Here is a 72,089-nt window from a genome sequence, read left to right as displayed (position 1 = left end):
GATGCGCAACCCGCCAGTACCCACACTCTCGCTCATCCCGACGAGGCTTAACCTAATTGCCTCTATCACTTTTGCATTTTGCCAACTATGATCCCGTGATCCATGAACATCGATGAAAGCACTCAAATGACATGTGTGTACTATGTATTATATGTGTATTATATATATGTGGTCAACTCACACATGTACCGGAGGAATAAGGTTTCCGATATAAACATGTGTACCTGTCCCCATGACTCGTTATCCCCACCTAAACGGTTCATTTTAATTTTCCTTTTTGAAAAACATTTGAATATGAAGACTTTCGAGAAGCTTAAAAACTGACCATGACCAAAGATCTCTACTTGACATTAATAATAGCAATTAATTGTTTACAATTCCGGCTTTTGCGCACAATCAAGGCACTTTAAAGAAAAAATTTTAATTTCCCCCCATCCCCACACTTGAGGTTAACATTGTCCTCAATGTTTAAAATTTAGCATTAAAAATGTAATATTGAGGATGGGGTTAAAATTGTCTGATTATAAATTTTAAACCTGGGCTTAATGTGATGGTCCTAACACTTTATACAATATACAATTACACTTTACAATAAAACTAATAAAACTAAAAGAATTATGAAAACAAAATCACTTGATAGGAAAAATAAGCCACTCAAATATACTCGTGCTTGCACTCAACGAACTCGGCTCCTCAATTCACTCAACAGAATCTGCAAACTCTCATACGTGTAGAAGCACGCTTCTCACAACTGCTAGGATATGTCTTTTAAACCATTTGCAAAGCCGCTAAGTTTAATTACCTAGCCAAGTTATATAAAATATCATAATTAAATTTGTTAAACTGGTAAAATTGTTAAAAGACCTAACTCACTTTCGTAGGAATCACGATTGCATTTAGCATATGCAACAAGCCCTTTAAACCCCCCGGTAGCCCGGGTGGACGAATGAAGTCTCGTGAGGGTTTATAGTGAACAACACCCACAAAGTTCAAATACAACACAAAAATATAAATAAACAACAGCAGTTATAAAAGTTATGCATATATTACCCAACCGATTACCCCTTTATACTTTTTTCCCTTAAGTATATTAAGTTTAGTACATACCATCATTGATATAAAAACAAAAATAAGGGAAAAATAAAAAGATAAACCCAAAATTAACCGGCTGCTACTGCTACTGCATCCATCATCAAATACTCCTCTTCACCGGCCTCGCCGGTGCCCGAACCTCCAACCTAAGAATCACGTCCAACATAACCTGATCCACCCATGTCAGAAGACGGCCTCAGACAGTCTGGCATCGGTACCTGCAAATGATCAAATAAAGCTTGAAAACAAGTCTGACTCTCCTCAAGCATCGCCAGCTGCTTCTCAAACACATACTCTAAGGTCAACGGCTGTGGCTGTGGTGGTAGACGACAGGGGCGGATCTATAGTATAAGTGGGTGGTTCCGCGGAACCACCCGAGATTCGAAATAATAGTGTAATTGTATATAGAAAATATTAAAGGAACCACCTTATAAATATGAAAGGTTTGAAGTGTTGGTTCAGCCGGTAAGGTGTTGGTATTGTTACTTGAAGGTCGCAGGTTCTCTTCCGGTTGAAGGCTATATTTTTTTTTAACAAACTCACCTTAAATCAATTAGGGTTTATTAAAACACACACAACAAAAACTTTGGCGCCTCTTCAGTCTTCCATGGCCTCTCTTCAAACACAACTGCGACAGCCTATCTGCCCAGACCCCTCGTCCCGTTAAGCCGTTCTCTTCTTCCCACTTTGAAGGTATGTTCAATCTTCCATGTTCTTTCCCAATTCTCATCAATACGTTGAAATAATTTTTGGGATTTTTGCTTTCGTCTATTGTCTTATATGGCCTGTGGTTGTGTTAATAAGTGGTTTGGTTGTTTAACTCTCACATTCAGCTCTCAAATCTTCCTAATTAAGTGGTAGAATGAGATGAATAAATGTTTTTTTTATTGTTACAATTATGCTTACAAGGTGTTCGATAAAATGCTTCTTAGAAAGTTTTCTATAAACTGATAATCTTTAGTTGTCATTTACAACAACATTACATTTATGAAACTAGGTGACGTATACATCCATTTGTTAAATTGTTATTGACTTCTTGTTAATTGTTTTTGATTGTTACTTTAGTTTTAATTAGTTAGATTGTTGGTTTTTAATTTGGTAGTTTGTTAGATTTTGTTAGTTTCTTAGTTTTTAATTTGTTAGTTTGTAATTTTTGATTTGTAGGTATTATGAATATCAAGAAATATTTCCAAAGTTAACCATCGAACCTTGGATCATCATTTTCAACTATTAAACCATCAAAAATAAATTTTGATGATCTTTCATGGGATCTTTCCGAAAGGCAAACCATTTCATCTTATCACCCAAGTCAAAAATATGAAATTAGACGGACATATCTACTTAGAGGTACGTGTCAACCAACTGGGCATGATTTTCCTAATTTTAGTGGTAAATTAAGACACTTTATTATTTTATCGTATTTTTATTATGTAATGAGCTTTGCCTGAACCATCGAACTGACCCGGAATTTTTTATACCCGACCGACTCTATGAATTTTAAGCATATAAAAGTAGTGCACCACCTGTAAAAAATTCCTGGATCCGCCACTGGTAGACGGGTCGGTCGTGGTGCTCGTATGCGGGGCCTAGCATGTGGTCTCTCAATCTGTAGTCTCTGCGAACTACTGCCCGCCCCAGCCGAAACACGTGCCTCCACCCAACGTGGAGGATCATCATACGTACAAATACCCGCCTTCCGTGCATCAGCTACATTCACAACCTCTGTGTCCAAACCCAGAGTCAAATAATCATCTGAATATTTCTCAAACACCCCCAATGAGGCGGCAATCTGTGAGATAATGGGCCCCAAAGACAACCTAGTCGACACAGCCTCAGGATGACGTACAACCCGGTTCATAGATGATAATAAAAGGGTAGCCAGGTTAACGTCATGCTGGCCAATAATGCTATACAAACATAACAAGTCCAGGTTGCTACACTTATCATGACCCGACTGACGGCCAACGAAAGTGGAAGCAATAACTCTATGAATATACATGTGAACGTGATCCCCAATGGCAGTTGAAACCGCATTACTAGAATGCGGGCCCTCAGCAATATTAGACCATAAAGCAGCCAAATCTTGTGTCTAAATGTAGCATAAAACTCGCGAACCAACTCGACATATTGTTTCCTATTGAACTTCAATATCGTGGCCCAACGTGGCCCCAACAAAGTCCTAACCCTCTCGACCTGACCCAATGCGCCCAATAATCGCCAATCAAACGTACGATGACGTAATAGTGGCACATCCGAGAGCCTATCGTACGTTTCTCTCTCCGAGGTATTCAAACTGAACCTCAATAAAATATGTGGGGTATCCTCTTCACCCATAATATCATCAGCCGACTCCTCCACAATCGGGATTTCTTCCACTTCATAACGAATACGACGATCATATTGCTGAGCTACCGGGTCATACTCGAGCTGCCTACGGGGTCGCTTGCGCCTCTTGGGTCTCGAACCACATTGTTCCTGTGACATATATGCAAGATTACAATTTCAATAATCAGTTCAGGTCACATGTAGTCATATTGACAACCGTATAGCATTTCGGTCGCGATTGCCACTACGATAAAACAATAAGTACTATATATATATACACACACACATACACACATATATACTATAAAACTATAAAAATAAATAAAACAAGATTGTCGGGAATGCAAGTATTAAGCTTAGAAAACTCGGTTTATTAACCCGAATTGAGATTGAGTACGGGTAATTAACCATTTTACTCGTGTAAAGTTTAATTAATAAAAATAATTCCCGACAATCCATCGACATTACAACGAACCAAAACAAAAGTATAAAAAATTTTGCCTCGACAATCAAATATTTCGATTCCAAAATTTACCACCTCGAGCAAAATCCGACCTCAAAAACTCATCCCGGCATATTCAAAAATCCCCGCACTTCAAAATAATCATATTCATTTAAGACCTAACAAGCACATTTTTTTTTTCATTCCAACACTCGTTTTCATCTTCAACGATTTTTAATTTCCAAATAACTCATACCCGACACCCATTTAACCTGAAAAATCAAAACAAGTACATAATCAAAGCATAATAACTCGCACTCGTACCTGGGTTCGGTTGAAAAAGAAATTAAAAAGTAACTTTGGGTTTGTTGCAACTGTTGGTATCGAATGGTGGGGTGATAACGGCCTGGTTGTGGAAAATCGGTGGTGCACGGCGATGGTGTGTTGGTGTTGTGAAGACGGCCGGTGGTGGGTTGGTTCTGTGAAGACCTCCGACGCTGGTAGTGGTGACGACGAGGTGGTGGTGTAGTGGTGGAGATGGACGACGGAGGTGGGTTTTGGGTATGGTGGAGACGGGGAAGTGAAGGGAGTGTGGAGATGGTGTGGTGGGGATGTGATGGTGTGCGGTGGCGATCGGCCGTAGTTACGGGAGACGTGAGACGGGAAGCGGTGGAGTGACGGGAGGGTTTTGGTGATAACCAACAAAGAAGAAGATAATGTTATTATTTTTGGTGGTGGGTCCCACCTGCTCCAATCCCCATTATTATAATCTCTTTAAATTTTATTTTTTTTTATATATTATAAGAGTTAGCGCGGCGCTAATGTCTCATAAGAGATCTTAGCGTCGCGCTAAAAACACAAATCTGAGCAAACCTTAGCGCAGCGCTAAAGGCTACAACAGTGATGTTAGCGTCGCGCTAAACGCACTTTTCACAGAAAGTTTGGCAAAAAACAAAAATTTCTATCTTTCAAAATTTTTCATTTTCTTGAATTCCTTAGCCATTTTTCAACCTTTTAACTTAAAATACTTATCTGGCAGGCTGGCACTTTGTTTACTTGATATTTTTCTTACTAACACGCAGGGGAACACCCTGCTTTGCGTCTTCCGCACACTCGATCTTTGCAATATACTGAACATTCGAAACAAACGATTAGAAAAACAAGACTCATAATACAAAAATATACACTTACAGAGTTGGGCTGCCTCCCAGTTAGTGTTGAATTTAGTGTCTACAGCTAGACCCTTCTAGGTTCTTATTCAACCTAATACGTCGGTTCGTCTGCAATAAAGCAAACCTCCGACTCGTGCACTTCTTTATTCAAGTCTGCATCTTCTAAATATGGCTTCAATCGATGTCCATTAACCACTTGCCTCAAATGATCATCAAAATCCTCGATTTCCACTTCACCATTTTTACCAACTCGTTTGACTTGATATGGCCCCTTCCATTTGCTCTTCAACTTACCCGGGAATAACTTCCAACGTGAGTTGTACAACCACACTCTTTGACCTTCCTCAAACGTCTTTCTCCTTATCTTAGCATCATGCACTCTTTTCATCTTGTCTTTATAAGCTAATGCTCATTCATATGCTTCGTCTCTCAACTCCTTTAACTCACACAAGTTCAACTTCCTTTGCTTACCTGCACACTCATAATCTAGATTAATATTCTTAATCACCCATAACGCGTGATGGGCAAGTTCAACAGGTAAATGACATCCTTTCCCATAAACCAATCGATAAGGGGTGGTTCCAATAGGCGTTTTAAAAGCCATACAGTAAGCCCATAATGCATTATTTAATTTATTTGACCAATCTTTACGATCAGGCCTTACCGTCTTTTGCAAAATCTCTTTGATTTGCCTATTGGAAACCTCCACTTGGCCACTCGTTTGAGGATGATACGGAGTGGCAATGTGGTGGTTAACGCCATACCGTTTAAGCAATTTCCAAAATTAAAATTTTTAAAATGTGAACCTCCATCACTGATTATGACAGGAGGAAATCGTGAAAATATGTTTGATTGGACAAATTTTCAAACAACTGTATGGTCGTTTGTCTTGGTGGCGATTGCTTCTACCTATTTAGATACATAGTCAACCACCACCAAGATATATAAATGCCCGTAAGAATTTGGGAACGGACCCATGAAATCAATCCCCCAAACATCAAAGATGTCGACAACAAGGAATGGTTTCATGGGTATCTCATCTCTCTTTGACATGCCACCCATTTGTTGGCATTTAACGTATTTTTTAACAAACTCAGTTGTGCCTTTAAAGAGGGAGGGCCAGTAGAATCCACAAGTCAAGACACGATGCCCCATATTGTGTTCACTAAAATGTCCACCACATGGTGATGAATGAGCATGGTGTAAGACACTCTTGACTTCCTCCTCCGGAATGCACCTTCTCATCACTTGATCGGCACCCACCCGAAACAGGTCCGGGTCTTCCCAAATGTAGTACTTTACCTATGATAGGAAGTGTTGCTTCTTCTTTTTGGGCCAAAATTCAGGAACTGTATCTGCAACAAGAAAATTAATAATTTTAGCATACCAAGGTAAAGTTGAAACAGAAAACAGTTGTTCATCCAGAAATGACTCATTGATAGCCCTAGCACCTTCATCTTCCTCTCCAATTAATCTGGATAAATGGTCCGCGACCACATTCTCGCTCTCTTTCTTGTCCCGGATCTCCACATCAAACTCTTGAAGTAGCAAAATCCATCTGATCAAGCGCGGCTTGCATCCCTCTTTGCCATCAAATATTTCACTGCACTATGACCTGAAAACACAACAACTTTACTTCCCCAAATATAAGATCGAAATTTATCCAATGCATACACTACCGCTAGCAACTCCTTTTCCCTGGTGGTGTAATTAATTTGAGCATCAGAAAGAGTTTTTCTCGCGTAGTATATGGCAACGGGTTTCTTATCCACCCGTTGACCCAAAACAGCCCCGACCGCATAGTCACTCGCGTCACACATAATTTCAAACGGAATTGGCCAATTAGGTGACATCAAGATAGGAGCTTCAACCAATTTGCTTTTAAGCACATTAAAAGAGTTTAATCAATCTTCATAAAAAACAAATGGTACATCCTTTAACAGCAGATTACACAACGGTTTTGTAATGACACTAAATTTTTTTATAAACCATCTGTAAAACCCCGCATGTCCCAAAAATGACCCGATTCCCTTAAGATTAGTAGGAGGTGGCAAATTAGATATAACATTAACCTTAGCTCGGTCAACCTCAATCCCCCTGCTCGAGATGACATGCCCCAAAACCGTTCCCTCTTGCACCATAAAATGGCTCTTTTCTCAACTTAAGACCAAATTCGTTTTCACACATCTTTTTAAAACTTTTATTAATTCAGTTAAGCATAACTCAAAAGATGAGCCCAAAATAGAAAAATCATCCATAAAAATTTCAAGTGAATCCCCAACCATATCTGAAAAGATACTCATCAAGCACCTTTGAAAGGTGGCTGGGCCATTACACAAGCCGAAAGACATTCGCCTAAATGAGAAAGTACCATATGGACACATGAAAGTGGTCTTATGTTGGTCATCGGGGTGAATAGCAATTTAATTGTACCCCGAATAGCCATCTAAAAAGCAATAAAATTTCTGACCTGATAATTTTTTAATAATTTGGTCAATGAATGGTAGAGAAAAATGGTCTTTAGATGTCGCGGCATTCAACTTCCGGTAATCTACACAAATTCGCCACCCGGTTACCGGTCGGGTAGAAATTTCTTCACCTCTGTCATTACGGGTTATCTGAATACCCGCCTTCTTCGGAACTGTTTGTGTTGGACTCACCCAAGTACTATCCGAAATAAGGAAAATAATTCCCGCATCCAACCATTTGAAAACTTCTTTCTTCACAACTTGCCGCATGTTCGGATTTAACCGTCTTTGTGCATCATGTGTGGGTTTCACCTCGGGATCCGTGATAATCTTATACATCACGATAGACAGACTAATTCCCCTCAAGTCTCCAATCGTCCACCCAAGTGCTGTCTTATGTTCTTTCAACACTACCATCAATGCCCTTTTTTGATCTTCTTCTAAATTTGGGGCGATGATAGCGGGTAACGTATCATTTTCTCCCAGAAACACATATTTGAGGTGTTTTGGGAGTTCCTTCAACCCGACCACCAGAGGAATCTCAAGTGAAGGTCTCAATTTGGTGTCGATAGTGTCCAGTAGTTTCTACACCTGTTGAGACCATGGTGGTTTCCCGATACTTGCAGCATCAACTTCAACTGCTCTTTATTCTTCCTTTAACTGATGTGAATGCTCTACTGCTGACCTGCAACAAATAACACACTACTCTGTGGCATCTTCATCATTTTCATGAGGATTCAACCCGTCAATGATTTCAGCTGCGAAGCATTCATCACTCACCAGAGGGTTAGAAACGTTTGAAAAAACATTTAAGCGAAGATTTTTATTCCCGAAAGCCATGTCGACTGCCCCAGTTCTATAATTTATTAAAGCATTTGCAGTTGCTAAAAAGGGCCTACCGAGAATCACGTTCGGTTGCCGTTTTGGGTCAACTGTGACATAGTCTAGAACCAGAAAGTCAACCGGGTGATAAAAATCCTCGATCATAACAATTACATCAGTAACAATTCCCCTAGGAAGCTTAAGTGTCAAATCAGCCAACACCACGGTGGTGTCAGCTTTTCTAAGTGGACCAAAATCATATTGGTCATATAAGCTTCCCGGAGAATACTCTCCCCGGCTCCAAGATCCAATAACGCCCTCGTCATTTTAAATGCTCCCACTTGAATGGGTATTACCGGCGTTCCCGGGTCTTGTAGCTTGGGCGGGAGGATTCCCGTCAAAACCGAACTCACATTAATCGTTAAATCGACCTGTTTGGGCATCTTATAAGTCCGTTTTTGAGTACACAAGTCCTTCAAATAGTTAGCATATGCGGGGACTTGTTTAATATCATCAATGAGGGGTAAATTAACTTTTACTTGTATAAAGACTTCCCACATTTTCTCCTGTTGTGGGCCCCTCTTTTTCGGTGATGATGTTGCGGGATTCACCATTGCCCGAGGAAATGGAACGGTTTTACTCGTGGGACCCGTCTCCTTGGAGTTACGTGTTTCTTTTTCCTTTACTGATTCGTTTAAATATTTATTAATTGATTTTTTTGGTGAATTTATTGGTGCAGTTTCCACCTCATCATTACTGTTCTCATTTCCCTCCAAATCTTCCACCATTCCTTCAACAAAGGAGGATAGTGGATTTACCTCGTTATCATAAATCTTACCATTCCTAAGGGTATTGTCACACCCTTAAAATCCACTAACGGAGTTTTACCGTCAGAGGGTGTGAACTAACAGGATTGGAATCATTAGTTATAATCAAACACCATATTTAAAGTTTTCAAAACCAACAAGACATCAAGTCTTAAATGAAATGCGGAAGCGTAAATTGTAAACCAAAAAGTTGCGCCACACAGGACGACTTAAAACCCAAGTTATCAAGATAAAAACTAAAAGAAGTTTTTAAGGCAATGGTGTTTAGCGAATGAATGTCCTATATTGCGCGCCCGCCTCGGCTACCTGAGAATAACATACTAAAAGTGTCAACACAGGGTTGGTGAGTTCACAAGTTTATATAAATAAAGCGTTTGCGTTTTAGCGTTACCAGATAATGTTAAGTCAATTATATATCAATAGGTAGCTAACCTATCAAGCATGTATTACTAAGTGTTCGAAACCGAAGCTGACTGTTTATCAATTTCCTTGCCACCATGTCAACCACGACCATGGTAATGTGTTAGCCAAGATTACACCCACTCGACCTACAGTAGAGTTTAGAGTCGGGTGGGGTTTGTCAAACCCAGTAGTACTAGTCAAAGGTGACTCGCTGTTATCCAATATTAACCGGTTCGATTGTTCAAAAGGACTTAGTTGGTTTGATTTCCACTTAGCCTTACAAGTGATATATAAAGATTTAAACAAAATCTAAAGCGTTGGAGTATGTTATCTCCCCCAAATAAAAGCGTTAAAGAGTAAAAGGGGCCGTGAAAAACTCACTGTATGCGAAGATAACAAAAAGATCCGAGAAAAGGTGCGCGTCACCGAAAATCCTCACTAGTGATCTAAAACAAAAATGAGATTTTCTAAGTATTTATACTACGAGGGAGTCCCTAGACTCGACACATAAAACTTATGCATGAGATACGTTTCGTGTTTCGTTTGCGAAATAAGTGCGACTCGACAAACACGTTGGTGATAAGCTACATGCGTGAACAAATATTGTGTCAAGTGTTACTGTTGTACATTACTAGTAAACTAACTCCCACAAGGGAAATTACGTCATACACATAGCAAACATCGATCAACTATACACTTTTCATGTTAACTTAAGTAATTCAACAGCTAATTTATCCAGACAGATTTTCACTCGACAATATTACTTTATTTAATAAATCAATACACGTCCAATAAATCACCAAAAAACAACACAGAAGAAAACTTGAGTTAGGTTTCTAAACATATTTTTATTATATTTTTATCATATATGGTTTTCTCACAATGATCAAAACATCACAGTAAACACACAGCAGTCATTATCATGCGCATCAGAATGTTATTTGTTATTCCCGTTACGTGGTAAAACCAATTAATTCAAGACCAACTGGGTTAGATTTATAACTTAAAATATTAACTTCCAGAAGTGGAATCAACCACATTGTTCTTGTCGTTTATGAGATATCTTAATCGCAAAACATCCTACCATTAGGCTTCCCGAATCAGACTTGCACAACAGATTTGTAAAATAATAAAAACTAACTTTTACACGTCCAAAAATAACAAACTCAAACTTTTTAGAAACTAGACTCGACCTACTACATCATAGAGTCAATAACCACTCCCAAAAAAAAATTAACATCGAGTTACAGTAATTTAAACACGAATTCAAGAGTCTGTCCAGCATCAGTTTTCATCAAAACTCAACATACAATTAACCTATGCACTATAACTCATACATACAACCATCTAGATGCATAATCCACCAACCATGAATCTGAATTTCACTTTACATACAAAATTAGGGTTTTACTTCAAAGTTCAATTTCAAGAAACATGCGATTAACAATCAATAATCATACAACTAGTTATCAATTTACTAGTATTCATAAATAAACACACAATTAAACCCTAACTCATCTTAAATCATCACTTTCAAGATTTAGGGTTTTGATTAACACATTCAATAGCATAATTAAACTCATAGAATGACTAAAGGGGATGTTAATTACCTATCTAGCACCTTGAATTCTTCAACCAAACTTGAAAAAGAGATTGTATGTGTGTGTGTTGTGGGTTACGGCTGCCAAGAGAGGGAGGGGGAAAGAGATCGATCGTATATGGGAGGGAGGGGAGTTAGGGTTGTGTAATAACATGATTATATAATATTAATTATATTACACTTAGCCCCTCTAACCTTCTAGTTAATCATTTTCTAGCACAAGTTTGTTTATTTTCCACATGAATTAACATTATGAAAGTAAACACCAAGTAGCACATAAACGTAACACATAATTATCAACTTTTTTATGATACTTATCGTTTGTTCACCAACGGTTTGAGTCGACTCGTGTGTGTTTCTGTGAAATTCCGAAAGACTACTTGTGTAGTGATTGTCATGCGTCATTTAAACCCTAATTTAAATGTAATGAGATATGCGTTACAGTTCGTGTGATCTTAAGTTTTAATTAATGGAGTTCGCATTAACGGAGTTAACCTGAAATTGACGTGTGTCACATAATTCCCATGTTGAAAGAATTTTCATCCCGAAAATTTGTGTCAAGTCGCGATGGGTGTCTGAAAAAGGCAAAAGTTTTCAGTTTGTCACATCATCCCTATGTTGAAAGAAATTTCGTCCCGAAATTTAATTCATACCGCTGGTGTATTCTGACGGTTTGTCGGCTTTCGCGGTTTTCAGTGCTTGGTTATCCCTTCGAAAAGGTGAGGATACTTTGTCATCATTTGATCTTCGCGTTCCCATGTGAACTCTGGTCCACGTCTCGAGTTCCAACGAACTTTAACGATGGGAATCTTGTTGTGTTTGAGTGTCTTGGTTTCCCAGTCCAAAACTTCAACTGGTTCTTCGATGAAGCATAACTGTTCATCAACTTGCAACTCGCCCAAAGGAATTGCTTGTGTTTCGTCAGAAAGACTTTTCTTCCAGTTGGATACATGGAAAACATTGTGTACGCCACTAATTTTCGTTGGTAAGTCCAATCGGTCGCTACCGGACCTATACGTTCAGTTATCCGGTATGGGCCAACGTATCGTGGGTTGAGTTTGTTTCGCTTTCTAAAGAGAACTACACCTTTCCAAGGTGAGACTTTCAGTAGAACCTTGTCATCCACTTGGAATTCCAGAGATTTTCGGCGCTTGTCGGCGTAACTATTTTGGCAATCTCGTGTTGCTGCCATGCGATTCCAGATTTGAATAATATTTTCTGAGGTTTCGAGCACTAGTTCGGGACCAGTGATTTGGCTATCACCCACTTCTTCCCAGCAAAGAGGTGATCGACACTTTCGTCCGTACAACGCCTCAAACGGCGCTACTTTAATGCTGGCGCGGTAGCTATTATTATACGAAAACTCTACCAGGGGCAAGTGGGGTTCCCAACTTTTTCTGAAATCCAACACGCATGCACGCAACATGTCTTTCAAGGTCTGAATGGTTCACTCTGCCCATCCGTTGAGGATTGTATGCTGTGCACATATCGAGGCAAGTGCCTAGTGCGCCCTATAGTGACTTCCCAAAGTGTGAAGTGAAACGAGAATCTCGATCAGATATGATTGAGACAGGCACTCCGTGTCTAGACACTACTTCTTTCATGTAGATGCGAGTCAGTCTTTCCATCTTGTCCGATTCCTTGATCGCTAAGAAATGCGCAGAACTAGTCACCCGGTCAACGATCACCCAGATGGTATCGCATCCCGTCGGTGTTTTGGGTAATCCTGAGATGAAATCCATGGAAATGTGTTCCCATTCCCACGTTGGGAGTTCCGGTTGTTGCAACAGACCAGATGGTTTCTGATATTCCACCTTGAATCTAGCACAAGTCAAACATTTGCTCACGTAGGTGGCAATGTCGGCTTTCATGTTTGGCCACCAGTAAAGTGTCTTCAGGTCATGATACATTTTATCTGAGCCAGGGTAAATAGAATATCGGGATTTGTGTGCTTCATCAATCACCAGATTTCTTAAGTCTCCGTATCGAGGGACCCAAATCCGGTTTTCGAAATATCGGACCCCGTCCGATTTGGTTTCAAGCTGCTTAATCATGCCCCGCATGAGTTCTGATGGGAGGTTATCATCTTTTAAAGCTTCAAGTTGAGCATCACGAATCTGATCAGTTAAGTTGGCATGAATCTTGAGTTGTAATGCTCGCACTCGTATAGGCTTATCGGTTTCCTCTCTGCTGAAAGCATCAGCTACTACATTGGCCTTGCCAGGGTGGTACTTGATGGCACAATCATAATCCTTAAGTAGCTCGACCCAACGACGCTGTCGCATGTTCAACTCCTTTTGATCGTAGATATGTTGAAGACTCTTGTGGTCGGTGTAAATGGTGAATCTGGTACCATACAAGTAATGTCTCCGTATCTTAGGAGCAAATACCACAGCTCCGAGTTCCAAGTCATGGGTCGTATAGTTCTTCTCGTGGATCCCTAGCTGTCGAGAGGCATAGGCTATAACCATCTCGAGTTGCATTAACACGCAACCGAGACCCTGTATCGATGCGTCACAATGCACCTCAAAATTTTCTGTTCCCTCGGGGAGGGCTTGGATAGGTGCGCTACAGAGTTTGGTTTTCAACAGTTGGAAGGCAGACTCATGCGAGTCACTCCAATTGTACTTAGTACCCTTGTGTGTCAGTGCGGTGAGGGGTTGAGAAATGTTTGAAAATCCCTCAATGAAACGCCGATAGTAGCCAACCAATCCTAGGAATTGTCGCACCTCAGTCGGAGTCTTAGGTGCTTCCCAGTTTTTGATGGCCTCTACCTTTCCTGGATCGACATGGATACCACTCTCATTGATCACATGTCCTAAGAAGTGAACCTCGCGAAGACAAAATTCGCATTTCGAAAGCTTTGCGTGCAATTGTTCCTTCTTTAGCAATTCCAGGATTAACCTCAGGTTTTCTTCATGGTCGGTCTTGTTCTTGGAGTAGATGAGGATATCATCTATGAAAACGATAACAAACTTGTCGAGGTACGCCTTGCATACTCGGTTCATGAGGTCCATGAATACGGCTAGTGCGTTGGTTAAGCCAAAAGGCATAACCGAAAACTCATAGTGACCGTACCGAGTTCTGAATGCCGTCTTTGAAATGTCTTCTTCGCGCACTCTCAATTGATGGTAACCAGATCTCAGATCGATCTTCGAGTAGTAACTCGATCCTTGAAGATGGTCGAAGAGATCATCAATTCGGGGTAAGGGATAACGGTTCTTGACCGTCACTTTGTTCAACTCTCGGTAGTCGATGCACATGCGGAAAGTCCCGTCCTTCTTTCGGACAAATAGGACAGGGGCTCCCCATGGTGATGAGCTAGGTTGGATAAAACCTTTATCCAACAAGTCTTGTAATTGAGTGGACAACTCCTGGAGCTCCGCCGGTGTGAGCCGATACGGGGCTCGTGCTATTGGTGCCGCACCGGGGGCTAAGTCGATTTCGAACTCGACTTGTCGTATGGGTAGGAGTCCTGGCAAATCTTCCGGGAAGACTTCGGGAAAATCTCGCACAATAGGTATATCTTCGATCTGCTTCTCTTCCGTGGGTTTCTCAATTACCTGAGCTAAGATTGCCGGATGACCCTTTCATAAATATTCCTGTGCCTTCATAAGGGTGATGATGCTGGTGGTGGTCATGCCGCTCTTATGTGCCTTCATAAGGGTGAAAACTCACTGTTTACGAAGATAACAAAAAGATTCAAGAAAAGGTGTGCGTCATAGAAAATCCTCACTAGTGCTCTAAAACAAAAATGATATTTTCTAAGTATTTATACTACGAGGGAGTCCCTAGACTCGACACATAAAACTTATGCATGAGATACGTTTCGTGTTTCGTTTGTGAAATAAGTGTATCTCGACAAACACGTTGGTGATAAGCTACATGCGTGAACAAATATTGTGTCAAGTGTTACTATTGTACATTACTAGTAAACTAACTCCCACAAGGACAATTAAGTCATACACATAACAAACATCGATCAACTATACACTTCTCATGTTAAATTAAGTAATTCAGCAGCTAATTTATCCAGACAGATTTTCACTCAACAAGATTACTCTATTTAATAAATCAATACACGTCCAATAAATCACCAAATTAATACAATACCAATTGGGTTAGATTTCTAACTCAAAATATTAACTTCCAGAAGTGGAATCAAACCCATTGGTCTTGTCGTTTATGAGATATCTTAATCGCAAAACAGCCTACCAGCAGGCTTCCTGAATCAGACTTGCACAACAGATTTGTAAAATAATAAAAATTAACTTTTACACGTCCAAAAATTACACATTCAGACTTTTTAGAAACTAGACTCGACCTACTACATCATAGAGTCAATAAACACTTCCAAAACCAAAATTAACATCGAGTTACAGTCATTTAAACACGAATTCAAGAATCTGCCCAGCATCAGTTTTCATCAAAACTCAACATACAATTAACCTATGCACTATAACTCATACATACAACCCTCTAGATGCATAATCCACCAACCATGCATCTCAATTTCACTTTACATACACAATTAGGGTTTTACTTCAAAGTTCAATTTCAAGAAACATGTGATTAACAATCAATAATCATACAACTAGTTATCAATTTACTAGTATTCATAAATAAACACACAATTAAACCCTAACTCATCTTAAATCATCACTTTCAAGATTTAGGGTTTTGATTAACACATTCAATAGCATAATTAAACTCATAGAATGACTAAAGGGGATGTTAATTACCTATCTAGCACCTTGAATTCTTCAACCAAACTTGAAAAAGAGATTGTATATGTGTGTGTTGTGGGTTACGGCTGCCAAGAGAGGGAGGGGGAAAGAGATCGATCGTATATGGGAGGGAGGGGAGTTAGGGTTGTGTAATAACATGATTATATAATATTAATTATATTACACTTAGCCCCTCTAACCTTCTAGTTAATCATTTTCTAGCACAAGTTAGTTTATTTTCCACATGAATTAACATTATGAAAGTAAACACCAAGTAGCACATAAACGTAACACATAATTATCAACTTTTATATGATACTTATCGTTTGTTCACCAACAGTTTGAGTCGACTCGTGTGTGTTTCTGTGAAATTCCGAAAGACTACTTGTGTAGTGATTGTCATGCGTCATTTAAACCCTAATTTAAATGTAATGAGATATGCGTTACAGTTCGTGTGATCTTAAGTTTTAATTAACGGAGTTCGGATTAACGGAGTTAACCTGAAATTGACGAGTGTCACAGGTACTTACCTGGTTGATGTGGGTATTCTTCCCACTTGAAGAACTATTATTCTGGTGCTAGGATTCTTCAAAGTGTCACTCGGTAATTTGGATGGATTTCGCTTTTGGCTTGCCATTTCTTTAGCCAGTTGACTCACTTGTTTATCTCTCGCAGCATTTGCCTTCTCTTGAAGCTCCAACCTCTTATTCAATGCCTTACTCTGAGTCTCTTGATTTCTATTCTGAGTCTCTTGATCCACCTTCATTTATTTCAATAACTCCATCACATCTGTAAGTGACTCTTCTTTGTTTCCCGAAGTATTTCCTTGCCTCTACTGATAACTCTTCTGATAACCCTTATTGTAACCCCCATAATCTCTCTGATTATACCCACTCTGACCGCTTCCCGAACTATTACCATACTGTTTCTAGTTCAACTGATAACCTGTCTTCTGAGAACTGCCTTGGAAATTCGGGTTATGTTGTGTGTTCGGGTTTCCATAGCTGAAGTTTGGATGATTCCTGAGGCCCGGATGATAAGTATTTGAGTTCATATTATTGTATTTCCTTTCACCCTGCACATAGTTGACCTCTTCTTCTTCTTCTTCTTCTTCTTCTTCAGTTTCTTCATCTTGCACAGCCCCACAACTCGCAACCTCGTGCCCTAATTCGCCACAACCTTCACATACCGGATATGTTTTTCCTGAATTTCCGGCTCCTTGTACACCTGCAACCAACAACCTATCCATCTTCTTTTCCAATCTATCCATTCTATCATCTGACCCATGACTTTCAACTACTTTTACCACCACCCTTTTTGACATCATGTTTGACTGTGCTTGTATCTTTGAATTACTTGCATGTCTCTCCAAATGTCCCCAATCCTTGTTTTCGTCATTTACAAGAAAAGATACATTCATGGTGGCTTGGAGGTCATGAACATCATCATTTGAGAGACTATCATGGAATGCCTTGATCAATTCCCATAAGGCACTCCCATGATGTGGACAAGTCCACAACAATCGTTTAAACCTTTGGAATGATTCATAGAAAGTTTCGTCGGTGATCTGCTGAAAGTTTCGAATGTTGTTGCGGGCCTCTGTGGTTCTCTGGGGAGTTTAATACTCGTCTAAAAACTATTGTGCCAAGTCTCCCTAAGTGAAAATACTAGCCGATGGCAAAGATAGGAACCATTGTTTCGCTGCATCTTTCAAACTGAACTGCAAAACCACCATCTTTACTTCTTCCGCAGTGAAACCTTGACTTGAGATGAGTGCACATACTGAGTTGAAATCACTCAACTGTAGGTACGGTTCTTCTGTAGCCTTCCCATGAAATGTAGGTAACCCTGTCATACTACTCTGCCTCACTGAAAAAGTCCTTCCATTTCTGACCGGGATAATGATTGGTAGAGGGTTTGTGGCCACTTGTGGAATGAAATGACTTTGAACTCCTCTGACTGGCGATGGGACATATACTCTCGGAACCCCATAATTAAACTCGTAATACGGTGCCTTTGGTTCACGGTTTTGCTGGCGTCTCGGTGCTCGATCTCTAGGTTGATTTTCTGGATGATTATGTCGAATTTCTTGGTCATCACGAGGATCTTGTTGCTGGTATCGACCCCCTGTTCATCTCTAAATTCCTCCTCATCCTCAAAATCGAAACCAAGGTCATCCCTTATCTACCAATTTTCCACTCGTGCACGTGCACGATTAACCTCGGGTCTTTCCTCTCTCAAATCATCGTGTCTATGACGGTTTACTGGGCGGATCTGATTGACAAGTTGTCATCCATGTGTCTGGGATTACGGTTAACATTTCTTCGGTTGAACGTTCTGGTTTTGTGGGATTGGTTGTTCTTGGTTATGTGATTGGTAAACATTTGGGTCTCTTCGGTTTCGGTTACTCGTGGTCTCTTCTTTTGGTGTTCTGATTTCAGGTATTTGGTTTATTATGGGTTTCTGAGCTGCTCGGTTTCGTCTTGCTGTTTTCTTGATTTTGGGGTCAAACTGGAGCGGCTCTTTCTCACGGGAATATCTCGAATGCGTCAAATTGTAAAGTTACATGCACAAACACAAACACTAACACCCCGCGTAAAATCAGCGAAGAAAAATTAAAAACCAAAACTAAAAACTAAGCTAAACTAGCACTTTGCACTTAATTATAATATACTTAAACCAAACCTAACCTCGTATCTATACGTAACTTCCAATAGCCTAAATTAATTAAGACTGCCTCCTCCATTGTAACACCCCGTAACCGCAGCGGAAACGTAAACGGGATGCAACAGACGCATCTGATATCAACAGCATTGCTTATAAAGAAAACACCACTACATTAATTTACAACGTATTACATTGTTCCGAGTTTCGTTACCGACTAGGCGTTAACACATAAGTTTTACCGATAGTACATTAGTATATTTAATACAAAATAAAGATCCTTAAGCTTCCACAAAATAGCACACATCATCAAGCACGTATCACTCATTCCAATTTGGGTGTACCTAGAAAGCATGTAAAGAAAACGGGTCAATTACGAATAGTTGGTGAGTTTCACTAATTTAAATAAACCATGACAAATCATTATAGTAATCATATATTAGCGATGAAATTATGCTGAGCCCACAAGTGAAACCTCTGTTAACCCAGAGACACATCCAATAACCTCTGGGGACACTGTTAACCCAGAAACACATTTAATAACCTCTGGGGACACTGTTAACCCAGAAACACATTTAATAACCTCTGGGGACACTGTTAACCCAGAACACTGTTTCGGGCCTTACAGTGTTAGCAACTCAGACAATTACCATCTTAATACATTACCGTACGATTCCCGTACAATAAACATTATATAAATTCATTCATTTCCATGCGATCAGCATGTACTTAAACATTTTGATGGAAACATGCTTTCCGCCCCGGGAAAATATTTAAAGCAGTTCAGTAAAAAGGGGCTCGTGAAACTCACCTTTTCGTGAGCAAATATGTAACACTGTGCACGGCTACCGGTCCGGATCTGTAATACGATCCCTAAGTCGTTACTATACAATTTCTATTAATATAACTTAAATTCGTGTTAACCGGTACGTCTGGGGACACTGTTAACCCAGTACCGTACACGATCCGGGGACAATGTTAACCCCGAAACACTTCTCAGGACTTAGATTGTGATATCTCTTAGAGTTTATCCGTCAAAATTATTATTATTATGTTTTCCCCGTTTTGCGTGCCTAGCACGGTTATCCGTTTTTATGTTTCAAAAATGAGTTTGGTCACACACGACCCGAAAATAGTGTTTGACTGATATTTTAGTTAAAGCCGTGAATTTAGAGCTCGGTTTAGACGCCCCGTTTGGCCGCGGGACCCGTTTCCGTCTTTAGGGTGCCGGAAACTGTTATTTCGGATAAAAATACCCAAATCATCCGAATTATTTTCGGATGATTTATTTTTACTTGATTAACTTAGTTTCATGAAAATAGTTCGTTTTTAAGGTTTTTATACACCAGTCAGCTCGTTTAGGCGAACTTTGCCGGTTTACGCTTTTTTTTTAAGCTTTAAAAGTTTGTTTTTATGTTCTTTTTAGCACAAATAATTATCCGTTTAGTCTCGGATCTTGAAATTTTGCACAAATCACTTTTTGACAGTAAGGAATTTTATAAAAATATTTCCAGAATTAATTTTTATATTTAACATTTATTTATCTATTTTTAAACGTCATTTAAACACCAAATATATCGAAAATACCAAACGACCTTAGAAAAATCCAAAATTTTTCTGGGATGACCCTTGCCATCCACATAGTTCCCTGTAATTTTTCCAGAACCAACATCTCATTCTTCATGCCATTTTCACCAAAACCGAGCTAGAAAACCCTAGAACTCGTTTTACCGAAAAGCCTACTTAGACTTCTCCAACGGATCTGAAATTTTGTGTGTGACTTTTATATGTTATAAAAAACTTATCTGGAATTTTCCAGAATTTTTCATGATGTTTAGCTATTTTTCACCATTTTTAGCCAAAACCGAGCTTTAAATTCACCAAATATTCATCCTTTATCCAAAAATTACCAAATTTTCACAGATCTCATATTTTCATGTGTAGATAATCTCTGTGAAATTTCATGATCCAACTCTAAGTCTATCACAATCTGTCCAAATCATATAAATCATACGAAAAACCGAACTACCTTGTGTTTCTAGCTTTAGATCGCCAAGATATTGCTTTCTAGCCTTTGCTAGCAACTAGATATAACACCTACAAGCACAATAACACCACACCAAGCAAGTTACACCCAAAATCAAGCCATTTCTTTCTTGGTTTCGGTTATGATATAAAAACAAAGATTTTAACCGTAAAAATTCGTTTTTGACTCTTTTAACTCCTTTCTTGGACCAAGATCCCTTGTATAACTAGTATACATCACTTGATCAAGCAAGAATCGGTTTCATCTCGGGTTTCCACCCATTTTCACTTGAAACTTCATTCTCTTGCAAACAACTCAAGATCATGGAATTAAAACTATGAATTAACCATTATAACCATGTTTTTACCTTGTGATTCTTGTTAAAAATCAAGGATTTGGATGAGATTTGAAGAGAGGGAAAGGTTTTGGAGTTGGATTGTATGTAAAAAAAAGAAAATGAAAGGCTAAGGGGCCTCCCCTTGGCCGATCGGTCTACATAAAGGGTGGGGTGGGGCCCACTCCTTCATTCTTGGCCACACATTCGGATTGTGTAATCCGGATAATGTTGTGGATAATCTGGTTCAGTTCGTTTTTCGGTTAAATGTTTAATTTCGCTTAAAACGAGGCTAAAACGGTCGTTTTTGGCCTAAAAAATGAAATTTATATAAAACCGATTTAAAATCTTTAAAGACTTAAACCATGACATTTATTGACTTAACACATCATATTGTCGGTAATTGTGCATCTTTTTCGGCTTGATCGATCGCCTCTTACTTGGTTTGGTATTAAAGGTTTCGTTTAACTTACCGACGTACTATTAAATCGAAAACTCTTTTCTGTGCTTTAATTCACTTATCCCGAAGCTTTAATACTTCGTAAACATCACTAAACATTATATATTTTGTCTATAATGTAATCCCCGATTCATTCGGGTTTCAATAACCGTAAATCGGTTAACCGTACTTTCAATACGATTAACTGTATAATCGAGTATAATTCGTACCGTGAATCACACATACTCGTATATACACATTATAATTCATATATTCAGTATTAAATAACACGTAAATAGTATATACCGGCTGGGGTATACCTGAATTTGTCGGAATCGTTGCATCCATGTACCCAAATGCTTCTAACATAACAAGAACCTCGGTTACCACCTTTCCTTCTTTCTTCGCCGACCACACGAGATCTATAGAGAATGTTTTAGAAATGTTCCTCCGACCAACACCACCACCGAATATTTCAAGAAATCACACCGAGGACCCGCATTTCACTGGTAGAAGCTCCTCTACAAAAATAGCTATGACCACCATTTGTCTTCCTTCCTACGAACAACACGTTTTTTTTCTGCATTTGCCCCCTTTCCTCGTAGTCACGTTTTTCAGCTAGACTATCATCAACGCCAAATTAACGGTTGAGATCATATATGCCATGTTTTGCGAGATTTGATTTATCGGTCATCTAATGTCTCTGATTTAGATTGAAACCTTAGGCTTGGATCAGATCTAGTTTAGAAATGAAAAGGAGAGAGGGGGGGAAATGAGAAACAGGAAGAATAAGATATACGTGAACAGAGTGACATCGGTAGAGTGGGATCGTTTCACATCTGAAAAAGGAGAAAGATATATCAGAGAGAGAAAAGTGATCCCGAGTCAATCATGAATGGATTTGCAGTGTCCACCGGAGATGGTAACTGAAAAAAAGGCAACCGTAAAAAATGGTAATTGAAAAAACACAATTGTTGGAGATACTGGTTCTCAATCTCCCTGTATCTTTTTAAGGAAAACCTGACCCGATTAACCCGAAACCCGATCAAGTTGACCCGATGAACACCTACACCCCTAGTGATAAGTAAAGACCGAGTCGGTTAAAGCCCATAACATATAGTCTATGTGGCATCATAACAGATAGTCTTATAACTAAGTTAATGATATGTTTATGGAATATTGATTAGTTCTTCATGTATGTAATAGAAAACATGAATATTATGATAAACCTACAACTAAAACATACCTGTCCCAGCAGAGAGAGAAGACACGGCTGATGAGAAGGATCCAAAGGACATGATAGTCAGCTTGGTCGAGTTCCCCTTTAGGATGTATATTAGTGATGGGGATTAGGGTTCTTGAGAAACCGAATAATATATGGAGAGAGAGGGTCACGAATTGTTATGTGAGGTTTAGGGTTATGTTGTATGATGTTAATTAGTCTCTCCATATATTTATATACACCCAAGGGGAAACCCTTGATTAGCAAGAAAGAGTAATTTGGTCCATTAACAATTACCTAGCTAATATAATTATAAGGTATAAATTAATATTTTGATCTAATTATTATATAAATGATAATGATGGCCATATATAAATGTATATATCCATAGAGCAAGGTTATAATAAGAAGTTATTTTTTCCTAGAAAGTGTAGAAAGTGTGTTTTCACCATTATATATAATAAAACACACCGCACAATAAACACACCATAGCTAAAATAAAACATACCACACAATAAACACACTTTCAATATCCACCATTAGATCAATATATCTAATGCACCAGATTACTTCTTACACTTTTTAGACACACTCCACTTTTAATTTTAACCCCACCCTATATCCATATATTTATTCTTACATTCTCCCACTTGGCCGAGTAATCATTTATTATGAGCATTAGATTAGTCTGCAGATTTTAACACTCATTTTAGCTTTAAACTTAAACTGAAGCAGAGAAATACAGTCATTGAATTGAACATCAACTCAAGACCCCCATTAATCATACTGCAGTCCTTATTTAAAACCTAAGTAGTTATAATAAAAATTTTATAAGTAAGCCCTTCAAATATTTGATTTGTATACTAATTTGTCTATATGGTGGGATATACAGGGCTTGATTGATTGATTGACTAATTTGTCTATATGTAATTACGCATGCAGAACATATTAAGAGACATACAAAATCAAAATTGATGAGGAAAGTTAACAATTAGTCATTCATTTAACGATATACAGTTACATGGTTATTAATAATCTAGTCTTTATTATAAGCGTTTTCATAAGACTTATGGGTGACAAACCTTTGGTTAAAGGATCCTTAAGCATATCATGAATGTATTCGATATGAAAATGTAGTTTCCTCAATTCGTTCATAAACGATTAATGTATTTCAAATCGAAATTTAATGCAGCACCTCTCGAAATGTTTCTGTTTGAAAAAACATGGTAGCTGACATTATCACAATAAGTCTTAAATATATAATTTATATGGAGTTAATAACCATATTAAATTCCGATTAATCTCCAGAATATTTAAGGTATCATAAAGCGTAATTTGAAGACAGTTTATCATGGTTCTAATAACCTTAATTAACATCTAAATTTGTCATTAACCCTCATGTTAGTTATTTGTTGATTTTTGGGTAAACATATAGAACTAGACTCAACCAATCATGTGTTAATGGAAATATTAGGATTCACAGACTTAAATATCATTAATATATAACTATCAATTTAGCCAGTTGCTCTTTTGAATTATGGATAGTGTTGTTGCTTATGCATAATCTAATGACATATATTTGAAGTGAGAATTCTCCTTAGAGAACTTAAAGCTGAAAGTAATATTTGTATTTTGTCCATGAACTTTAGTATTATCCTCTTTTAGGTTTTATTTCATGGAAGTGAGTTGAATAACATCTTACTTTCTAGTACCATACATTTCTTTTCTAGTACATATGTCGTTGATCAACGCACTCATTTTCTTTGGTACTTTTGAGTGTTATAGTTGATTCTTAAGGCATCAACTTGTACTATTGAAAATTTTAGTATATAATGTACTGGCAAGTTGTACTTATTTTCATGTGTGAAACCTTAATTTTATGAGAATTGTATATTATGACGTATTCAGTAATGCCATTTAACCTTATAGTTAGAATTTAGATGGAATGCACGCATCTTAAGCGTTATTTTGGTTATATTCTATATATTAGTTTAGTTTTAGGGAAGACTAAATCTAGAACAACTCTATTTGATAGCATGAGTTTATTGATTATCATAAGAGATATTATGTTTGAATTTGTCATGCTCTAGATTTCTTCTTTGTTACTATTTTTAGAAGGTGCAAAGTGATGGTCTTGTCATAATCAAAAACGATAAAAGCTAAAAGTTAATTAAATCTTTATGAAGCAAAACATATTAGATTTGAGATTATAGTGAATGATTTGAATGAGATATTAATTTATAGGAAGAAAATTATAGTGAGTAATGTAAAAGGATATTAAAGTAAGACATATTAAATTTTATGATCATTATATTAAAGAATGATCATTAATGTGAGGATCATTATATTTTATTGAAGATGTGATATGTCTATTATTAACATCAAACTAATAGACTATATATTTAATAAAATTCTACTTAAATAAAAGATAAATCACCTTTGGGCAAAATTAAATTTTACTTAAGTATATTTGCAAAACAATTGTAACACATCACCTTTGGGTAGAAGTGAGACAACCATTTTAATCATGCACGAGTTAGTTTTGCTTGATATAGATGTATTGCATCACCTTTGGGCAGAAGTGATACATTTAAATCATGTTTAAGCTAAACTACACAGCTTGTATTTAGACTTGAATAATATGTTAGATGTATCACATTACCTTTGGGCAGAAGTGTACATCATCATTTATTCAAGTTAAGCTTTTTATATGTTTTGTAAAAATTAAGTAACATGTATTTTTATATTATAAGTATTTACAAAAAATTGTTTAGTTAATAGCAAACAAAATATTAGCGCATATCGAAATTTTTTTAGTCTCGGGAAATTAGTTTTCCGGTTTAATGCGCTATCGGGTTTTAGTGTTTTCGGAAACTCAATGTTCACCGAAAACTGTTTTAACCGTAAACACATACACCCATAAGTTGATGAACAGTTAATAATGTTTGATCTGAATTCTTAGGGATTGTTTACTTATCCAAGATTTGATTATTTTCAAAGTAATTCCTTTATTAAGTTCAAAGAATTCGAAATATCTTGGTCTAAATCTTAATAAAAATTTAGTAAAACATTATAACAATCCAGATCTTGAACCAGATTATATTTGGGTTTTCGAAAAACTGTCATGAACACGAAGATCATTAATTTATCAGATTTCTAAAATCGTAAGTTTATATCAGATACGAGTTTTTAAAATCGAAACATTGTTAGGGTTTCTTATATTTAGATTTTAATAATGATAATATAAATAAAACAGATTAATAAAAGAACCGAAAATTGTTAGGGTTTATCAGATTTTAGTCCATGTATTCCGGTTTAGATCCTGAGTTAATGGAAGACATGAAGAACTGATTAATCAACATCGCTCCGATACCACATGTTGATCAGTTCTTCATGTATGTAATAGAAAACATGAATATTATGATAAACCTACATTTAAAACATACCTGTCACAACAGAGAGAGAAGCCACAGCTGATGAGAAGGATCCAGACGACTTATGTAGATGTCGTGTTCTAATAAAAAACAAGTATTTATGAAGCTTAAATACCTATAACTAGTATGGATAAGTAAGGTCGTCTCCACAGGGAATCAGTGGAAAGTGCAAGTAAAGTTCATGATTATTAATGAATTAACTAAGGCGGACAGTCGATGTCAAGCAGTTTGTAAAGATGATTATAAGAACACACGATTACTTGGAAAAGTTTGTAAACAATAATGAGAAAACGATTTACTTCAGGTTCAGGTAATGTGATGACCGACTAATCACATATTCATAAGATTAATTACATAGTAATTACTAAACCTAACAGTTGGGTTGTGAGGACAAACGATACCCTAACCGAATTGTTGACACAACTGAACTCCGGTTTACCCAATTACTAGTTTAATGTATGAAAACCAATTTTAAACAATGACTAACGATTATTGGTTCAATGATATAAAAGCTAACCCTACATGTGATGAACACAACTAGATAAGTGATGCAAAGTTTGATAATCAAAATCATATGTTGTTTAAACAATCAATTCATAATATAAAACAAGATTAAAGACATTCAATCTAGTTTATAATCATTCAAAACATAGAATCTGATCAAAGTTAGTTTACACAAAATCCTAGCCTAAAGTGAATACAGTGGTTTTAGCCTGACATCGGCATCACGAATGATTCGCTTATCTGATAAGAGGATGAAATCATGTGATGAACGGACGAACCGGAGGCTTCGGGATGATACAAAATCGTCCTAGGGCTTGTAATTGGTTGATGGAATGAAGGATATATCGAATGGGGCTGAAAACTCAATATAATAGAGTTAGGTTTTAATTTCCCGTCTAGAGGATGTTAGCGTGTCGCTAACATCCAAGGGGTGAGACTTTAGCGCCGCGCTAAAGACTCAGATTTCTGTTGATCTTATAGATACTCTGACATCACCATCAGGACTCCTTAGCGTCGCGCTAAGGGTGTCTGACATAATTTTCTTTATTTTCTTCATTTATTTTGCATAGAAAAGCGTGCCAATCATCATGAGTCTTCTATATCTTCGTTCCGAGCCCATAATTCATCCCGATAAGTGTCCTTAACGTCAAGTATCCTGAAACACATAAACATGATTGAAGTACCAAAGTTCACATAATATTTAAACTTAAAGTAAACAAATAATATAATAATATACACGACTTTTTCCCGATCATCAACGACATGATAGTCAGCTTGGTCGAGTTCCCCTTTAGGATGTATATTAGTGAAGGGGATTAGGGTTCTTGAGAAACCGAATAATATATGGAGAGAGAGGGTCACGAATTGTTATGTGAGGTTTAGGGTTATGCTGTATGATGTTAATTAGTTTCTCCATATATTTATATACACCCAAGGGAAAACCTTTGATTAGCAAGAAAGGGTAATTTGGTCCATCAACAATTACCTAGCTAATATAATTATAAGGTATAATTTAATATTTTGATCTAATTATTATATAAATATTAATGATGACCATATATAAATGTATATATCCATATATTTATTCTTACATGGAAAACATTTGATGTGTTTTGGTAAAAAGTTTGATTTTTAAAGGATAAGTTGAATCTTTCTGGGTTACACTTTTGACGCTCGAATTTTTATGTTATCCATTCTTCACACTTTTATATTACAAACAAACTAATTATATGATTGAAATGTATGTATTCATCTTTTGCCAGTCTATTAGGAATGAATGATAACATTTTAAAGGCTATATGAGTTTGGTGAGACCCATACCTGTGAATTTGGGTAATATGCATGAGAAACCTTCATTTACAAATAAAACAATCTGGTAGTTTGAGAGAATTTAGGAAGATTGTTATCCGTTTGCCTGCCACTTTATTGTAATCGCTTTAGAGTAACTAAAAAAATTGATTTATTAAGTATTTACACATAATAATAAAACAAAAAGATTATTTTATATATATTTAAGATTTATTAAATTCTCATAAATAGATGGGAAATAGAAACAATGTACTTTTTTATCTTTTTATTTGATTCTTAATCTTATTAGTACATGCATCATTGCAAATTCCATATACTTTAGATAAACTCACGATCACTCTATTTCTTATCACATCAAACTAAACACACAAAATTTGACAATAAAATGAAGATACGATCAAACAAGCATTAAGGATTATACATTCTTAGCTATTTACAAGAGCACAATTTCTTCGAATTTCACCGGAGGTTCCGGTTTTCACCTGAATCTGACCCATTTTCTCCATGGATAACGCAAACTCACTGAAAAAAATCTGGAGCGACCCTTGAAGGAGTTGGTTAATGTATGCCAACGTGTTGGAGTTTCTAGTCAAAGCCGAATCAGACCCGAATAAGCCCCTGCGTTTTAGCAACAACGTGTAGTAGCTAAGATCGAAAGTCTTACGGCTCCCGGGATCCATCTCAACTTTTGTTGTGTTGTCGTTCTGTGTCCGACATTTTCTTGATCTGAGATTGTCAGCGTATTCGCTATCAAGTGTTGGGTCTCGATCTCCCACACCCGTGAAGTTGTATAGACGGTTTGAAAATGATGGACAATGTGAGATGCCAATAGTATGAGCGCCTAAAGCAAGTCACAAATATAAGAAAATTTAACGAGTAACATCATAATATTTGGCCAAAAATATCCTCATCATTAAGTACGTATAAAAAATAATGTACCCGAAAGCAAAACAAGATCCTTCAAATCAAGACTTTTATTGGCAAACTTTTTGTATAAGGATGGTAATGTTGTCGAAAGGAGCCGGAATTTGGTTCAACGCCTCGGATGCGTTCGATAACAACCCGTCTCTTCGACCCGTAGGGACTTTCCAAGAAGGGCCTCCCTGTAATAAACCGAAAACAACAAAAAAAAACAGAAAATTAATACTAAAAGGACTTTTACATTGCTCTCGAGTTTTTTTTTTGATATTTGTAATGGAATTTGAAGTGTTACAGTGACAGCGATAGAGTCTCTAGCAGCAAGAGCAATAATATCAGCACAAGAAACAATCCCAGGGCATTCTGCTTCGACTAAGCTCTTCAGTCGATCAATGAAATCGAAACCTCTTACTGTTTGGTTCGGGGTTGCCACTTTCTCTGTTTGATTCCCTGAACTTGAAGTCACATTCAAGAGGATTGATCCATCACAACCCTATGTAAAACAATCTTTCGTTAAGAACAAAATGTTCATTTCTGTTTAGGGGCTAAATAATTATACGAGTCAATTAGAGTAGATGATGCAATAGTACTGATATTTAGGTTATAGTAGTCATTTACGACGCGTTAAATAAACAGTGATACCTAAGAACTGGAGTACATAATGAGCATTCAACGAGTTGAGCATTCAATGAAATGAATCGTTCTTAAAACGCGTGGAGAGAAGTTCATTTATGTTTGATCATTTAATTATAAACAAACATTCACACGATATTTTGTTTTTTAAATTAAAAAAAGAAACGTGAACACATGCCGACATGCATTCATTTACTCATGAAAGTTGGTTTATGTTTGTTCATTTAAGTTTGTTTATGTCAGTTGTTTTCGTTTAGTGTTCATTCAGTTCAATTTATTGCTAATACTATTTTGAAATATATTTCTTTTATTTAAAACCTATTGTTTAACAAATTTGCTGTGAGTCCAATTATAAGGAAATTCATTTAATTTGGATAACGATATTTACTTTTCTGGTGTTTGATGGTATCCGGTTGTATTTTTTTGATCGGTGCTTGTTTATGTTCGTTAATTAATGAGGCGCTGCTCGTTTGTAGTATTAGCGAACGAACATAAACAAACACGAAGACATACATTTTCTCAATGATGAACAAGAAGAAGAAAAATTGTTACTTTAATTGTTATTATTCGTTTGGTTAAAGTTAAACCACAAAGTTTGTTCAGTTCATTTACAAATCGAAATGTAAAAAGTGAAACCCAACCAAAATGTACGTAGACAAATTCACGGTACACCTAGAAACCGTAACTTTTAAAAAATGGTGACAGATGACATGAAGAAAATGAAACGAACCCTGATGAAACAATCATGGAAATGCATTCTGATAAGAGCAGCCGCAAGCGATGGGGCATTCGGGATATGCTCATTCACATAGTCTTGCACAATTTTTTCAGCTTTCGGGCATGAACTCCTATAAAATCCAATCTGCAAATTACCTCGAACCGATCCAAAAAACACTAGAAAAAACAAAACCCAGCAAAACCCTTTCATTTCTTTGCCTCGTTGCCTTCTTCTATCGATGATATATATAGACAGAATATTATGCAAGTGGAACCTGGATTTACAACCATGCAACCAAATTAAATGTTAAACTAATTAAGCTCATTATTAAATAGTAAAGAACGAGCTAGCTAGTATGATTATTTATACCATGTCAAATAATGTATCAATTTATGAAACAAACATCACCTAGCTAATCCTCATGAATGAGTGGCAAATAAAATAGACTTCAAAGGGCTTTCATATGGATATATGGAAGATGTGGTATATATGAATTGAATGGTTGAGCTTTTATTTAAGTTAGTATTATAATATTACAGACAGAAAAGGATTCGTTAGTTACAGGGAAGAATATTAAATAAAGGTGGATTTGGTAACTCTGCCTTTCAGCATAAGGACATTCGGAAGAACATGCATACAAATAATTGAGCTTGACTAATCTGTAATACCCAATTAATGAATTTTTCTGATAAATAAAAGGGTATACAAAACCCCACCTCACCCATCAACTCGATTACGACGGGGTTCAACGAAAACCACTTTTTTTAACTTGAAAATTAACCATTAAAACTACTGACCACTCACACTTTTTTATATTCTAAACATTTATTTCATATTTTTTAATTATAAGGTTAGTATTGTAAAAAAAATAGAAAAATAAATGTAGCTAGGTCACGAAAATACTTATACGTGATTCACAAAGATACATATACGTATCCCATGCTCTTATATATGTATGTACGTATATATATATACATTATGAGCCGAGCTACATTTTTTGTAACAACAAATTCTTTTTGCTTTTCATGACTCAAACCTAAGACCTTTATGGTGATTGATAGGGTGATTAAGAAACTTTGTATTGGTTCACAAAAATTAATGACATATAAAAAGAGAGAAAAAATAAATATTAAAGGAATTGATGTTTAACGTGATATATATCAATGAATTCCATCAGTCGTGTTGTTGTACGTTGTGTTGTGCGTCGAGGCGATCTTCTCCTAGAATAAGGATTCGACATCGAGTACAATTAGGCTCGTCGATCTAGGGACAACGAAAGAAGGTAGGGCTTTAGGCCCCCACTTAATTCTAAAGCCTCCGATTTCCAAAACAAAAATTATTAATTGTACATTTGTAAATTGGGATTTAGATTAATTTGTGTGATTTGATCGACGTCTAAACTGAACTATGTCTGGGAAAGTGTCGGGAATTACTTATGTATTTGCAAAAATGATGACAATATCTTGATTTACTTGGAGTGAAGCAAAATGATTTTTTTTAATCATAAGGCCTCATTTTTAAACATCGTTTTAGACCATCAAAATAGATGAGCCGGCTCAAAGTACGATATGAGACAAAGTTCATACAAATCTTGATCATGCACCCTCATCTCTAGTCTCTAGTTATCTATCATCTAAGTATATCTTGGGTTCGATCGAATGGATATAATAAAAATTTGTCACAAAGTATTTATTTTAAATTTGAATGTTTAATTAGCTGTTTAAGACTAAAGTAAAATAAAGTTAAAAGAGTTTAATTAGAAATGTTGATTAGATGCTTAGAAACAAAAGATGTTAAAGCAAAAGCTGACGTATATTAACTTTAACTAACCAAATAACAATTATAATTTTTTTGTTTTAAAGTTGGTGGGGGTTCAAGACTAAGTAGAGGTTGTATTAATTTACTTTTGCTTTTGCAATAATGTAATATCACTTGTTTGTTTTGTAACATCATTAACATTATTTGCATCCTGGGTCCCGTGGAGGCAGAGTTACAACTTATACAGGGCAAGTTTTTTATACATTTGTAAAGACTTCATTTTAAATCATTTTAGCATCTTTAAAAATACAAAATCGATCGATGAATGGGTCATTTGCAATCGAAAAGCATATGCATTGCTTGTTCAAAAAGCAAGAGCTAAACAGCAAACAAAAGTGACCTTTAGACTATGATTATGAAGATTTTCCTATACGTGATGTCTTTCCAACTGGTGAAATAAATGGTTAATCGATCAACTTTCGTATCATAATCTCGGTGTTAAATAACGTGCTACCAAAATAAACATGTTGATATGTTATAACGTCAGATAAATTTGTATTATGATACCATATTTCGACGTGGCATATTGTAAGCCACGAAGAAAAGATTTCAACATGTGTTAGAATTTTAACAAGAGTTGTAACGGGACTTTGATAATGTAATTATCATTGGGCATTCATTGATCCTAAAGTGTATATTATTATCATAAGAATCTTGAATTAAATTTGATGACCATACCTGGTTAAAAAGTTTCTCGAGTATTCAAAGAGCGAAACATAATGATATTGTAAACAATATCTGGATCCACCGATGTTTCAAGTTTTTTCAGTATATCCATAAGTCATGAGAAAAATCTCTTGTTAAAACAACGTAAGTTTTTATTAATTATAAAATAAAATATTGACTTTAATATTGATATCTTTTATTATTGCGAGACATTTGAACTTGGTCTTGTATTATGAAGAGAGTGAAACACTATTTTCTTGGGGATGAGGGGGATCAGTATCTTTAGACTTTAATCTCATATTCGATTAGTTTCTTAGAAGCTTAAGAAAGGAATATGGCTCTTTAATAGAGCTTATGAGCATATAGGCCCTTTTTCTTGCTTAATGTTATGATAGCATGCAATTCTTATGGGATCAAGTCCTAAAAAATGTATTATTCAAACTTATACAAGACTGATATGCTATTGATGATGTACTATCCAAAAAAATTCTAAAAATGCTATAAAAATATTAAAAACACTTCTATCTCAAAATAAATATTTTTTACCAAAAAAAAATTGCAATGATGACGGTGGTGGTAGTAGCTCTGGCGACGAAAATGGCGGTGGCGGCAGTGACACTAGAGATGGTGGTGGTTAGGCGGCAGGGGAAGTGGTTGTGGTGGGGGTGTCGGTGGTTAAGTAGTGGTAGCATTGGTAGTGATGGCGACGGTTGGGTGGCGGGACGATGGTGACGGTCTGGTGGTGGTGGTTAGGCAACGACAATGGTGGTGGCGGTGACTGTCAGTGTAAGGCCACCTTACCGGTGCCTCACATTTGGACGTTGGATTTACTCATTCACATAGTTCTTGTAATCAGAGTTAATAAAATATACGCGGAATATAAAAACTTTCAATAAAACATACGTAATAATCCATAACTTGTCTTAGTAACATATTGTCTTAAAACATAACTAATAAAACTTCTTGGGTCATCCAATGCCAGCCTCTTATTCAATGCCAAGTGTTCCCCTCAAGCGAGCCGCCTCATCCTACTCACCTGCGTGCATACTAAAAGTCAGCTACGCTGAGTGAGTTCTAGTTAAACATACATCATACAATACATTCATCCTTACATACTTTCATTCATACTTTCATTACTTCATTTATACTTTCATAATTACTTTCATTCATATCTTACGTTATAAAGAGCATTACGCCCTACATGCCTCGAGTATTATTAGGGCTCGGTACCCTCCTTCCTCGAGTATTATTAGGGCTCGGTACCCTCCTTCCTCGAGTATTATTAGGGCTCGGTACCCTCTTTCCTCGAGTATTAGTAGGGTTCGGTTTCCTAGTTCTCGAATATTAGTAGGGTTCGATTCTCTCTTCGTTACCATACAACCATATGACATGCCTCGAGTATTATTAGGGCTCGGTACTCTCTTCGTTACCATACATTAACCTTTCTTTATTTAGTTTACAACATTCATAAACATACATTACTCCTAACTTTTCAACTTATTAATACGTGCAATATCCGAAAATCGTTCACGTACCAATAAGTCATCATTCCTAACTTTCACATAACCACATAAGGCATACACTTATCACTTAGGATAAGTGTATTAACAGTCACATCGTGTATGCACACAGCCCCGAAAACATAACATAGAAATGGGGCTAGAAACTCACCTAGATCCTGTTGCGCTCGCTGTTAATCGTAATCCCCTTCTTTAATTGAGCACGGCTAACTGCTAAGTATATATTTTGTTATTCACCCGAATACTTAATTAAGTGGGTTATTTAGTTAACCTATGCATCATCTAAGTTGGGCGTGTTATTTATTTAAATAGCACGTGGGCTTAGGCCTGTGGGCTGAGCTAAGTCAGGCCCAATGGCCCATTACAGTTTATGGGTTCAGGTCCAAGCCCAAACTGGGTGGCCGAAAACTCCGAACAGAGAACCCGGGAGTTGGCCGAGAACCCCATTCTTGACCGAGAACCTATGTTCTTGGCCGAGAACACATGGCCACCGAAATCGATGGTTGACCGAGAACTCTCGTCACCGAAAATTCTCGTTGACCGAGAAATCTAATTGGCCAAAAACCCATGTTGACCGAGTTCTCGAGTTGACCGAGAACCCCAAAGGGAGGCTCAAGTCACCGGGACCCCTGGTCAGATGCGTTCAGCTCTGGTCCCTACCTTTAAACCCATTCTATATCGGCTAACGGTCCATGATTTTACCTTTAATCATCTAGCCCAACCACCTTAACTGTTTTGATTCGTTACCTCCCGTTAAGCTCACGGCTCCATGATCTAACCCATTCTATTCATAAAGGTTGAACCTTTAATCCTAAAACGTTCTTAGGTTAGTTCTAGGGTTTCATCCATAAGCCGTATCTAACCTTGAGCTCTTACGTCATATTAATCATCAAATTTGAAGCTTTATGATTTATCTAGTCCCGATCTAGTTTATGTTCAAGTTTCATGGCTAATCGTTCATAAAAATGCAAGCTTTAAGATCAAGAACATATCTTTTATCGTTTGCTAGGTCATGGCTAGCTTGGTTATGAGCTTGGATCTTGTTACTAGATTGAATATAGAGGATGGATCAAAGATCTTGGCTTGTTTGATTTTTGGATCACACTTCCCTCTTGCGGCCGAAAAGGAAGAGAGTGTGTGTGTTTAAGGTGTAAGCAAGGTGTGAAATGGATGGAAATGGAAAGATTTAGGGTTTAAGGGGTATTTATACTCCCTTAAGCCCATGGACCCATGGCCCATCTTTCCTTTTTAGTCCATGATTAATCCCACCTAATAGCCTACTTATCTTTCTCTCTTATTATTATTTTATTTACTAACCCAAGTAAACTTGTACATAAATAATATATAAAATATTATTTATTGAAATTTTGGGATGTTACAAGTCTTCCCTCCTTAAAGAGGTTTCGTCCCCGAAACCTGACTATTACATAAACAGATTAGGATAAAACTTGCGCATTTCATCCTCAGCTTCCCAAGTAGCATCCGATCCCTTGCAGTGCTTCCATATCACTTTCACTAAGGGTATAACCTTATAACGAAGTTGCTTCTCCTTGCGATCGACAATCTCTATCGGTTGTTCAATGTAGTTCAGCTGTTCATCAACCTCAATGTCCATCAATGGCACGTGCGACGTGTCATCAGCCAGACACTTCCTCAAATGAGAAACATGGAAGGTTGAATGAATTCCTTCTAACTCGTTAGGTAAATCCAGCTTATAATCTACTTCACCCACACGATCTAAAATCTTAAACGGTCTAATGTACCTTGGACTCAATTTTCCTCTCTTTCTGAATCGGATGATTCCTTTCCAAGGCGAGACCTTGAGCATCACATTGTCACCAACGTTAAACTCGATTGGCCGTTGCCGCTTATCAGCATACGATTTCTGTCTGTCTTGAGCAGCTTTCATTCTATCCTTAATCCGATCAAACTTTGAAGATGTCTCTTGAACAACCTCCAAACTTCCCATTTCTTTCTGACCAATCTCACCCCAACACACCGGGGTTCTACATCGTCTACCATAAAGCATTTCAAACGGTGGCATACCAATAATTGAATGGTAACTGTTGTTATAGGAGAACTCTGCCAGATGCGGATGATCATCCCAACTTCCACCAAAGTCTAGAAAACAAGCACGTAGCATATCCTCAAGGGTTTGGATCGTCCTTTCAGACTGCCCATCGGTTTGAGGATGATATGCCGTACTGATGTTTAATCTCGTTCCCATAGCTTCATGGAACTTCTTCCAAAACCTCTAAGTAAATCGTGTATCTCTATCAGACACGATCGATAACGGTACTCCATGCTTAGATACAACCTCTTTTATGAACAAGCTTGCTAACGTTTCTGACGAAATAGCCTCTCGTATAGGTAGAAAGTGAGCACTCTTGGTCAGACGGTCCACTATCACCCAAATGGTATCATGATGCTAAGCTGTACGGGGTAGCTTAGTTATGAAATCCATGGTGATGTGTTCCCATTTCCATTATGGTATCTCCAAAGGTTGCATCTTTCCATAAGGCTTCTGATGCTCTGCCTTGACTTGTAAACAAGTTAAGCACTTACTGACATAATCAACTACGTCATTCTTCATTCCTGGCCACCAGTAGTCTCTTTTCAAATTTTGATACATCTTTGTAGCTCCAGGATGAATCGAGTATCTTGACTTGTGAGCTTCATCTAAGATTCGACCTCTAAGGTCTCCATGGCGTGGGATCCACATGCTGTCAAATCTAGTCTTAACGCCATGAGTGTTTTCCATCAACTCACCTTGCTGGCCGTAAACTCTCTCTTTCTTCACTAACCCTTCATCTTCTAACACCTCTGACTGTACTTTGATGATTTATTCAAAAAGGCTTGAATTCATAATCAGCTGATATGACTTTACCGTTGCAAGGACTTCCTCATTCTTACGAATTAATGCGTCAGCGACCACATTAGCTTTACCAGGATAGTACTTAATATCGTAGTCGTAATCCTTTATCAACTCTAACCATCTTCTCTGCCTTATGTTCAACTCTTTCAGCTCGAAGAAGTACTTTAAACTTTTATGATCTGTATAGATGGTACACTTAGTACCATTCAGATAATGTCGCCAAATCTTAAGAGCGTGCAGTACTGCTGCAAGCTCCAAATCATGCGTCGGGTAAGTACTCTCATTAACTTTCAACTGTCTAGACGCATAGGCTATTACTTTTCCTCGTTGCATCAACACGCAACCTGACCCACGATGCGAAGCATCGGTACAAACAACCAGATCCTCGTCACCATCGGGTAAGGCAAGGATTGGGGCTTGCGTGAGTCTTTTCTTTAATTCTTGAAAAGCTTCTTCTTGGAACTTTCCCCAACTGAATACTATCGTCTTTCGGGTCATACAGGTCAACAATGAGGCTATCTTGGAGAAACCTTCGATGAATATCTTATAGTAGCCAGCTAACCCTTGGAAGCTTCGTATATCAGTCGGATTCTGCGGAGTCTTCATGTTTGTTATTGATTCAATCCTAGCTGGGTCCACGGTAATCCCCTCAGGATTGATCACGTGACCTAGAAATTGCACTTCTCGTAACCAGAAAGCGCATTTCGAAAACTTCGCATATAACTTTTCTCTCTTCAGAGTCTCCAATACCTCTCTCAGATGTTCAGCATGATCAGACTCATTCTTTGAATAAATCAATATATCATCAATAAAGACGATTACCGATTTATCCAACATAGGCCGACACACCCTATTCATCATGTCCATAAATGCTGCGGGAGCATTCGTTAGACCGAATGACATTACGAGGAACTCGTAGTGTCCATACCGCGTCCGAAACGCTGTTTTAGGGATGTCTGCCTCTTTCACTTTAACTGATGATAGCCTGATCTGAGATCTATTCGTGAGAACCAACTTGAACCTTGCAGTTGGTCGAACAGATCATCAATCCTTGGCAAAGGATACCTATTCTTCACCGTAAGTTTGTTCAACTCGCGATAGTCTATGCACATTCTCATACTTCCATCCTTCTTCTTCATGAACAACACTGGTACGCCCCACGGGGAAACACTTGGCCTAATGAAACCCTTGTCGAGGAGTTCCTGTAGTTGGGACATCAATTCTTTCATCTCGGACGGTGCTAGACGGTAAGGCGCTTTTGCGACGGGTTGGGCTCCTGGTACTAAATCTATTTGGAATTCTATCTCTCGCTCCGGTGGCAACCCCGGAAGATCCTCAGGAAATACTTCTGGGTAGTCACACACGATAGGAACATCTTTCATTTCTTTCATCTTGGCCGTAGCGTTGACAACATACGCCAGGTAGGCACTGCACCCTCGCCTTAACAGTCCCTCGTCTTTTATCATCGTAATGACATTAAGCCCAGAACTTTCCTTATCACCGTAAACCGTCACCGCACTACCATCCAAGGACTTTAACCTTATTATCCTACTCCTACACACTATCTGAGCTTCATACTTAGACAGCCAATCCATTCCCAAAACCACATCGAACCCTCCTAAGGTCATAACGTACAAGGTAACAGGGAACTCATGTCCCTCTAACTCTATGTTACAGTCCTTAACCATTTTCATTATTTTTACCGAAGTGTCGCTAGCGGTTTTTACTATAAAATTTTCGGACACTCGACAACATTTCATTTTTGCTAATTTACTAAAGGGCGTGGCTACGAAACTTTTGTTCACACCCGAATCAAATAATACAGAAGCGGAAATACCGTTTACTAGAAACGTACTATGACAACATCTGGAATCTGCTTAGCTTGTTCTTGAGTCAGCATGTAGGCTCTAGTCTTTGGCCTTGTTGGTTCAGCATCCTTCTTTCCATTTCCTCCGGCCCCACCATCGGTGCATTCCTTAGCAAAATGACCTGTCTTACCGCACTTGTAACATGCGGGCTTAGCGCTGCACTTATGAGCATAATGACCCGTCTTTCCACACTTATAGCAAGCACTGGACCCAACTCTGCACTCCCCCGCATGCATCTTGCCACACTTATAACAAACGTCAGAACCCTTACCCCACTTACACTCACCATGCTTTGCCACAAGTCTTGCATGATCTGTTTTCCCATACCTTCTGTTTCTTATATTTTGAGTTCCACATCTGAGTGCCGGGTCGTTTAACAGTAGCAACCCACTTCTTATCCTTCTTTTCTTCTTCCACCACCACATCATCCACAGCCAGGTCTGCATAAACCATCTCTGTGAGTTCGACAACAGAGTCAAAAGTAGCAGGTTTACTCGTCCTGACTAGCATGCGGATTTTCTGTGGCAATCCTCTCACATAGCACTTGATTCTCTTAGCCTCAGTGTTAACCATATCGGCTACCAACCTAGACATTCGGTTGAACTGGGAGGTATACTCACGATGTGTCATTGTTCCAGCTTCCAAGTTCAGGAACTTCATCTCCGCCCTCTCAACCTCGGCGTCAGCACAGAATTTCTTCATAACCAATTCTTTCAGATCCTCCCACTTCAAAGCCTTGACTTCCTCAGGACTCTTCCTTTGCTCAACCGATTCCCACCAATACATCGCCTCATCCCCAAATGATTGGGTGGCGTAACCGACATCTTGGTCAGGATGACACTCGCTGATTCGGATAATTTTATCCATGGCGGTTATCCACTGAAGAGTAGCGATTGCATCACCCAAACCAGTCAGCTTTGGCGGGTCACATCCCTTGAAGGACTTATCGTTGCACCCGCCTCGGCCTCTTTTCCCGTCACCAGCTTTCACAGACTTAACCCCACTCGAGGCCACCCTCGCTTCTTCCTCATTTCTCTCACCATCACCCCCTGCCCCTCCAGCAGTTCTTTCCCGACTTCTAGCAGACCCTCCAGGAGTAATATTCTTCACAGCAGTGGCTACAGCTTGAACAATAGCTGCTTGAATTGCGGGATCCAGTTGAACCCCTTCACTGTTGATCAGACCTCCTCCAGCTGCGCTCCCCTCATCTCTGGTGTTGGAAGCTGTCTCAACTGAAGGTCGTTGGATTCGAAGAGGCCTGCCACGATGTCCAGTGCGACCTCCCGCTCCCACGTTTTCTCCTGTTCCAGCCATCGTATTCTAAAAAGGGAAAACACAAACGTCATCACTCAAGGAACTGTTTAGTACAAGGATAGTAAGGCTAACAGGTAATAACAGTGGCCAGCTGTGATTAGCTGATCACGTTACTTTCCGTGTCCTATACACTTTTTATGAGTCTATTTGTGTTGGTTCTACTTTAAATAGTTAGTCAATCAAAGCAATCAATTAATCCTATCCCTAGTATTCAAATACCTTATTCAGTCAAATACTTTACCTTTATTGAGCTTGCTTGAGCGACACATGACATTGTTGGACTGGCATCTTCTTTCTTTTCTTACTTAAATCCCAATCCCTGTTCGAATCTAAGCATATAGGATTCTTAAATCTCTCGAACTTTGCTCTGATACCAACTTGTAAGGCCCCGTTACCGGTGCCTCTCATTTGCACGTTGAATTTACTCATTCACATAGTTCTAGTAATAGAGTTAATAAAATATACGCGGAATATAAAAACTTTCAATAAAACATACGTAATAATCCATAACTTGTCTTAATAAACATACTGTCTTAAAACATAACTAATAAAACTTCTTGGGTCATCCAATGCTAGCCTCTTATTCAATGCCAAGTGTTCCCTTCAAGCGAGCTGCCTCATCCTACTCAGCTGCGTGCATACTAAAAGTCAGCTACGCTGAGTGAGTTCTAGTTAAACATACATCATACAATACATTCATCCTTACATACTTTCATTCATACTTTCATTACTTCATTTATACTTTCATAATTACTTTCATTCATATCTTACGTTATAAAGAGCATTACGCCCTACATGCCTCGAGTATTATTAGGGCTCGGTACCCTCCTTCCTCGAGTATTATTAGGGCTCGGTACCCTCCTTCCTCGAGTATTATTAGGGCTCGGTACCCTCTTTCCTCGAATATTAGTAGGGTTTGTTCCCTAGTTCTCGAATATTAGTAGTGTTCGATTCCCTCTTCGTTACCATACAACCATACGTCATGCCTCGAGTATTATTAGGGCTCGGTACCCTCTTCGTTACCATACATTAAGCTTTCTTTATTTAGTTTACAACATTCATAAACATACATATCATACTTACATTACTCCTAACTTTTCAACTTATTATTACGTGCAATATCCGAAGATCGTTCACGTACCGATAAACCATCATTCCTAACTTTCACATAACCACATAAGGCATACACTTATCACTTAGGATAAATGTATTAACAGTCATATATGCACCCAGCCCCGAAAACATTAGATAGAAATGGGGGCTGGAAACTCACCTGGATCCTGTTGTGCTCGCCGTTAATCGTAATCCTCTTCTTTAATTGAGAACGGCTAACTGTTAAGTATATATTTTGTTAATCACCTGAATACTTAATTAAGTGGGTTATTTAGTTAATTTATGTATCATCTAAGTTGGGCTTGTTATTTATTTAAATAGCACATGGGCTTAGGCCTGTGGGCTGAGCTAAGTCAGGCCCAACAGCCCATTACAGTTTATGGGTTCAGCTGGGTTCAGGTCCAAGCCCAAACTGGGTGGCCGAAAACTCCCAACAAAGAACCCGAGAGTTGGCCGAGAACCCCATTCTTGACCGAGAACCTATGTTCTTGGCCGAGAACACATGACCACAGAAATCGATCGTTGACCGAGAACTCTAATTGGCCGAAAACCCATGCTGACCAAGTTGTCGTGTTGACCGAGAACCCTAGACAGAGGCTCAGGTCACCAGGACCCCTGGTCAGATGCGTTCAGCTCTGGTCCCTACCTTTAAACCCATTCTATATCGGCTAACGGTCCATGATTTTACCTTTAATCATCTAGCCCAACCACCTTAACTGTTTTGATTCGTTACCTCCCGTTAAGCTCACGGCTCCATGATCTAACCCATTCTATTCATAAAGGTTGAACCTTTAATCCTAAACGTTCTTAGGTTAGTTCTACGGTTTCATCCATAAGCCGTATCTAACCTTGAGCTCTTACGTCATATTAATCATCAAATTTGAAGCTTTATGATTTATCTAGTCCCGATCTAGTTTATGTTCAAGTTTCAAGGCTAATCGTTCATAAAAATGCAGGCTTTAAGATCAAGAACATATCTTTTATCGTTTGCTAGGTCACAGCTAGCTTGGTTATGAGCTTGGATCTTGTTACTAGATTGAATATAGAGGATGGATCAAAGATCTTGGCTTGTTTGATTTTTGGATCACACTTCCCTCTTGCGGCCGAAAAGGAAGAGAGTGTGTGTGTTTAAGGTGTAAGCAAGGTGTGAAATGGATGGAAATGGAAAGATTTAGGGTTTAAGGGGTATTTATACTCCCTTAAGCCCATGGACCCATGGCCCATCTTTCCTTTTTAGTCCATGATTAATCCCACCTAATAGCCTACTTATCTTTCTCTCTTATTATTATTTTATTTACTAACCCAAGTAAACTTGTACATCAATAATATATAAAATATTATTTATTGAAATTTTGGGATGTTACAGTTAGTAAGCGGTTGTGACAATGATTGTGGTGGATACGAAAACGATGGTGGCGGCGGTAGGTGGTTGTAACATCCCGAAATTTCCATGAATAATATTAGAATATTAATTACGTGGGAAGAATTAATTTGAGTTATTAGAAAAATAATAATATAAGATATAAGGATGGTAGGCTAAAATAGTCATGGACTTAGAATGAAGATGAGCTTAAGGTCCATGGGTTTAGGGAGTATAAGTACCCCATATACCCTAAATTCTTTCCATCTCCGTCATTCTACACCTTAACCTACACCATAAAAAACACACACTTAAGCCAACACACTCTCTACACTATTCTATTCAACGATCCAAGACCAACCGAATGTAAGAAATCATTTATCTCAGCTGACCCAATAATTTAGAACCCGATATCGCAGCCCTAGGATGCCGAATGGGCCGTTTGAATCTGGATCTAGCTTTATTTGGGTGTTTAATCAACTGAAAATGAGCTTAAGGGCCACCTTAGCTTAGATCAGGACATGCACCGAAGCTACCTGGGTTATAAACGATCAAACTCCGGCCAACCATAGTGGTTAACAATGGCTGATGGCGCCGGAATCAAAGATAAACATTACAAACACAAAATAGAAAGCTGGTTTGCACATATAGGGCGTATAAGTATATATGCCATATATGTATAGACCGTATAAGTATGTATAGGCGTATATGTATGTTCAACGTATAAGTATGCCGTATATGTATGTATATACACCGTATAAGACGTCGTATATGTATGCATGCACACCGTATTAGTATGCCGTATATGTATGTATGTACACCGTATATGTATAGGCGTATATGAATGTATGTATACCGTATATGTGTAGGCGTATATGTATGTATGTATGTATTTATATCGTATATGTGTAGACGTATATGAATGTATGTATACCATATATGAATAGGCATATAAGTATGTATGTATACCGTATATGTATAGGCGTATATGTATGTATGTATACCGTATATGTATGTACAACGTGTATATATGTATGCCGTATATGTATATAGGACGTGTATGTATGAATGTCGTGTATGTATGTATGTCGTATATATATAGATAGCATATGCATGTATAACGTATGCGTATGTATGACATATATGTATGTATGACGCATACGTATGTAAGTAAAGAATATGGACCTATACGGTATATACGCTAAGAGCAAGAAACTATTTAATAACAAAAGGTAATGTTTAAAATGAGAGAGACCTAAAAAAAGGGCCAAGGACATAAACGAACTCTAGAAGTAGTAATAGATTAATGTGCTTTATTACACAGTCAGTCGTACATTGCAAAGAAAGGACATAACCGTCATCTGAAGCTGGACACATGTTAGTTTCTAGCCCCATTCTCTTGTTATGTTTTCGGGGCTGTGTGCATACTCAATGTGGAATGTTAATACACTTACCTTAAGTATTAAGTGTATGCCATAAATAATTTATGTAATAGTTATTATACTGAGGTTATGAATGAATGCTTGTCGGTGCGTGAACGATATTCAGATACTGCACGTATTGCCAGGGAAGGTGATCGTTAGAAGATTAATATGAAGGATGCCTAGTGTGTCTGTATGTTATGATGTAAATTGCTTTACGTTGGTACGTTATATATATATATTTATTGTATATGAGGTACGTGTAATATCACACCCCAACCTACGGTGGAAATGCCGGGGCGCGTACTGATTGCTCACAGCTTTTCAAAGGTTACTATCATGCAACATTTAAATGACAGTACATAATCCATAACTACAACAATAAAAAATTTTATATTCCTAATGATCTTGATTAAAATATTCTTCTAACTAAATTCTTCACTAAGTCTTCACCAACCTGTATTAAATTTCTACGATAACCTGCATATGCGTATAAACTAGAATATTTGTAAACAACACATGTTGAGTGAGTAAAACACCAGTTTAAGACACAACAATAATAATATATAGTAAATAAGAAAAAATGCAAACTGTTCATGTGAGAATAAACAGTTATGCCATATCACATAAACAATCAATCAAACCATAAAGAAAAGGCTCAACCAATCCATATAAATTGACATAGGTTACCAAGCAAGGACTAAACCGTTGCCATAAAATTGGACATCGGTTTCCAAAGTAAGAAAAAAGCGTTCAAATAACGCAAGTAAGCAAATAGCAAGTTAGGCGTAAACCGACATACACACAAGGATTAATAGTTGCGGTTTTGAATACTAGATAATAGTTAAATATATAAGATACGCACATGTCTTCAAAAAGGTTTAAAAATAAGTAAAAAATGGAGTGATTACTCACCTGATTAAGTAAAACAAGTGAAGATGAACGGTGATAGAAATTAAGTTAAATGGGACCGAGCTTCTTGGGATGCGTTGACAAAGGGTTCCTAGTTAATAATGGTAATAAGTTTAATTATAAAAGATATAATATGATTTTAATGAATTAAGATTTCAATGTGATTTGAGTTAGGTTTGCGATTAGAATTGTTATTGATTGAACGGTTGATTTCTACGTTTATTATTATTTTTAATCTTATTAATTATGAATTCACCAATAATTACCCATGATAAAATATCTAATTAATTACTTGAATAATCTAAATAATTAAAATATAAAATATGCTTGTAATACTAAAATCTAATTAAATATACAAACTAATTAAAATTATTTAATTAAATATAAAGTGAGGCATGCTTATAGTTATTCGAATAAATAAGATACGAATATATAAATAACTAGGTAATCATAATGATAATGTGTAATTATTTAAATATAATATGTAGTAAGATATTAATAAATGTTTTTTTAAGTATTTCAAGAAAAATCTATTTAACACGTTTATTAATATATATATATATATATATATATATATATATATATATATATATATGAAATAAATATAAGCAAGTTTATAAAGACGTTCAACGACTAGGAAACATGAATTAAAATTGTATGTTAATAAGATAGTGTTGTTTATTATTAACGTATACATACACATATATATGTATATATATAAATACATATATAGAAAATGGTTCAAATAAGAATAAGGAATTTCCTAGGAATGGTAAGAACCAACAAATTTTTGACCTTTGGCATTACAATTTATTATGAAAGAACAATTCTAGGAAACTATGTCGGTTATAATGATGAAAAAGTAATTATAGGAAACTATGTCGGTTATTGGTAATTTTAAATCTCAACCATTGATTAACATAATCCAATGGCTATGATTTATTCTTAGTCTTCCTAGGAAACTACTTATTTTTAGGATAACCTTCCCCTACATATATTATATATATATATACACACACCAAAACTTGTAACGAAATTAATCGACAAGAAAACAAACTCTATGTGTCGGTTTTAATAGAATAATATTTATTTAATAGCTAACATTAATTTATCATTTATTAAAAAAATTAATTATAATATATGACTATAACACATAAAAAAATAAAACCTAAAAAAATCTTGTGCCCGGGTTCGAATCCGCGACCACCAGGTCACAACACCCCCCCAAACCAGTTGATCCAGCTTGCCAATTGATTATTAAATAAAAACGATTTAGTTTATACAGATGCAGATAATTAGCCCCAAATTAATTTATATGAACCATAATTCTTAAATCCGTTCAATCCGTTGTCTTTGATTCAATCTGATTTGTGGCTATAAGCGAATAACATGCATAGGTAAATTACCAGATTATACGACCAATTGATGAAGAGTGATGAGACACACTCCGCGGCCAATGACGGGATCAAACAGGGTCTTTGCATGTTCATAAAACATAATTAACCATGGGGGTTTTATTGGCGACGAGTATAGGGTTGTGCAGGCTCAGTTAATTGTGTTATGATGTCCGTTTTAGGGTCTAATGCTTGACGAGCTAGGGCAGTTTCTTTATTTTGTAAATTTGTATCAATTAGATCTCGATTTTCTAATTAACTGCTGTCGGTGAGATCGCTGGGCTTACGGGAACGATATACTCAAATTAATTCCAACATTTCAACGAAGATTGTGGTTCACGAAACCTAAACGGGTCACGGGATATGGGTGAATCAGGTTTGGGTTAATGGGTATATTAAAATAATTATATTGTAGATTTTGCATAAAGGCCCCTAAACTTTATGTGTGGAAACAAAACAGATTAAAACTTAAGTTTAGGGTTAAAAGTGAATCTAATCCAAGGTTATTTCATATCTATTAATTAATTATAATATACAAATATTAATAAAGTAATATTAACTCGAATAATGTGATAAAAGTTCACGAAAATCAAAATGGGTCGGGTATTTAATAAGAATATTAGTTTGAAAGAACCGAGTTGTTACAATTTCCCCTAGTTTAGGGAATTTCGTCCCGAAATTAAAGGATACTATAACAAACTAATTTTGAGGAAAGGAAGATTTTGGAATAAAATTTAAAAACTTATCATAGCACAGAACTTTGAATAGTTAAAATAACGCTTCAAATGCAAATCTGATAAGGGCACTTATATATTGGATGTACGAGTGGCGTATCCACCATGTCCTTATCATTTTTACATCTGTACCGTCATCCCAACCACTTTCAATTCTATATTTGGACACACAATCTTACGCAACATGATTTTCATGCGAGGACTTCGATAATTATGTTCCGAACCATAATTATTTTCATCTTCGGATGGTCCACATTTCGTCCCATCGTGTGGATTTACAAAACGTTTGAAAATATAATTTTAAGAACATAAATCTATAAGGGAAAGGCGTTTTAAGTGAGACGTCTTTAAATAAACAAAAGTTTATAGTTTGGTTATTTAAAATGAGGAATTTTATAAAACCACTCTTTGATAATTTTAAACTTTACTCGAGATAAATAATAATAGAAAATCTTAGTTAGTACTGCAATAATTCATAAAACGTTAATTCAAAATTTATTAAATAATCGATACAAGGCAGAAAAGTCAAATTCAAGTAAGATAGAATACGACGAGCGGCAAGTCTTCTAGTAGTTTCAATATTCAGTTGCGCATGACTTGGAACCTTGAAACTTAAGCGTCTTGAGTGATTCGATCCATGAGGGTTTGAGTAGTCGTGGTAGATTGATCCGACATCGCTTGGGTAACTAAAGCTCGAACGGTTTGCAAGAGGGTTGATTGGTTAGAGTAGGCTTGGTAAACTTGAGCTTGCGGGTGCGAAATCTGATAAGTTTGGGTTAAGTGTGAATGATCTTGCTTGACGAGAGGAGCTTGAAGGACGCGAGATTGACATGTTTGGACTTTATGGGTAGTGTGGTAGGGTGTAAAGATAGTTTGAACTTGAGTAGTTTGGATAATATGAGGGCACATATCGCGAGGAGGATTAGGGTCTCATGAATGATAGCAAGCACGTGTAGTAGGGGAATCAGGTTTAGCATGAGGGGTAGGCGGTGTAGGGGAAGTATATGCAAGGATGATCGAAGCAATTACATTGGGTGCAAAAACGACATGAGGATTGAGTCGAATGATGAAGGTTACTAGTGGGCAATACGAGTGAACACCGATGGAGAGTTTCTTGCTCGGGGTACTTAAATTTTGTCGAGGTTGATAATTGATTTGATTAACATCATAGTTTTTATAATTAGACTTGCGCTTGCTGTTGTCGCGAGGATGAGTAGGAGTAAATGATTAAAATTTCATCAAGGAAGTTAATGAACAAGTTTGAATTGGTTGTATAAATGTTTTGAATTTAAGTTTATATTTTAGAGATTGCAGCAGTTAACTCATTGGATATACAAGCGTTGGTCTTGAGAACTAGACGATTGATGTTGAGGACGATAGTGATTTCTTAGATGAGACATTCTATGAGGACCAAAAATAAAGATTTATAAGATGAAGGATTAGTTGAGGAAATCATTTAAATAATACAAGTTTAATTGTTTTATAATAACTTTGCTTTCAAGAAATTGGGGATTTGTGTCATATCATGAGGAATAAAGATAAAAGTTTATAAGATAAGGGGTATATAGCGTAAATAGTTTTTAGATGATGTAGTTAATATGATTAAAGTGTGATGACTACACGAAGAGATAAGTCAGTTTAATTTAATTAAGTTTACAATAAACTAACGAAATATAAATTGTGGATGTTGGCCTCCCATGAGCTTTCCATGGCAATTTGAATGGCCCAACGAACTAACGAATAAAATAACTGAGTTGGACAGCCCATGAGTGTTACTTGGCAATTTGATTATCCCAACTAATTAACGAATTAACAATGCAATGAAGTTTGTCAGCCCGATGAGCGTTACATGACGTTTTAACCGACCAAACTAAATAACGAACAAACGAGAGATAATTATGAGTAGTTGGAGCATCCCGTGAACCACCACGTATGATGAACTCCAACAAAGACATAAAACAAGCTGAGAAATGGATAGTAGGAGTGCCCATGGGTTCGATGGATTTTTCACCCAACTAACCATTTAAATAACAAAACACAATAATCGGAATAACCGACTTTAGCCACGAACCACCGTGAATTAGGTTTAAAATCAACCTAAGGGGTATGACAGTTGTGTTCCTCTTTGGCCGAGATGAACTTGTCATACTACATAGCCTTAAGATTAATGAGCAAAAACAAAAGTAGGGAATTCTTAAGGAATTTCCCAAAAATAAAAGGAAATCTACTTTGATTTAAAATATTTAAGAAAAATTTTCTTTGAAGGTTGAGGCATAGTCTCGGAGTTGTGTGTGTGTGTGTGCATAAAAATATAATAAGAATAATCATTATTTAAACAGTTAGATAAGTACTTAAATCTAGCAAGCAATTATGTAAGATGTAAACAATCAAATAGAACACATCAGGTAAACAAATAAGCACGTATGAGGCTCCTAAGCATTTTACTAGGTCACCACTAACGACCTATCTAAAACCTTCAGCTATGATACCAATCTGTCACACCCAAACCTATGACAGAAATGCCGGGACGCGAACTGATTGCTCACAACTTTTCAAAGGTTACTATCATGCAAAATTTAAATGACAATATCTATTAATTAAATTCCATTATCAAATAAATCAAATACAAACAAGTACATAATCCATAACTACAACAATACAAATTTTATATTCCTAATGATCTTGATTAAAATATTCTTCTAACTAAATTCTTCACCAGCCTGCATTAAATTTCTACGATAACCTGCATATGCGTATAAACTATAATATTTGTCAACAACACATGTTGAGTGAGTAAAACACCAGTTTAAGACACACCAATAATAATATATAGTAAATAAAGAAAGATGCAAACTGTTCCTGTGAGAATAAACAGTTAAGCTATATCACATAAACTATCAATCAAACCGTAAAGAAAGGGTTCATCCAATCCATATAAATGGACATTGGTTACCAAGCAAGGACTTAACCGTTGCCATAAAAATGGACATAGGTTGCCAAAGTAAGCAAACAACGTTCAAATAAAGCAAGTAAGCAAATAGCAAGTTAGGCATAAACCGATATACACACAAGGATTAATAGTTGCGGATTTGAATACTAGATAATAGTTAAATATATAAGATACGCACATGTCCCCAAAAAGGTTTATAAAAAGGAGAGTGATTACTCACTTGATTAAGTAGAACAAGTGAAGATGAACGGCGATAGAAATTAAGTTAAATGGGACAAAGCTTCTTGGATGCGTTGACAAAGGGTTCCTAGTTAATAATGGTAATAAGTTTAATTATAAAAGATATAGTATGATTTTAATGAATTAAGATTTCAATGCGATTTGAGTTACGTTTGCGATTAGAATTGTTATTGATTAACGGTTGATTTCTACGTTTATTATTATTTTTAGTCTTATTAATTATAAATTCACCAATAATTACCCATGATAAAATATCTAATTAAATACTTGAATAATCTAAATAATTAAAATATAAGATATGCTTGTAATAATAAAATCTAATAAATAAATAATTAAATATACAAACTAATTAAAATTATTTAATTAAATATAAAGTGAGGCATGCTTATAGCTATTCGAATAAATAAGATACGAATATATAAATATATAGGTAATCATAATGGTAATGTGTAATTATTTAAATATAATACGTAGTAAGATATAAATAAATGTTTTGTTTAAGTATTTTAAGGAAAATCTATTTAACACGTTTATTATATATATATATATATATATATATATATATATATATATATATATATAAAATAAATATAATAAAGGTTATAAAGATGTTCAATGACTAGGAAACATGAATTAAAATTGTCGGTTAATAAGATTATGTTGTTTATTATTAACGTATACATACACATATATATGTAAATATATAAATACATATTATATATATACACACACACAAAAACTTGTAACGAAATTAATCGACAAGAAAAAAAACTCTATGTGTCGGTTTTAATAGAATAATATTTATTTAATAGCTAACATTAATTTATTATTTATTAAAAAAAATTAATTATAATATATGACTATAACACATAAAAAAATAAAACCTAAAAAATCATGTGGTCGGGTTCGAATCCGCGACCACCAAGTCACAACACACCCCCAAACCAGTTGATCCAGCTTGCCAATTGATTATTAAATAAAAACGATTTAGTATATATAGATGCAGATAATTAGCCCAAATTAATTTATATGAACCCTAATTCTTAAATCCGTTGCCTTTGATTCAATTAACGATAGGGTTTCTGATTTGTGGCTATAAACGAATAACATGCATAGGTAAATTACCAGATTATACGACCAATTGATGAAGAGCGACGACATAACCTCCGTGGCCAAAGACGAGATCAAACAGGGTCTTGCAGTTTCATAAAACATAATTAACCATGGGGGTTTTATTGGCGATGAGTTAAAACATAATGGGTGTGGTCCTGTGTAGGGCTTCTTGGTGGGTTGGGCTTGCGATTGGGCCAGAACATAGTTTTGGGAATTGGACTTTCTTTTATTGTTGCGGTAATGAGGAGAGTTGCTGTGCTTGAAGGATTCGGGCTTAGAATACTCGGGTTTGTGAGATTCGGGCTTGGGGTCTTTGGTGGGCACGGATACAGGCTTATCATTGGGCTTTTTGAAATTTTTCCGCGTCAAGGTCCCGGCCTTAACGTGGTTTTCGATGAGAGTACCGGCTAAAGTGATGGCGTCATGGAGGGTTTTAGGGTCACAACTTAGGACAGAATCTTGGATTTGCATAGGCAAACCTAAGATGTATTTGTTGATTGCACGTTCAAGTGGAGTGACCATGTAGGGAATGAGAAGGCTTAATTCATGGAAACGATCGTTGTAGACGGTGTCATTTCCACTTTCTTGTTTCAAATTCTAAAACTCTTCTTCCAACTTCCGAAGCCCATACCGTCCTAGAGTTCCACACCCTTACCGAACACTCCAGGAAGGCAACCAGGTCTCGCAGTTGGTTGAGATTTATGTGCATTGCACTTCCTTAGGCTCGCAAGCCTTGGTGTTAAGGGTTCGTTAAACAAGTGTGTTCCTCTTACATTTACTACATATCCGTCCCACGAATCATCCTCAAGGAGAGGGGGGGAAAAGGTGGGATTTCTTAAGGAATTCAGCGATTAAAAATCGTCCTAGAGTTTTAAAAACAATATTGAGAGTGAGGCATAGCCTCGGATTAAGTGTGTGATTTTGTGTACAAGAATAATATTAAATCATTAAATAGTATTTAAGCTACTGCAATCAATAATAAAATTAAGGGTGCAAACACTTAAAGGCATATCACGTATAGGGACCCTAAGCATGCTACTAGGCCGTTATATCTAACCACCTATATTATAGCCTTCGGCTCTGATACCAATCTGTCACACCCCGACCAAAGGCGGCGGAACTTGCCAGGGTGTAACGTATTGATTGGATAGTAGCTCAAAAGATACTAATTAAAGTGACAATAATTATTTAATTTCATTAACATCAAACAAGTACACAAATTTAATAATAAGAGACAATTACATCATGGTTTTGTATTTTGAGTAATATCCTAAGGTAAAACTAATTTCTTCAATCTTGAACAATGTAAATTACTTGTACATGTAGCATGTATAAAAATAAAGTTTGTCAACACGAATGTTGGTGAGAGTACATAAGTTTTGGTTGATATATATATATATACATAGAAACCACAATTCATATGTAAATGATGAGTATTACTAATTCTATGAAAATGTAAACAACTAAATAGATGTGGACCCGTTCTTATTGATACGAAATCAATGTACTTGGGTAAATGTATGATCATACTAGATGAGGATAAATGAGGATGAGATACCAACCACCAAACATAAAATAAACAATTAAGAACATATAGCATTATCATAGAGCATGCAATAGTCACACATAAACATATATTGAATTGTGTTTTGAATAGATGTGGAAATAAAAAGGTGTAATATAAATAGGGTATACATGCCACCCCCAAAACTTAAAAGATGAAAAAAATAGGGATATGTAAACTCACCTTATAGAGTAGGATAAACGAGGACGAGATAATAAAAGAAAGAGCTAGGATGAAAACGGTCAAGCTTCTCGAGATTTTCCGACAATTAATCCTAATTGTTAACGATAAAGAGAGTTAAATATAGTCATAACAAAAGGTTAAGTTTTATGACGGGTTTCGATGTGGTTAAAAATATTGAAAGCTACATTATTGTTAGATATAAAGGTTATTGTTATATTTATAAATGTTATTATTATTATTACTATTATTTTTATTATTAGTATTTAATTATCATATTTATTGATTCATATTTGAGTTTGATACGTAAAATAAATAATATATATACATTAACGGAAAAGTTAAATATAATTTGGTTCGTTAACGAGAGTAAAAAAAAAATATAAACTTATATCTTATTTATAAAGTGTATGTGTATAATATGTATGTATATATATATGGACTCATATATAACGTTAAACAAGTATATATATATATATACATGTTTATTCGTAAATATGAAAAGAAAAGAGTTGTTATGGGGTTCGGTTTATCAAAATAATGTTTACTAAATGTTATAACCATATATTAATATAAAAGAAAATTATTAAATAGTGTTACAAAAAAATAAATAACAAAACCGGGTCCAGGGGGCTCGAACCCGCGCCTGGACCGGTTCTGGGGGTTTTAGCATACACGAACCAACCATCAGGCTGGTGTGTTAATCTTGTTAACATAACAGTTCGTTTAAATATAACCTATTACACCTAGAACCCAAAAATCAATACAAGAACCCTAGATGTTAAATCGATTCAAATGTTTAATATTTGTTAAAATTGGTTTAGGGTTATCGTTTCTGGGTTAAAACGAAGTATATGCATGTATCAATTACCAGATATGGTGGCGGATTGACGGAGAATGACTAGTTAGGGTTACGGTTCTTAAATTGAAAGCAAACTAGATCTTAACAACGGCGTAGGAGTTAATTGACTTAGGGGTATAGGTCGCGAGGTAGAGAGGAATGTGTGGTGTGATTTAATTTAATTATTAGCGAGTTTATATAGTGTATTAGAGACGAGGTCAGCCGAGGCTTTGTTCGATGAATTAGCTGTCAATTGTAACAAATTTCCATGTTTGGAGTGTCTGTGTGAAGCGTTTTTGGTAACTAAAAGATATTATGTAATCAATTTCGTTTAATATAGCCGATAATTGAGGAAAAAGCAATGGGGGGGGGGGGGGGTCTTTGGTGTCGGCAGTGAGAAGGAGGAGGGAAAGAGGATGAACATTATTTTCACTTTGGTCCCTACTCTATGGTTGTGGTTCAAAAATGAATTAAAGTTAATTGATGGGTTAATTTTGCATGTTATTCATAGTTATAATCAAATAAAATAATTAAATATAAACTATTAAAAAATAATGAACTTTATTGATAAAATACCCGAACCCGAACTCAGGTCGGGTAATGATTACAAACCGAAAGGAAACGGAAAACCCGAAATGTTATAGAAAGAATAAGAATAAATGGGTTACTCCTGCTAAATGATCTGGCGATGTGGTGGCAATAACTGATGAGAGGAAGTTTAAGGTTTGAAACAAGGATGCATGTAAGATATGTGGGCAAGTGCATTAGGGAGAATGCAAGACTGGGTCGGACATGTGCTATCGGTGTGGAAAGAGTGGACATTACTCTCGAGAATGCCCTGATCGCCTGAAATGCTTCAAATGCGGTAAAACTGATCACATGGCAAAGGATTGCAAGGAAACAGAAGCGGGAGGCGCGAAAGGGGTAAAGGCATAGGTCAAGCTGGTTAAGAAAAATGCAGGAAAATAATTGCTTATATAATAATTATATTTCATTTTGTGTATGACTACTTAAGGACTTATTTGGTGCTATTCTATGTTAAAGTTTCAGACTTATGCTTATTTATGATGTTTAAGATATTGCATTTTAATGAATGGATTTTGGTTAAGAAAGATTATTTGTGTCATGATAGAGTGTCGTCTTAGGCAATGGTGTTAAAATAGTATGAAACAATGTCTCTTAGAAAGACGAGACGAGACTTGTTGAATCTGAACATGAGGCAGTACATCGAGGGCCTCATGGGCAAGCTAACTTGAATAGCTAAAACACATGAACACCACTCGGTGAATGCAAGGTCAGGAGTAAGAAGGATAACCCAGGAAATTAAGATGGTTCAATTAAGAATGTGAGTGCCAGAAGCGTTCCTTTTGCGAGGGTGGAGCAGGTTTCGAGGACGAAACCTCTTATAAGAATGGTAGACTTGTAACATCCCGAAATTTCCATGAAAAATAATAAAATATTAATTACGTGGGAAGAATTAATTTGAGTTATTAGAAAAATAATAATAAAGTAATAAAATAAGATATAAGGATGGTAGGCTAAAATAGTCATGGACTTAGAATGAAGATGAGCTTAAGGTCCAAGGGTTTAGGGAGTATAAGTACCCCTTAAACCCTAAATTCTTTCCATCTCCATAATTCTACACCTTAACCTACACAATAAAAAACACACACTTAAGCCAAACACTCTCTACACTATTCTATTCAACGATCCAAGACCAACCGAATGTACGAAATCATTTATCTCAGCTGACCCAAAAATTTAGAACCCGACATCACAGCCCTGGGATGCTGAATGAGCCGTTTGAATCTGGATCTAGCTTCATTCGGGTGTTTAATCAACCAAAAATGAGCTTAAGGCCCGCCTTAGCTTACATCTGGACACCCCGAACCTACCTGGGTTATAAACGATCAAACTCCAGCCAACCATGGTGGTTAACGGTGGCTGACGGCGCTAGAATCGAAGAAAAACCTTAAAAATTCGAAATATAAAGCTGGTTTGCACATATAGGGTGTATAAGTATGTATGTCGTATATGTATATAACGTATAAGTATGTATAAGCGTATATGCATGTTCAGCGTATATGTATGTTCAACGTATAAGTATGCCGTATATGTATGTACGGACATCGTATAAGTATGTTGTATATGTAGGCATGCACACCGTATAAGTATGTCGTATATGTATGTACACCGTATATGTATAGGCGTATATGCATGTATGTATACCGTATATATGTAGGTGTATATGTATGTATGTATGTATGTATGTATGTATGTATGTATGTATGTATGTATGTATGTATGTATGTATACCGTATATGTATAGGCGTATAAGTATGCATGTATACCGTATATGTGTAGGCATATATGTATGTATGTATATCGTATATGTATGTACAACGTGTATGTACGTATGCCGTATATGTATATAGGACGTGTATGTATGAATGTCATGTATGTATATATGTCGTATATATATAGATAGTATATGCATGTATAACGTATGCGTATGTATAACATATATGTATGTATGATGCATACATATGTAAGCAAAGAATATGGACCTAGAAGGTATATATGCTAAGAGCAAGAAACTATTTAATAACGAAAGGTAATGTTTAAAATGAGAGAGACCTAAATAGAAGGGCCAAGGACATAAACAAACTCTAGAAGTAGTAATAGATTAATGTGCCTTATTACACAGTCAGTCGTACATTGCAAAGGAAGGACATAACCGTCATTTGAAGCTGGACACATGTTAGTTTCTAGCCCCATTCTCTTGTTATGTTTTCGGGGCTGTGTGCATACTCAATGTGGAATGTTAATACACTTACCTTAAGTATTAAGTGTATTCCATAAATGATTTATGAAATAGTTATTATACTGAGGTTATGAATGAATGTTTGTCGGTGCGTGAACGATCTTCGGATACTGCACGTATTTCCAGGGAAGGTGATCGTTAGAGGATTAATATGAAGGATGCCTAATGTGTCTGTATGTTATGATGTAAATTGCTTTACGTTGTGTATCCTGAAATTTCTAAAATAATATTAATTGTATTATTTAATATTGGCGGGAAAGTTTACTCGGGTAAGCGGAGAAATAATAAAATAGAGTAGGAGTTAGTATGGGTCGGGCTAGTGTTGGTTAATGGATATGGGTTATGGACTTGGGTCATGAAGGAAAGAAGGATGAGACCATGGGCTTAAGCCCATGATCCATAATTATATAAGTCTAAATTACCCATTTATCATTCATTTTCTCATACTCCATACACCACCAAAAACAGACACTTAGCTCTCTCTCATCCCACTCTCTCTCTCTCTCTCTCTAAGCTGAAGCCAAGAAGAAGAAGAAGGAGAACCGATTTCCGACCCAAGGTAATGATAGTATGTTATTGTAGAGGTCCAAACCGTTAGATCTAGTTGTGAAACGACGAGCCGACACCATTAAACCGTTAAAGTCACGAGATCCGGGTGGAATCGGGTATAAACCGAACCTAAGATGAGCTTAGGGGTCACCCTAGCTCAGATCTGGATTGAACGGGACGAAAAACGGTGAAAACGGTGCTAGAATACGTTTTTCCGGCCACCGCACGGTTTTCCGGCATGACGGCGCGGGTATTTAAGGATGTCAGAGAATGCTTCTGACATTCTCTGACAAAACCAAACCCTAATTCTCTATGGGAACTAACGAATCAAAGCTAATTCGTTAACAGAGGGTTGACGAACTTGTGTTAATCGTTAAGCTGATTCGTTAATGGGGGAATGGAGAACTAGCTCTAGTTCGTTAAGGAAATAATAACGAGTTAAACCTAATTCGTTAAGTAGTTCGTTAAGGTTCAATTCGCTACAGAAGGGCCAGTTCGTGAAGAGGACCGATTCGTTAAGATGGTCCAAGAGTGGTGATTCGTTACGATATAACGAATCATAACTCCATTCGTTATAGAATTCGTTAAGGAACTGAATAACGAATTAGATAACTGGATAACAAACTAAGTTTACATGTAAGGCAGAAATGGTCCCTGGACTTAGAAAAGAATGAGATAGCTGCATATTAGCCCTTGGACTTTGATAAATTATGAAAGATACTTTTAAAGATTAACGAGTAACGATTAACTAACCGGTAATGATTCAATGAAGTAAAACCGACTTAGACGCGTAAGACTGATTAAGTAGCAATGAGAATGGCTAGAGTGGTATTTGATATTCAATTATTAAACAGTTAGACGCGCACAGCTCGAGAAGGAATAACTATTAGCTGAAGAAGTAACCGAGTTCAGGTGAGTTTCTAGCCCCATTTCCTTGTTATGTTTTCGGGGCTGTGTGCATACTCGATGTGAAGTGTGAATACACTTACCTTAAGTGGTAAGTGTATGCTATAGATGTTATACAAGTAGTTATTATATAATGCTTGTCGGTGCGTGAACGATCTTCGGATATTGCACGTATCGTCAAGGATAGTGACTGTCAAGTGGTTAATAGTGTGTATGATTGCTATGATGTGACTTGTTTATTGTGTAAATAATGTGCTGGTAGGAAGTGGGTTATAGACAGTAGATGTAGAGTGTTATGGAAGTGGATAGGGGTCTTGCAAGAGTGTTAAAGTGGCAAAGTGGCATAACGTTATTCGTTATTAAAGTGGCAAAGTGGCATAACGATATTCGTTATTAAAGTGGCATAAGTGGCTAAGCTGTAGGGGTAATTAAGAGGTTAAGTTGTAGGGGTAATTTAGTGGTTAAGCAGTAGCAGGTTAGATAGTGGGCTATGTGTCTTCGGATACGTATATATTGTATGTAGTGGTTGTATGACAAGTTGCTTGATTAACAAGAACTCACTCAGCGTAGCTGACTTTTAGTATGCACGCAGGTGATCAGACTAAAGAACTAGCATGAGGTTGGCACATGGCATGGATTGGACGGCCGGCATCTGAAGAAGGAAGAAATGATGTTTTAAATATGATGTTTTATATTATGTTTTAAAGAAAAGATTTAATGTTTTGTAACAAATGCTTTAAGTTGACGTTTCCGCGAAAGTTTTAATTAACTCTGATTTGTAAGAACTGTGTTTATGAGTAAATCCGACGCTAAAGTAGGGCTACCGGGAACGGGGGCTTACAAGTTGGTATCAGAGCAAAGTTCGAGAGATTTAAGCATCCTACATGCTTAGACTCGAACAGAGAATGGGATTTAAAATGAGTAAGAAAGAAGATGCCAGTTCAAGATAGCCATGTGTCACTCAAGCAAGCTCAGTAAAGATAAAGTGTATGGTAAATAATGTATGTTAATGTTAGCTTATTTGCTAAATTAAGAATGAGTGCAGGTTAGGGATATAATTAATTGATCTTGGTCGATTAACTGTTTAAGAGTAAAAACCAGCACAAGTGAAATCATGAAAGGAAGTATGTAGAACCTGAGGAGTAACGCAAATAGTTAATTACACTTGTTCAACGTCATTAACTACTTACCTTACAAATCATGTGCTAAATAATTCCTAAAGTGATAACATTTGTGTTTCCTTAGAGATAAGATAGATGACTGTTACAAAAGAGGCGGGAACGAGAAGAATTTGTGGCAGAGCGACATACGAAAACAACATGACTCCAACTGCAGAAAGTAATGAAGAAGGATCACGCTCAGAGCTTGTAGTCAGATACGCTAAGAGAGTTTCCAAATTGTCACCAAAGCATCAGAGGAAGGCCTTGGAAGGACGAGACGAGACTTGGTACGTCGAGGGCCTCATGGACAAGCTACCTTAATAGCTACAACACATGAACACCACTCGATGACTACGAGTCAAGAGTAAGAAGGATAACCCAAAGAGCAAAGACGATCCAATAAAGCGTGTGAATATAGGAAGTGTTCCTTTTCAAGGAATAAGCTAGGTTTCGGGGACGAAACTCCTTTAAGGAGGGAAGACTTGTAACATCCTGAAATTTCTAAAATAATATTAATTGTATTATTTAATATTGGCAGGAAAGTTTACTCGGGTAAGCGGAGAAATAATAAAATAGAATAGGAGTTAGTATGGGTCGGGCTAGTGTTGGTTAATGGATATGGGTTATGGACTCTGGGTCATGAAGGAAAGAAGGATGAGACCATGGGCTTAAGCCCATGATCCATAATTATATAAGTCTAAATTACCCATTTATCATTCATTTTCTCATACCATACACTACCCAAAACACACTTAGCTCTCTCTCATCCCACTCTCTCTCTCTAAGCCGAAACCAAGAAGAAGAAGGAGAACCGATTTCCGACCCGAGGTAATGATAGTATGTTATTGCAGAGGTCAAAACCGTTAGATCTAGTTGCGAAACGATGAGCCGACACAGTTAAACCGTTAAAGTCACGAGGTCCGGGTGGAATCGGGTATAAACCGAACCTAAGATGAGCTTAGGGGTCACCCTAGCTCAGATCTGGATCGAACGGGACGAAAAACGGTAAAAACGGTGCTGGAATACGTTTTTCCGGCCATCGCACGGTTTTCCGGCACGGCGGCGCCGGAAAGGCGGCGCAGGTATTTAAGGATGTCAGAGAATGTTTCTGACATTCTCTAACAAAACCTAACCCTAATTCTCTATGGGAACTAACGAATCAAAGGTAATTCGTTAACGGAGGGTTGACGAACATGTCTTAATTCGTTAAGCTGATTCGTTAATGGGTGAACGACGAACTAGCTCTGGTTCGTTAAGGAATTAATAACGAGTTAAACCTAATTCGTTAAGTAGTTCGTTAAGGTTCAATTCGCTACAGAAGGGCCAGTTCGTGAAGAGGACCGATTCGTGAAGATGGTCCATGAGTGGTGATTCGTTACGATATAACGAATCATAACTCCATTCGTTATAGAATTCGTTAAGGAACTGAATAACGAATCAGATAACTGGATAACGAACTAAGTTTACATGTAAGGCAGAAATGGTCCCTGAACTTAGAAAAGAATGAGATAGCTGCATATTAGCCTTGGGCTTTGATAAATTTTGAAAGATACTTTTAAAGATTAACGAGTAACGATTAACTAACCGGTAATGATTCAATGAAGTAAAACCGGCTTAGACGCGTAAGACTGATTAAGTAGCAATGAGAATGGCTAGAGTGGTATTTGATATTCAATTATTAAACAGTTAGACGCGCACAGCTCGAGAAGGAATAACTATTAGCTGAAGAAGTAACAGAGTTCAGGTGAGTTTCTAGCCCCATTTCCTTGTTATGTTTTCGGGGCTGTGTGCATACTCGATGTGAAGTGTGAATACACTTACCTTAAGTGGTAAGTGTATGCTATAGATGTTATACAAGTAGCTATTATATAATGCTTGTCGGTGCATGAACGATCTTCGGATATTGCACGTATCGTCAAGGATAGTGACTGTCAAGTGGTTAATAGTGTGTATGATGGCTATGATATGACTTGTTTATTGTGTAAATAATGTGCTGGTAGGAAGTGGGTTATAGACAGTAGATGTAGAGTGTTATAGAAGTGGATAGGGGTCTAGCAAGAGTGTTAAAGTGGCAAAGTGGCATAACGTTATTCGTTATTAAAGTGGCAAAGTGGCATAACGATATTCGTTATTAAAGTGGCATAAAGTGGCATAAGTAGCTAAGCTGTAGGGGTAATTAAGAGGCTAAGTTGTAGGGGTAATTAAGTGGTTAAGCAGTAGCAGGTTAGACAGTGGGCTATGTGTCTTCGGATACGTATATATTGTATGTAGTGGTTGTATGACAAGTTGCTTGATTAACTAGAACTCACTCAGCGTAGCTGACTTTTAGTATGCATGCAGGTGATCTGATGTGTGTCTAACGATGCTCTCACAACTAAGCTTTAAATTTATTAAACGAAATTCCTAAAGAAGCCACACAAAACCGGCAAGTGTACCGATCACTAATAGTATAGCACTAAGGAAGTCGGAGTGTCGAACACAATGACACGTGAACACGTATCTAATACTTAACCCTAAATAAGACTCACCTAAGAATAATATATTTTAAATTGATTTTTATATTATTAAATACTTAACCTAACTTAATTTAATTAACTTAAAAGACTTAATTTAACTTAACTAAACTCTTAACAAAACTTGGAAACTTAACTGCAATCGGAGAAAACGTCTACCTAGGTAAGAATCATATTGAAGGTATAATAAGATAATGGATTGAGGATTCTCACGACACCGATTCCGAAGGATGACACAACTAAGGTTCACTCAAGAAAGCTAGATCACCTCTCAGTCTCACTAACAAACTCTAACTTACACTTAGCTGATTTTAAGAACAAACCGAGAAACGAATTGTTAAAGTGGTCTAATGTCGACTCTCCTCTCGGTCTCACCGACACACTACCCTAATGGAGAAGAATAATACGCAACCAAGGATAGAGGAACAATTTAGTTTAACTTAAACTAGATCAACTAATCGCTCAAAATCCAAACCCGACAAGAACCAAACCCGCTCTCGCGCGATCTTAATCCTAACAAGTAAAAGCTAAGAGACGACCTTACTTCCTATCACCTCTCGGTCTCTAAGAAGGTGTTCACCCGCTGATTATATTCAATTAAAACACTCACTTAAACCCTACGGTTGATCACCCCGCAAACAAACCCTAAACACCAAGTAAAGAGTTCTAACAAGCAACAATCAATCAAAACGTATTCAATTAATCAAAGCAAGAGGTATATGAGTGTAATTAATAAATTCACAGCCACTAAACACAACCTAATTCAATATTAAACCAAACTTTTCATTAACAATTCAAGTCATGATCATCAACAATCCAAACTACTTACTAAAACCTAACAACAATCATCTAACCTAGGTAGAACTAACTAGTTTAGCCTAACATTGATTTCGGACAGCAGCATATAGTTAAGATAAACATCAAATAACTCAACCAAAACATAATAAAACTCATTCAATGATCAAGAACAATCAAACACAAGTCAAACTTCAAATTACTTGCAAAACAATCCAACAAAAAGCTTAAACTTAACAAGTTAGGGTTCTTGAACAAAGGACAAAGTTTATGGATGATTACTTAGGGTTATATGGCTGAGATTATGAATGTATATGACCCGTAGCTGCTGTCCACAACTGTCCTTAGCCTCCTCCTTCTTCCCTTGGCTCAAGAATTGCAAAAAACGAATTTTTCCTCTTGAATTGGATCTTTTAGGGTTATTTTTTTACTAGTTGGGGGCTGATTTCGGGATTGATGGGTTGTTAGGGTTCTTTTTTCTTTTGTTTAATTAATATATTATGCATGTAAGGCTTCTAACTTGTGGGCTTGGGTCGGGCATTGAGTTGTAGTCTTCAAAGTTGCTCAAATAAGCCCCTAGAGTCTTCAAACTTCATTCTTTTTCCACCAACTTTCATAACCTACAGTAAATATTCAATTTTGTAAAATCAAGCATAAACAAACCATAAAACTTAATAATTAAACTAAAAAGCAATTAAAACATGATAAAAATGATACAGAGAGCAAGTGTGTTATACAACACATCAAACATCCCCACACTTAAGTCTTTTTCGTCCCTGAAAAAGTCTAATGCAGTTGGATCAGAATCGGAAAATACAGTCTTACAAACATATAGGTTAATTTTTAAAGCTCAGAAAAATTCAAATACCGCGATCACCGATATTGTTGTCCACTTAAACCCATGCCTTAATCTTTACCGGGACAAATAAGATCTGACAATGATATTACTCAGTGGTTTACACAATTAAGACCCGCTTATTTTCAGCTTTTACCGGACCAGACCACCCCAACTTGACTTAAACCTCAAAATTAGCAAAATTAAAACTTTTGTTGCTCAAATTTTTTATGAATAGTTAAGAGGATCAAGGGTATTGTTTATCCACCTAAGCTTAAGCATCAAAGTCTACCAAGCAGCCATTAGATACGATTAAGGTTCAATTAAGTTATAGCTAGTGTTCCCCACAACATGACATACCCCCGTTATCAAGCAATACCCCAAATCCATCACCATAGGTGAGTATGCAAAATTTCATCTATAGGGTTTACATGTAGCGTGTCCCTTGTGGTCCGTTTCTTAATGGTAATGAGACGCGAGCAAGGGGACCCCACATGGCTAACAACGTGGATGATCAAGTCTGTAGTGTATTTGTACTTTTGTGATCATGTTTTATAGACTTATAAGGGTTTGCTCTTTGGCTTTATTTTAAATAACCACAACCCCACTTAGGAATTGTGAATACCCAGATAAATAGATTGCATACAGACCCATGGTCTCCGGACCCGAAGCATCCCATCAATATAGGTTTTAAGGTTATAAAACCATACGCCAATGAGGTGTAAAATACTAAACTACCAGTTTAAGATTTATATCACAGGCTACACGGCATACTCTAACGTTAAACCTACCCAAGCATCATATGATAACGTATTCAAATTTTTAAAACTCACGATACTTCCACTTTTTCATACCAAAATTTGAGGCTTGAGTATGGCCCGACCTTTCATTGCTTATTTTCCACGGACAAAACGCTTTACCCACAAAAGATTTCCGTTTAACCGTTTTATCAAATTTGCCCTTTCATTTTCAAGGCTGAGCCTACCGACACATCCCAAGTTAAGTGCGTTTTCTTTTATTTATCTCATATTATTAGTAGTTTGAAAAACCGATTTCCGATAATATCATCATCTCCCACTTTAAAGCAAAAGACACTAAAAACAAGGGACATTTTTTATTTATTTATTTATTTTTTTTTAAACAACGTACGAAAACGATAAACAAGTGAAAACTTTTTATTTTTTAATTTTTTTTCTACAACTAAGTAAAATAAATTCCCATCCCCAGACTTAGAACGAAATCGTCCTCGATGAGAACAAGGAAAAGAAATAAAATAAAAATAAAACGTAAAGCATAAAATTAAAACTTGAAAGAACAAAAATTAAAATAGAGAACGGGTTACTCCCCTGGTTTAGATGCAGATTCTTCATCAGCTGTGTATGACTCGAACGAACGACCGTATAGCATTTCATTCGCGGCCGCAACCTCGGGTGAACCAGTTCAAAAATGCCATCAGAGCTACCATGCGCATAATAATACCTGCAATAACTCAAACTCGCTCACATGTGCCGGCGTACAAAACAGAAAACAAAAACATAAGAAATAAACATATTTTTGTGTTTTTGTATTTTTTAATTTTGATTTTTATGATTTTTAAAATTTTTAATTAACAAAAATAAAAGAAACAAAACTCTAAATCTCGGGCTGCCTCCAGAGAGTGCTTAGTTTAACGGGTCCTTAGCCTGACCCCAAATCTCAATTTCAATCAGGTGGTTTCTCCTTTATCCGTTTCCCACTCGACCCGTTTCATTTTATTCGTTTACTATTAGTTGGGAAAAACTCACCAGAAAAATTTAAAGAGATATTGAAAAACTGAAACGGGTCGGACCACCAAGACTTATACTTACCCGGACCAAACTTTATACGAGTCGTGTAATGAAGGAGGATGTCATCTTTGCTGTGTGTCAACTTTTTATGTTGTTTCGTATGTCTAATCCTCACCTTCAAGTTCGTTTAATCCAAGTGTACACGTTCCCTCTTCTGTGGTGTCTCTCTGAGAATTAATATTTCTATTCCTTCAATGTCACCACCAGGGTCAAATTGCACATCATCTACTTCCATAGAGGTACCCTCCACAAGCCCTTCATGACAACCCCCAATATCCAAGACAACCACATTCGCCTCTTTAATCAGTTCAGACTTTTGGTGTTCTCCTTCTAAATCCTCAATCATATCATTCTCACAAGACAGGTGTGATGCATCAAGTGGATCTGTTTCATGGCCGGGTGGATTCTCACCTTCTTCATCACATGAGTACAAATGCTCCTCCTCTATCTCTTCCCCTACTCTTGAATCCTCAATCTCATTTAGGGGTTCGATAAGCGTTTGATTCGGAGGTGGAACATATGCCGAGTCATTCACAATAGCATGCAGTACATCGTTCATTATTGCCTCCAATTCCGGGGTGGGCTCTAATATATTTCCCAATGAATCTCTATACCCTAAGAAGTTCCCCATCCGATCATATGCGAAACGGTATGGAGGGTCCACCCAAAGTGATTCGAAGTCAGCCTTTTGTGCCTCGGTTTCTATCCTCCTTCGCTCATAAGCATCATGTACCCAGTGATCTCCACCACACACTTTGCACCATGGCGTTCCAACATTTCGTCCAAACATATTTCCTTTAAAGAACACTTAAAAGAAAAAGGATCACGGGCACCAGATAAAAATAGAATAAAATACTTAAAATAAAATTAATCTAAAACTAAACTAATTAAAATAACTAATCAAATCTAAATATACGAAAATACAATAGGCAAATCCTAACTTGGGTCGTTCTCAATACGCCTCAAACCGTGTCCCCGGCAACGGCGTCAAAAACTTGATGTGTGTCTAACGATACTCTCACAACTAAGCTTTAAATTTATTAAACAAAATTCCTAAAGAAGCCACACAAAACCGGCAAGTGTACCGATCACTAATAGTATAGCACTAAGGAAGTCCGAGTGTCGAACACAAGGACACGTGAACACGTATCTAATACTTAACCCTAAATAAGACTCACCTAAGAATAATATATTTTAAATTGATTTTTATATTATTAAATACTTAACCTAACTTAATTTAATTAACTTAAAAGACTTAATTTAACTTAACTAAACTCTTAACAATACTTGGAAACTTAACTGCAATCGGAGAAAACGTCTACCTAGGTAAGAATCATATTGAAGGTATAATAAGATAATGGATTGAGGATTCTCACGACACCGATTCCTAAGGATGACACAACTAAGGTTCACTCAAGAAAGCTAGATCACCTCTCAGTCTCACTAACAAACTCTAACTTACACTTAGTTGATTTTAAGAACAAACCGAGAAACGAATTGTTAAAGTGCTCTAATGTCGACTCTCCTCTCGGTCTCACCGACACACTACCCTAATGGAGACAAATACTACGCAACCAAGGATAAAGGAACAATTTAGTTTAACTTAAACTAGATCAACTAATCGCTCAAAATCCAAACCCGACAAGAACCAAACCCGTTCTCGCGCGATCTTAATCCTAACAAGTAAAAGCTAAGAGACGACCTTACTTCCTATCACCTCTCGGTCTCTAAGAAGGTGTTCACCCGCTGATTATATTCAATTAAAACACTCACTTAAACCCTACGGTTGATCACCCCGCAAACAAACCCTAAACACCAAGTAAAGAGTTCTAACAAGCAACAATCAATCAAAACGTATTCAATTAATCAAAGCAAGAGGTATATGAGTGTAATTAATAAATTCATAGCCACTAAACACAACCTAATTCAATATTAAACTAAACTTTTCATTAACAATTCAAACAATCCAAACTACTTACTAAAACCTAACAACAATCATCTAACCTAGGTAGAACTAACTAGTTTAGCCTAACATTGATTTTGGACAGCAGCATATAGTTATAATAAACATCAAATAACTCAACCAAAATATAATAAAACTCATTCAATGATCAAGAACAATCAAACACAAGTCAAACTTCAAATTACTTGCAAAACAATCCAACAAAAAGCTTAAACTTAACAAGTTAGGGTTCTTGAACAAAGGACAAAGTTTATGGATGATTACTTAGGGTTATATGGATGAGATTATGAATGTATATGACCCGTAGCTGCTGTCCACAACTGTCCTTAGCCTCCTCCTTCTTCCCTTGGCTCAAGAATTGCAAAAAACGAATTTTTTCTCTTGAATGGGAGCTTTTTGGGTTATTTTTTACTAGTTGGGGGCTGATTTCGGGATTGATGGGTTGTTAGGGTTCTTTTTTCTTTTGTTTAATTAATATATTATGCATGTAAGGCTTCTAACTTGTGGGCTTGGGTCGGGCCTTGTGTTGTAGTCTTCAAAGTTGCTCAAATAAGCCCCTAGAGTCTTCAAACTTCATTCTTTTTCCATCAACTTTCATAACCTACAAGTAAATATTCAATTTTGTAAAATCAAGCATAAACAAACCATAAAACTTAATAATTAAACTAAAAAGCAATTAAAATATGATAAAAATAATACAGAGAGCAAGTGTGTTATACAACACATCATGATCAGACTAAAGAACTAGCATGAGGTTGGTACATGGCATGGATTGGACGGCTGGCATCTGAAGACGGAAGAAATGATGTTTTAAATATGAAGTTGTATATTACGATTTAAAGAAAAGATTTAATGTTTTGTAACAAACGCTTTAAGTTGACGTTTCCGCGAAAGTTTTAATTAACTCTGATTTGTAAGAACTATGTTTATGAGTAAATCTGACGCTAAAGTAGGGCTACCGGGAACGGGACCTTACACGTTGGTAGGTTGTATATATTTATTGTATATGTGGTACGTATAATATCACACCCCAATCTACGGCGGAAATGCCTGGGCGCGAACTGATTGCTCACAGCTTTTCAAAGGTTACTATCATGCAACATTTAAATGATAATATCTATTAATAAAATTCCATTATCAAATAAATCAAATAAAAACAAGTACATAATCCATAACTACAACAATAAAAATTTTATACTCCTAATGATCTTGATTAATATATTATTCTAACTAAATTCTTCAATAAGTCTTCATCAACCCGCATTAAATTTCTACGATAATTTGGATATGCGTATAAACTAGAATATTTGTCAACAACACATGTTGAGTGAGTAAAACACCAGTTTAAGACACAACAATAATAATATATAATTAATATTAAAAGATGCAAACTGTTCCTATAAGAATAAACAGTTAAGCCATATCACATAAACAATCAATCAAACCATAAAGAAAGGGCTAAACCAATACATATAAATAGACATTGGTTTCCAAGCAAAGACTAAACCGTTTCCATAAAAATGGACATCGGTTTCCGAAGTAAGAAAACAACGTTAAAATAAAGCAAGTAAGCAAATAGCAAGTTATGCATAAACCGATATACACACAAGGATTAACAGTTGCAGTTTTGAATACTAGATAATAGTTAAATATATAAGAAACGCATATGTCCCCAAAAATGTTTAAAAATAAGTAAAAAGGGGAGTGATTACTCACCTGATTAAGTAAAACAAGTGAAGATGAACGGTGATAGAAATTAAGTTAAATGGGACCGAGCTTCTTGGGATGCGTTGACAAAGGGTTCCTAGTTAATAATGGTAATAAGTTTAATTATAAAAGATATAATATGATTTTAATAAATTAAGATTTCAATGTGATTTGAGTTTGGTTAGCGATTAGAATTGTTATTGATTGAACGATTGATTTCTACGTTTATTATTATTTTTAGTCTTATTAATTATAAATTCACCAATAATTACCCATGATAAAATATCTAATTAATTACTTGAATCATCTAAATAATTAAAATATAAGATATGTTTGTAATAATAAAATCTAATTAAATAAATAATTAAATATACAAACTACTTAAAATTATTTAATTAAATATAAAGTGAGGCATGCTTATAGTTATTCGAATAAATAAGATACGAATATATAAATAAATAGGTAATCATAATGATAATGTGTAATTATTTAAATATAATATGTAGTAAGATATAAATAAATGTTTTGTTTAAGTATTTTAAAGGAAATATATTTAACAAGTTTATTATAATATATATATATATATATATATTTAAAAAATAAATATAATCAAGTTTATAAAGACGTTCAACGACTATGAAGCATGAATTAAAATTGTCAGTTAATAAGATAGTGTTGTTTATTATTAACATATACATACATATATATATATGTATATATATAAATACATATATATATATATTATATATATATACACACACAAAAACATATAACAGAATTAATCGAAAAGAAAAACAAACTCCATGTGTCAGTTTTAATAGAATAATATCTATTTAATAGCTAACATTAATTTATCATTTATTAAAAAAAGTTAATTATAATATATGACTATAACACATAAAAAATAAAAACTAAAAAGAATCCTATGGCTAGGTTCGAATCCACGACCACCATGTCACAACACCCTCCGAAACCAGTTGATCCAGCTTGCCAGTTGATTACTAAATAAAAGCGATTTAGTTTATACAGATGCAGATAATTAGCCCCAAATTAATTTATATGAACCATAATTCTTAAATCCGTTCAATCCGTTGTCTTTGATTCAATTAACGATTGGGATTCTTATTTGTGGCTATAAACGAATAACATGCATAGGTAAATTACCAGATTATACGACCAATTGATGAAGAGCGACGAGACAAACTCCGCGGCCAAATACGAGATCAAACAGGGTCTTGCAGTTTCATAAAACATAATTAACCATGGGGGTTTAATTGGCGACGAGTATAGGGTTGTGCAAGCTTAGTTAATTGTGTTATGATGTCCGTTTTAGGGTATAATGCTTGACGAGCTAGGGCGGTTTCGTTATTTTGTTAATTTGTATCAATTAGATCTCGATTTCCTAATTAACTGGTGTCGGTGAGATTGTTGGGCTTAAGGGAACGATATACTCAAATCAATTCCAACATTACAACAAAGAATGTGGTTCACGAAACCTAAACGGGTCACGGGATATGGGTGAATGGGGTTTGGGTTAATGGGTATATTATAATTAAAATAATTATATTGTAGATTTTGCATAAAGGCCCCTTAACTTTATGTATGGAAACAAAGCAGATTAAAACTTAAGTTTAGGGTTAAAAGTGAATCTAATCCAAGGTTATTTCATATCTATTAATTAATTATAATAAAAAATATTAATAAAGTAATATTAACTCGAATAACGTGATAAAAGTTCCCGAAAATTGATATGTGTCGCGTATTTAATAAGAATATTAATTTGAAAGAACCGAGTTGTTACAGTTTCTCCTTTTAGGGAATTTCGTCCCGAAATTAAAGGATACTATAACAAACTATTAAATTTTGAGGAAAGGAAGATTTTAGAATAAAATTTAAAAATTTATCATAGCACGGAACTTTGAATAGTTAAAATAACGCTTCAAATGCTAATCTGATAAGGGCACTTACATATAGGATGTACCAGCAGCGTATCCACCATGTCCTTATCATTTTTACATTTGTACCGTCATCCCAACCACTTTCAATTCTTTATTATGACACACAATCTTACACAGCACGATTTCCATGCGAGGACTTCGATAATTATGTTCCGGACCATAATTATTTTCATCGTCGGATGGTCCACATGATTCGTCCCGTCGTGTGGATTTACAAAATGTTTGAAAGTATAACTTTAAAAATAGGTATCCTTAAGGGAAAGACGTTTTAAGTGAGACGTCTAAGGCCCCGCTCCCGGTGCCCTACTTTGGACGTTGGATTCACTCATAAACACATTTCTTAATATCAGAGTAAATAAAAACATTCGCGGTATATTAAAAACATTCAAACCATTACATTACATAACCATTAATTCTTGTCTTAACGAGCATTCAAATCATTTAACCATAAAACATTGTCTTTTAAATAACATAACATTTCGTTGAGATGCCAGTTTCTTCAATTCCATGCCATGTGTTTCCCCTCAAGCGAGATGCCTCATTCTACTCATTTGCATGCATACTAATAGTCAGCTACGTTGAGTGAGTTCTAGATAATCATACAACATACAATCTGTTCACATACTTGTACACGTGCCTGAAGGTGTGTACTTTATTCATACTTTATTTTACATGCATAACTATCCATACTATTTAAAGAGCCTTCCGCCCTGTAACCTCACATATATTATAAGGGTCTGGTCCCCAACATCACAGATATTATTAGGGTCTGGTTCCTATCCTCACATATATTATTAGGGTCTGGTCCCGATCCTTACAGATATTATTAGGGTCCGGTCCCTATCCTGAGATATTATTAGGGTCTGGTCCCTTTGTTTCATACAACTGTAACATACCTGTCTTCACATACCTTCCTTAGTAAGACGTGCAATATCCGAAGATCGTTCACGTACTATCACATAACATACATATCATTTATACATTATTCATACATCATACATATCAATCATATCAATCTTATCTTTAACATGCAATATCCGAAGGTCGTTCACGCACCGTCAAGAAATCATCATACATAAATCATACCAAGCAT

The 72,089-nt window shown here is 36.4% G+C and overlaps 1 pseudogene across 1 annotated transcript; it reads right to left on the bottom strand.

The window, feature by feature from the left end:
- Positions 1 to 28,213: 28,213 nt before the first annotated feature.
- LOC143595340 (peroxidase 3-like) lies at positions 28,214 to 30,337 on the bottom strand (annotated as a pseudogene). Its single transcript, XR_013146510.1, has 4 exons — positions 30,090 to 30,337; positions 29,022 to 29,219; positions 28,748 to 28,911; positions 28,214 to 28,649 (listed from the first exon to the last, which is right to left on the bottom strand). The product of XR_013146510.1 is annotated as a peroxidase 3-like (transcript).
- Positions 30,338 to 72,089: the final 41,752 nt, after the last annotated feature.

Source organism: Bidens hawaiensis, unplaced genomic scaffold (genome assembly GCF_021521415.1).
Source record: "Bidens hawaiensis isolate Kalapana, Puna unplaced genomic scaffold, B.hawaiensis_p1.1 tig00000190_1, whole genome shotgun sequence".
In the NCBI taxonomy this organism is placed as follows: domain Eukaryota; kingdom Viridiplantae; phylum Streptophyta; class Magnoliopsida; order Asterales; family Asteraceae; genus Bidens; species Bidens hawaiensis.
Note: the sequence above shows the minus strand (reverse complement) of the source record. Positions and strands in the feature narration are given on the sequence as shown.